This window comes from Triticum aestivum, chromosome 3A (assembly GCF_018294505.1).
Source record: "Triticum aestivum cultivar Chinese Spring chromosome 3A, IWGSC CS RefSeq v2.1, whole genome shotgun sequence".
Lineage (NCBI taxonomy): Eukaryota > Viridiplantae > Streptophyta > Magnoliopsida > Poales > Poaceae > Triticum > Triticum aestivum.
In genome coordinates, this window is record NC_057800.1 from 96553516 (window position 1) to 96625604 (window position 72089).

Sequence of the window (72089 nt, forward strand, 5' to 3'; positions counted from 1 at the left end):
ACACACGATTTTCTTCGCCTCCTCCAAACTGGTCGGGCACTTGTTCCCCTTGGGAAGACGTTCGTGCCAGAATGACATGTTCTCGTCGAAGCATGCGTCGGTCATTTTGTGTTTTACCTTCATCTCCAGAGCCATGAGCGTTACTTTCAGGCGGGTATCCTCGGGCCTGCATCCTTCATACAATGGAGTAACCGCGTCTAACTCAAGTTGATCCATCTTGGCTTTCTCTCGGGCGGCAGCTCTTGCGTTATCCATCTGCTTGAGAAGCAGCTCTTGAATATGAGGGTCCTGCACCCAGCCCATCGATGGTCCAGCGTCGTCTGCTCCGCCGGCATCATCATCATGTCCTGCATCTTCCACATGATGACTGTGTACAGCATCACCGTCGTGATCATCTCCTGGGGATTCTTCGTCTTCTCGCCCCCCCCCCTAGCCGCGGTGGTTGTCTTGCTGCCCTTCCTCATTTCTTGCCCGGCCCCCATGGACGACTTCGTAGTCATCTTCATCACCTTGCCACCGATAGCCATCCATGAAACCACGCAAGAGCAGGTGGTCCCGCACCTGCCCGGAATCCGGGTCCGCAATAAGGCTATTCAGCTTGCATCTTCGACACGGACATCTTATCTCCGTCTCGTTCTTTTGAAGCATCTCGGCCTTCGCGGACCTCAAAAACCTATTCATGATGCCTTCGGTCATCGTGCGGACCATGGTCGCCTGCGGGGTAGAGCAAAACGATATTTTAGAACCAAGAAAAATTTTGGCATGACTTTCCCTAAAAATAGGACCAAAAAGAATGCTTAATGCCAAAATTCTCGCCGAAACGGAAATGAATCAACATTCCGGCAAAATATTGGCAACTATCGCATTTCAAATACCGGTACACCTCCAAACACAAACACATATGCAACACCACAAACATATGCAACACCACGAACATACATAGATCTAGCTAGGCCATAAAAAGTGCATGTGCACATTGTTGTAGGGAGAACAACATAAATAAGCTTCCCCCCTTACTTACCTAGCAAAACAAGGTAACTTAACCACTTAATTTGAATGAATCTATGGTGGAAATGAGGTGAAAAAGAGGAGGCACCCGAGACAAGGAGGAGGCGGTGGAGAGAATGAGGTGGGGAGAAAGTGAGTGTGGGAGGAGAGGCTGTCCAAAATATCTTTTTGCTGCCCACTTACTAATGGCGCACCAGCAACAAATGCACCATTAGTAATCCAGGTTACTAACGGCGCACCCCCTGGTGGTGCGCCATTAGTACTTTGCAAAAAAAAGGAATAAAAAAATAACATTAGTGGCGCACCTTCTGGCTGGTGCGCCATTACTAGTTACAACTAGTAATGGCGCACCACCAGAGGATGCGCCATTAGTATGTTTGGACAGGCGCACTAGTTCAAAAAAAAAAATTGGTACTAATGGCGCACCGTGGGCAGGGTGCGTCATTAGTAGTTTCAACACTAATGGCGCATCAGATGGTGGTGCGCCATTAGTATATACTAATGGCGCACCACATGTCTGGTGCGCCATTAGTGTCAATTCCATCTATATCCCTTTTCCTAGTAGTGTGGAGCCGGTGTTAGTGTTATGCCTCTCTCTTTATATCGTAGACTTGATTTGAATAAGTCGACACCTACTGAAATATCTTTGCAAATGGCTGATAAATCAACTGCTATACCTGTCGGTATTTGTGAGGATGTGCCTGTTGTGGTTGCAAATGTTACTATTTTAACGGACTTTGTTATTCTTGATATTCCCGAGGACAATAGTATGTCTATTATTCTTGGAAGACCTTTTCTTAATACTGCAGGGGCTGTTATTGATTGCAACAAAGGCAATGTCACTTTTCATGTTAATGGTAATGAGCATACGGTACACTTTCCGAGGAAACAACCTCAAGTTCATAGTATCAATTCTATCGGAAAAATTCCATCGATTATATTTGGAGGTTTTGTATTTCCTCTTCCTACTGTCAAGAAGAAATATGATATACTTATTATTGGGGATGTGCATATCCCCGTTGAGGTAACCTAGTGTTATTCGAAATTTCTCCGGTTTCATGTAATCGGAATGAGTTTGTTAACAAGACTTGATCAATCTTGTTAGTGGATTCCTTTTGATGAGCATGAGATGGATGAAACTAGAAGCACAACCTTCTGTACCCTCTCTATACTTTCTGTTATTTAGTTGAAATAAAGTGAAAATAAATAATTTTCTGTCTGTTATCTGATTATCCGTGCAATATAAAAATACCTCGAAAATAAAAGTTCTCCAAATGCCCTGAAAATTAAACAGTATTTTTTCAAGAATATTAGAGAATTTATGAAACAAAGAACACACCAGGGGGGCCAACCACCTTGCCACGAGGGTGGAGGGCGCGCCCACCCCCCTAGGGAGCGCCCCCTGCCTCGTGGGCCCATGGTGGCCCTCCTCCACTTATTCCTGCACCCATCCTCTTATTCTTCCTCCCACAAACACGAAAAACCAACTCAAGCACGAGTTCCAGCCCTCTTTGCTGCCATTTTCAATCTCCTTGATCAAAGCACCTCTCACAAAACTGCTTGGGGAGATTGTTCCTTGGTATGTGACTCCTCCATTGGTCCAATTAGTTTTTGTTCTAGTGCTTTATTCATTGCAAATTTTTGCTGCTTAGGTGACCCTGTTCTTGAGCTTGCATGTCAAATTTATATGGTCAAAAGTAGTTTTGATGCATGATATAAGCCCTAGGCACTTGTAGGAGTGATTTCTATCAATATTACTGAGTTTGGTTTACTTTTACTTTGAAGTTACTAAAAAATTCAGAATTTTTCAGAGGAAGAAAAATGCTTAGGAAAATGTTCCAAGGTGGTTCTTCAAAGAAGCAAGGACACAGGCTTGCAATGCGTGATGCTGACGAAGAGCCACCAAGAGACGCTTCAGTGCGTCCTTGTGAGTGGCCTTCTGAACATTTTATGGATCTAGCAGGAATAAAATAAGAATTCAACGCATATTTGCGTAACGCTGATCTTGTGAGCTTCGAGGAAGAGAAGTGCAGTCAGTATCATAACCTCACTAGTTCCTTTGTGAGGAGGTTTGAATTTTCCACTTCACGTAATTCTCCAACTGTCCTGTTTGATCTTTATGATAAATCTTATACCATGGACTTAGAGGATTCTACCACTGCATGCAAACTTCCACAATGGGGTAGTATAAGGGATCCTCGCAAATCTAAATTTAGAGATTTTCTTGCTAATATAATTGTGGGAGAATCTAGAGATATTACACAAGCTACCATAGGGAGCATCCACTTTTCGGCTATACATTATTTTGCTCTCTTCATAGGTAGATGCATAAATGGTAAAGATGAGGCATGTCACGTATGTGTCCCTGACCTCAGTATTCTTAGGAGTGCTGTGTTAGGAGACAAATCATATAATTTGGGAGCCATTGTTGCACGTAGGTTGCATCTTAATAGACGTAATGGAGATTTCTTTGGTGGAATTTATGCAACCCGCATAGCTAATTTTCTTGGTATAGATGTACGCAAAGATGATATTGAATTACCTCCTGCCTATCTAGATTTTAATGCTATGCTTCACCACCAGTTTGTCGAGAGGAACGAATCACCTCTCCAGTACGGACTAATCTTTGACAGACGTCGTGCTGTCCGTATTACTCTCCCTGCTCCTGCTTTCTTTGATTATCAGGCAAGAGGAGGATATACTATTACTAGAGAGGAGGCAGATGAGTACGAGAGGAGGGCGGAGGCCGCTCGTCGCCACACTGCAGCTCAGGAGACGATAGCCGCTGCACCACAGTATGACCCCAACTATTATTATGGATATCAGCCAGGCCTGCCGTGGCCATAAACCAACTTAGGCCAAAAGCCTAAGCTTGGGGGAGTACGTATTTCTCACCGACATTACATTTATGTTCACACACACTCATTGCTAGATGTCGGTGTTCATACTTTTTCATTGTATCATCCATGCTAGTTTATTTCCTTTTATGCTTTCTTCTTGTGTGTTTAATAAACCTTAAGAAAAACCAAAAAAATACTAGTAGTTTACTTTTCTTGCTGTAGTAATAAATAAAAAGAAAACCCAAAAATATTTCCCGTTCTTATTTTGCTTGTTGGGAGCTTTCCTGTGTAAATAGTTTTATTTCTTTTCTTTTCTTTGGGGGTCGATAGGAGAAGACCATGATTAAATTGTTGAAGTGGCTCTTATATGATTTATTGTTGATTTAACCAAGAGACCATATTGCATTGTCTTCTCATGTTTATTGAATGCTCGCAGATTCCAGCTTTGTCCAATGCACGTGCACTCTTATTATTATTCACATCGTTTGGTCATGCAAGTGAAAGTCAATTATGATGATATATGATGGACTGACTGAGATGAGAAAAGCTGGTATGAACTCGACCTCTTTTGTTTTTGTAAATATGATGAGTTCATCATTCTTGATTCAGCTTATTATGAATAAACATGTTTGCAATGACAATTAGAGATCATAGTTGCTTGTGCCATGCTTGATTAGCTATGAGTTATAATGGTTTACCTTGCATGCCAACATGCTATTGAAATGGTTATGATGTGGTATGATAGGGTGGTATCCTCCTCTGAATGATTTAAGTGACTTGACTTGGCACATGTTCACGCATGTAGTTGAAACAAATCAACATAGCCTTCACGATATTTATGTTCATGGTGGATTATATCCTACTCATGCTTGCATCCAATGTTTATTAATTTTAATGCATGTACATGGCTGTTGTCACTCTCTAGTTGGTCGCTTCCCAGTCTTTTGCTAGCCTTCACCTGTACTAAGCGGGAATACTGCTTGTGCATCCAATCCCTTAAACCCCAAAGTTATTCCAGATGAGTCCACTATACCTTCCTATATGCGGTATCTACCTGCCGTTCCAAGTAAATTTGTATGTACCAAACTCTAAACCTTCAAATAATCATCCTATTTTGTATGCTCGAATAGCTCATGTATCAACTAGGGTTGTCTGTATCTTCCATGCTAGGCGGGTTATTCTCAAGAGGAGTGGACTCCGCTCCTCACTCACGAGAAAATGGCTGGTCACCGGGATGCCTAGTCCCATGATTTATGCAAACTAAATTATAATAATTGCAAAACAAAACTCCCCCTGGGACTGTTGTTAGTTGGAGGCACTCGTTGTTTCGAGCAAGCCATGGATTGATGTTTGTTGGTGGAGGGGGAGTATAAACTTTACCATTCTGTTTGGGAACCGCCTATAATGTGTGTAGCATGGAAGATATCGCCATCTCTTGGTTGTTATGTTGACAATAAAAGTATACCGCTCAAAATATTATTCACCTCTATTTCAAAACCGAGCTTAGGCACCTCTACAAATCCCTGCTTCCCTCTGCGAAGGGCCTATCTATTTACTTTTATGTCGAGTCATCACCCTCTTATTAAAAGCACTAGCTGGAGAGCGCAACTGTCATTTGCATTCATCATTGTTAATTTATATTGGGTGTGACGATGATTGGATCTCTTTTACCATGAATTACAATGTCTAGTCAGTCCTTGATCTTTAAAGGTGCTCTGCATTTATGTTTTGCAGTCTCAGAAAGGGCTAGCGAGATACCATCTTGTTATATCATATTATGATTGTTTTGAGAAAGTGTTGTCATCCGAGATTTATTATTATGGCTTGCTAGTTGATTATGCTATTGATATGGGTAATCATGAGACCAGAGGATTATTGAAAATATGGTTAGTTATAATCTTTGCTGAAAACTTGAATGCTAGCTTGACATATTTACAACAACAAGAACAAAAAGAGTTTGTAAAAGTTTTTCTTTATTTCTTTCAGTTTGTCAACTGAATTGCTTGAGGACAAGCAAGGGTTTAAGCTTGGGGGAGTTGATACGTCTCTGTCGTATCTACTTTTCTAAACACTTTTGCCCTTGTTTTGGACTCTAACTTGTATGATTTGAATGGAACTAACCCGGACTGACGTTGTTTTCAGCAGAATTGCCATGATGTTGTTTTATGTGCAGAAATCAAAAGTTCTCGGAATGACCCGAAACTCCATAGAATATCTTACAATAAATAATAAAAAATCCTCGCTAAAGATGAAGACCAGGGGGCCCACACCCTTGCCACGAGGGTGGGGGTGCCCCCCCTAGGGCGCGCCCCTACCTCGTGGGCTCCCTGGAGACCTCCCGACTCCAACTCCAACTCTATATAACTGCTTTCGGGGAGAAAAAATAGGAGAGAAGATTTCATCACGTTTTACGATACGGAGCCGCCGCCAAGCCCTAAAACCTCTCGGGAGGGCTGATCCGGAGTCCGTTCGGGGCTCCGGAGAGGGGGATTCGTCACCATTGTCATCATCAACCATCCTCCATCACCAATTTCATGATGCTCACCGCCGTGCGTGAGTAATTCCATCGTAGGCTTGCTAGACGGTGATGGGTTGGATGAGATTTACCATGTAATCGAGTTAGTTTTGTTAGGGTTTGATCCCTAGTATCCACTATGTTCTGAGATTGATGTTGCTATAACTTTGTTATGCTTAATGCTTGTCACTAGGGCCCGAGTGCCATGATTTCAGATCTGAACCTATTATGTTTTCATTAATATATGAGAGTTCTTGATCCTATCTTGCAACTCTATAGTCACCTATTATGTGTTATGATCCGTTAACCCCGAAGTGACAATAATCGGGATACTTACTGGTGATGACTGTAGTTTGAGGAGTTCATGTATTCACTATGTGCTAATGCTTTGTTCCAGTTCTCTATTAAAAGGAGGCCTTAATATCCCTTAGTTTCCATTAGGACCCCGCTGTCATGGGAGGGTAGGACAAAAGATGTCATGCAAGTTCTTTTCGATAAGCACGTATGACTATGTTCGGAATACATGCCTACATTACATTGATGAATTGGAGCTAGTTCTGTGTCACCCTATGTTCTGACTGTTACATGATGAACCACATCCGGCATAATTATCCATCACTGATCTGATGCCTAGGAGCTTTCCATATATTGGTTTACGCTTATTTACTTTCCCGTTTCTATTGTTACAATCACTACATAATACCAAAAATATTACTTTGCTTTCATTACTCTTTTGTTACCGTTACCATCACTATCATATTACTTTGCTACTAAACACTTTGCTGCAGATACTAAGTTTCCAGGTGTGGTTGAATTGACAACTCAGCTGCTAATACTTGAGAATATTCTTTGGCTCCCCTTGTGTCGAATCAATAAATTTGGGTTGAATACTCTACCCTCGAAAGTTGTTGCGATCCCCTATACTTGTGGGTTATCAGGTCCCTGCTGTCAGGTGGAGGAATCATTATTTTGCGCGTTATAAGGAGGCATTTCATCGTGTGCGGCCGTGGACCTAGCTGTCAGCCTCTCCACATACAGTCCACGTCCAATGGATGTCGTTCATTGACCACGTTGACCACGGTGCGCCGAGAGCACCAGGGCGGTGGACGACAGCAAGGCCTAGGAAGGGGATGACGTAGAGCCGGGGAAGACGCGGCAGTGGATGCCCACACGGAGGGGAGTACGTGGGTTGACTGCTTCGGCTGCGGTGTGAGGCTACCTCGCTGGGCAATAATAGGAGATGTGGGTGAGTATAGAGGGATGGCATGGCCAGCGGTGGCAGCACAGCTGGACACGGGAGGCAGGAGCAGGCGGCATGGTCGACGCTTGTTTGGGCGGCTGGACCAAGAAGACCAGAGGTTGAAGAAGCACTACGGTCATTGGATGGACATCGTACGGTCACTGGAGCTAGAGTCGTTCATATTGACTAAGTTGACTAAGCCCTCCGTCCCCGTCATCTTAGTAGGCCCACAAGTTAGCCTCCCACTATGGTGGGTCCCAGCTAGCAGGGGGAGTATTCATTTTTTTTGTGCGTACTAATGAGGCACTTCCTTGCATGCAAAGATATAGCTGATGGGTCCGACCTGTCAGCGGGGGGGAACATTTTTTTCGCGAAATACAGAGGCCCTTCTGGTGGGTCCCAACTATTAGGTGGAGGAATCATTATTTTGCATGTAATAAGGAGGAATTTCCTTGCGTGCGGCCGTGGACCCAGCTGTTAGCCTCTCCACGTACAATCCACTCCAGATGCATGTCATTCGTTGACCACGTTGACCACACCGCGCCGAGAGCACCAGGGTGATGGACGACGGAGAGGCCTAGGAATGGAACGACACAGAGCTAGGGAAGACTCGATAGTTGTTTCCCACGTGGAGGGGATTACGAGGGTTTACTGGTTTGTCTGCCGTCGCCAGAGAATAACAGCGGGTGTGGGTGAGTAGAGGGATGGCTAGGCCACCGATGGGAGTACGATGGGGCGGTGAGGCATGCGTGCACTACAAAAAAATACACTTCCGTGATGATACATGTTTGTCACAGTAGGTCGCGTTTTCTGTCATGCATGTACATCCATGACAAATTTATGACAGAATCAAGATAGTCTTACCTGTGATGTCGTAGAAGTGTTCCATGACATTGCCAAAATTATCATCACGGAAGTGTCCATTTCCATGACGATAAATCGCGTGTCACAGAAGTGCTTTTGTCAAGGGTGACCGACACGTGGCATCCACCGTAACGGAACGCCGTTAAGCTATCGGGTCGGATTTTGGATCCGATAACCCGTTAACAGCCACGACCAATGCCGATTTTCCACGTTTAAAATTCTCATTGGCTGACGGATCCACGCGTCAGCTCTGCGTTGGCACAGGTGTCACTCATCCAACGGTCGATATGGGCCTATGATATGTTGACACATGGACCGGCCCAAAAGTGGCCCACAAAGTTTAAATGGGCCGGCCCAACCGAAGGCCCATAAGATTTAGCGGACCATAATGGGTCGGCCCAGCTAAAGGCCCACAAAATTTAGCAGACCATAATGGGCCGGCCCAGCTAAAGGCCCACAAGATTCTGCAGACCATAATGGGCCGTCCCATCTAAAGGCCCAACATTCTCTGTCAAATCGGCCCATCAACAGCCTGTCCTAAACTTGTCATCAACGCGGCCCATGGTCACTTCTGGCCCGTTAACAGTCCGCTAAGTAATTGTGCCGAATTATGGCCCGGTGTATTTCCGGCCTGTTAAAGGTCCGGCTTCATTTGGGCCCATTTACAGGCCATCAAAACTTTCGGCCCATAAACGATCATGAAGGATTTGGGTCATATTCGGCCATGTCTGACATTCAACCTGTTGGAGGCCCACTATAGCTTTGGGCCACTTTCGGCCTGTTTTCATTTTCGGCCTGTTAACGCCGGACGTAAACCATGGGCCATATGTGGCCCAACGTCATATCGGGCCCATTAATGTCCTATATAAAAATGACGATAATCTAGCCCGACCAAAGTTCAGGCCTGTTAAAGGCCTGTGTATTAGGTCGGCACATTTACGGCCCATCCGAATTTCGGCATGTCAAAGATCCGCATTGTAAATGGGCCACCATTTCGGCCTGCTATGTCCAGTGGGTTATTTGGCACAATCAGGTCCCAATCTCACTTTCGGTCTATTAAAGGCCCATGTTTTTTATGGGCTCGGGATATTTACACCTGTAAACGGCCTATTTTTACTGAGGGCCCAAATTATGTTTAGGCCTGTTAAAGGCCCACTATGGGCACAGGCCTACCAGAAAAATATGAAAGCTTATGCTGATTTAGGCCCAGATATTTTTAGTGGGCTACATGCCAATTTCGGCCCGTAATCATTTTTAGCCCAATTGGAATGGGCCCGATGAATGTTGGCATGTTGGGCTCCTACGAAGCTTTCGGCCGAATACATTACTAAGATAAACCTACACTATACAAACATAGCGTCGTAATTACTGCAGCCTGAGGCAGCATCATAAATGTTGTATCACAATAAAATAAATTCCAACCATACAACAAAAGGCCTGTTGGCATAAAGTTTACAGTCCTTCCAGATAAAAGCACCATCAGATGTATAGAAGCACAGATCATTTGACCCGAGTGCTAATGTTTCAGGCTGTAGAATCTGATGGAGCAGCACGATCTCCACCTTTTTCCGCCATTGCTCTTGAACAACGAAGCGAATGTCTAATAGTCTAGTTTCAAAACCATTCATATCTTGACGACATTTCTCAACCACTATTCTTGTTTCCGAAACAACGTCCATTAGGGATTGGACTTGTGTATGGAGCACAGATATATCACTCTGTCTAGCAGGAAGATTTTGTTCAGTCGGTGATTTGGACGAGGTTACCTTGACAACCAACCCAGGATTACGCTAGAAGGTGCTTTTTGCACTGTTAGTGGAGAGATACTGACGCAATGCAGCAAGAGGTGACATTGTGCCTATAGTAGCCTCGTCACCTTCAGGTGGTTGTGGCTGTTCAATCGTTTGTTCCATAGCTTCCTGAAAGTTTGAACTTGTAGATTAGTGTAACAGATAAGTTACTAATGAGACAAAAACAAACAAAGTAGGTTAAACGTTTATACATAACTTATTTTGGTGAACTACTGTAATACATTAGCATGTATTGTAGTGCCAACTACATAATAAAATCACTTTCGGAACATATGTCCATGTAGCATGCCTACTGTATTGTCTATTTCCTCACATTTGTTGACATCTAAGGATAAAGAGACATGGTTTAAAGTAGGATGAACATAGTATGACATCATTCATATCATGGGCAAACAGATGTAAAACAAACATGCTATTTTATCATTGTGTGCGCACATGAACATAACAACTAGATTACAGATCAAGACCAAAAGAATATCCGTCATCTCTTTTAAATCATGTAAGGTGAAATGATACGTTAAGACAACTATGAATAAAAGTGAACAGAGTAACTGACATTGGCTGCAAACCAAGTAGTTAAATGAACACATCACAGTACCAATCAGTTCAAGGCAGGAGGAGTAAGGACTTACAACAATGGCTTGAACTGGTGTGCTCATGCCCTTCATCTTGCTGGTGTGGCAATCCTTGAAGATTTGCACTGCATTTGGTTCAGGTTCTTTTTGGTCTGCACGTGCTTTCCTCTGTATTTGGAACAAGTCAATATAGATACGATAATATGGCATAAAAAAGAAGGAAGTAGCAGCTATTTACAAGAGCCTCGCAGTGTGCAATATAGCTACGAGATCCTGTTGTCTGTTGGAATTTCACTTTAGAACGGTTGGTTTTGTTCTTCAAACAGTTAGCCTAGAAGAAGATACACTTGTAAGGCACATACATAAATACAAGTTCAATATGTGGTCTGATCAAATACATATAGCCTACCTGATACTTTGGATCAGACCAGTGTTTAACGAGGGTTATCCAGTCTTCATCTGTAATATATTCCACTGGAGATGTTTGGGCGATTTCATTGTTAACCTTGCCTTCAAAGTGAGATTTTCTAAGGTGGTACTGATACTGTCGCAGAGCATACTGAAAAACATGAGTGCATGCTTGTTTAGTTGCATCATCTTTCAGATCCAACTTGAACCTCATCTATTGAAAAAAGAATGTGAGTCTTATTAGGAGGAAGCTAGAAAGTATGGGACAGAGCAAGACAATATTACTAATTGCGATGAATAACATTACTTATGGATAAATGGTCAAGGAAGGTGTTAAACTAGGTATGGTCTTTCTCATTCCTGTACTGGATCCACGTTGGGAGGATACCTGCATGACACCTAACGGCAACGGCTGCCTCTGATACTAACTTGGCTGACTCTGTAGCATCATGTGGCCTTTTTAAACCTGCCTCAAAATGGATCTCCATTCTTCCTCTAGATTTTGTTAATCTGTCAAGCATTATCCCTGATGTCTGTTTCCGCTTGCGCCATGGTGCTAGTTCAACAACGAATATGTAAAGTGTTAGTGTACATCAAACTGTGAGAGTACATATAAAGGAGCATGCAACTGCAACTTGACTCGGTCAGGTACCGTCTTGGTGTTGATGCTCATGAGGTTCATCTGATCTTGCCAAGTCCTGTTGTGTTAGCGGTGCTTCGGAAGTAGTGTTAGGTGTGAAGGCAGCTTGGGAACTAGCCAGTTCCGGAGCCAACAAACGAGTAACTGGTTGAGATGCTGGTACAGTCGAAGCGGATGCTGCAGCTGGTGGAGTAGGTGATACTGTGTTTGTAGATTTAGCCGGTGGACTTGGACCTTCTACTGCACTATAAGTACCAGCAGAATCTCGACGGCAGAGCCTTTTTCGTTTCACCCGACGAGTAACAACACTTCCTACTATATTATTTTCCTTGCTCTTTTTTGACTTTGCTATGTCAAGATATCCCACAACACAAAAGAATAAAATCACTCTTCAGAACTCATTGATGCATGATACAGACAAGCAATACTTTGATGTAAGACAACCGTATGAGGATGGAATATGTAAGAAAAACAGGACGGCATGACATATTCACAGCTACGATGTGCAAACTAAGCAGAAGGATTTTCAAGAAAATAGAAGTAATGCAAGCTAGACACCATATGAAAGATGCAACCAATATTACTCTGCCAAGTTAAAAGTGTCTTGTCATAAGTGGCAATTCGAAAAATTAGAAGCAGTACAACACAGAAATCAATGCAAGATGCAACCACTATCAAACTGCCATGTTAAAAGCGTCCAATCATGAGTGATTGGTGTGGGATACACAACAGTAGTACTTTGATGTAAGAACATGGTATGATAGATAGATGCAGTGTATTCTAGACACAGAAAGCCATGTCATATGCACATGTATAACGTATAAACTCAGCAGGTGCAATTTAATCAAAATAGAAGAAATACAGGCTAGACAACATATGCAACATGAAACCAATTATCACACTGTCAACTTAGAGCAAGCACCTATGATGGTGGAGTACGGGAGATGAACTCATCATGTAGACTTGGGACTTCAACTTCATTAGCAATAGCAGTGGCAAATCTAGAGAGTCTCTGTTTGCATCGGTGTGGAGGACCACCAACATCCCCTAACTTACACTTTTCCTTCCTATTTTCTAATATTTCCTTATGAAGTCAAAACCACAAGAAGATGAATAAAATTAGCTCTGCATAACTGGTTGACGCATGATACAAACGAACACTACTTTGATGTAAGGCAAGCGCGGGATAGGAGGATGGGATATATACAAAAAAGACAGTGTTTCATATTCACACGTACGATAGGAGGATGGAATATGTATGAAAAAACAGTAAGCGGAAGGCATTTCAACAAAATTAGAAGAAATGAAAGCTAGGCACCATATGAACATGCAACCAATATCACTCTATCAGGTAAAAAGTGTCTCATCGTAAGTGCCATTTCAAGAAATTAGAAGCAGTACAAGCTAGAAGACAATGCAAGATGCAACCTACATCACAGTCCCAAGTTAAATGTGTCTTATGGGTAAGTGATCGTTGCAGGTATAAGTTGTAAGCTACGCAGATGCAATTCAACATAATCAGAAGCAATACAAACTAGACATCATACGGAAAACGCAACCACGTATAACAGTTCCAAGTAAGAGCAAGCACCTGTGATGGTGGAGTAGGGGAGATGTGCTCATCATGTACACGTATGTTCTAGAAACAGGAACACGTGTCATATTCACAGGCATTATGTGTAAAGTAAGCAGATGCAATTCAAGTTAGAAGCAATACAAGCTAGACATCACACGCAACATGCAACCACATATAATAGTGTCAAGTTAGAGCAAGCACCTGTGATGGCGGAGTACGGGAGATGTGCTCATCATCTACACAACTACGTTGACTGTCCAGCCTTGTGTTGTCTTGCGAATCTTGTTGGGAGGATGGCGGAGTAGAATCTGTAGAGACCCCCTATTTGAGTTGCTCCGAAGGACCACCATCATCCACTGCCGGACTAATTTCCTTCAGCTGTAATGATTTTGCATTGTGAAGTCAAACCGATAAGAAAAAGGAATAAAATTCGCTCTTCAGAACTCATGCATGCATGATACTGACGAACACTACTCGGATGAAAGGCAAACACATGATGCGAGGATGGATTATGTATGAAAAACAGGATGGTGTGACATATTCACACCTATGATGTGGTAACTAAGCAGAAGGCATTTCAACAAATTAGAAGCACTGCAAGCTAGACACCATATGAAAGATGCAACCAATATCACTCTGCCAAGTTCAAACTATATGGCGTTTCAACAAATTAGAAGCAGTACATGCTAGAAATCATATGCAAGACACAACCAATATCACAGTGGCGACTTAAAGGTGCCTTATCATAAGTGACTGATGCGGGATATGCAAGAATAGTAGTCTGATGTAGAAACAGGAACACATGTCATATTCACAGGCATTATGTGTAAAGTAAGCAGATGCAATTCAACAAAGTTAGAAGCAATACAAGCTAGACATCATACGCAACACGCAACCACATATAATAGTGCCAAGTTAGAGCAAGCACCTGTGATGGTGGAGTAGGGGAGATGTGCTCATCATCTACACAGCTACGTTGACTGTCTAGCCTTGCGTTGTCTTGCGAATCTTGTTGGGAGGATGGCGGAGTAGAATTTGTAGATAATCTCAGTTTCAGTTGCTCGGAAGGACCACCATCATCCAATGCCTTGCCAATTTTCTTCAGCTTTATTGATTTTGCATTGTGAGGTCATACCGACAAGAAAAAGGAATATCATTCGCTCTTCAGAACTCATTCATGCATGATACTGACGAACACTACTCTGATGGAAGGCAAAGTCATGATACGAGGATGGAATATGTACGAAAAAATGGAAGGCTTGACATATTCACACCTACGATGTGGTAACTAAGTAGAAGGCACTTCAACAAATTAGAAACACTGCAAGACACCATATGGAAGGTGCAATCAATATCACTCTGCCAAGTTAAAACTGTCTCGTCATAGGTGGAGTTCATCAAACTAGAAGCAATACATGCTAGAAATCATATTCAAGACGCAAACCAATATCACACTGCCAACTTAAAGGTGTCCCATCATAAGTGACTGATGCATGATACACAAGAAGAATAGTTTCATGTAAGAACATGGTGTGATAGACAGATATAGTATGTACCAAAAACAGGAAAGCGTGTCATATTCACATGTATCATGTGTAAGCTAAGCAGATGCAGTTTACACTAATGAGGAGCAATATGAGCTAGACATCATATGCAACATGCAACCAGATATCACACTGCCAAGTTAGAGCAAGCACCTTGGATGGTGGAGTAGGGGAGCGGAGACTTGGACCTTATAATGCACTATTAGTACAAGGAGAATCGGTATAGATGCTCCGTTGACGTTGCTGCAGAGGACCACCATCATCACCTTCCTTACTATTTTCCATCCTCTTTCTTGATTTTTCCTTGTCAAGACAAACCCACAAGAAAAAGGAATAAAATTTGCTCCTCAGAACTCATTGATGCATGATACTGACGAACACTACTTTCATGTAAGGCAGCCACATGATAGTAGGATGGAATATGTATGAAAAACAGGATGGCGTGACATATTGACATGTATGATGTATAAAGTGTAAACTAAGCACAAGGTGCTTGAACTTGTTAGAATCGATGCAAGCTAGAAACCATATGAAAGATGAAACCAATATCACTCTGCCAAATTAAAAGGGTGCGCTAACAAATGTATTTGACCAAATTAGAAGCAATACATGGAAACAAGCTAGAAATAATATGCAATATGCAACCAATTAAGGTGACTCATCGTAAGTGATTGATGCAGGATACAGAAGAGAGGTAGTTTCATGTAAGAACAAGGGTAACACATAGATGTAGTGTGTACCAAAAATAGGAAGGCATGTCATATTCACAGGTATAGTGTGTAAACTAAGCAGATGCAATTTACCTTAATTAGAAGCATTACAAGCTTGACACCGTATGCAACATGCAACCACATATCACACTGCGAAGTTAGAGCAAGCACCTATGATGGTGGTGTATGGGAAGTGCGGTCTTCAGGTACAGAGCTACGTTCAATATCTTCATTTAGGCTTGATGTTTCTTGAGAATCATGTGGAGAGGATGAAATTGCATTCTTTATAAGAGTATTGCGTCTCATATTAACACACACGCGTGACTGTCTCATCATAAGCGATAGACGCGGGATACACAAGAACAGTAGTTTGATGTAAGAACATGGTGTGATAGGCAGATGTAGTATGTACCAAAGACAGGAAGGCGTGTCATATTCACATGTATAATGTGTAAGGTAAGGAGATGCAATTTAACAAATTAGGAGCATTGATGAGGGATACACAAGAAAAGTAGTTTGATGTAAGAACATGGTTAATAGAAAGATGTAGTACGTACCAAAAACAGGAAGGCATGTCATATTCACAGGTATAATGTGTTCACTAAGCAGATGCAATTTACCCTAATTAGAAGCATTACAAGGTAGACACCATATGCAACATGCAAGCACATATCACACTGCCAAGTAAGAGCAAGCACCTGCGATGGTGGTGTGGGGGAATTGCGGTGATCAACTAGAGAGCTACATTGACTATCTTCATTTAGCCTTGCTATTTCTTGAGAATAATGTGGGGAGGATGACACTGCACTCTTTAAACGAGTAGGGCGTCTCACAGTAACCCACTCGGGTGACTGTCTCATCATAAGTGATTGATGAGGGATACAAAAGAGCATTAGTTTGATGTACAAACATGGTTAATAGACATATGTAGTATGTATCAAAAAACATGAAGGCATGTCATTATCAAAGGTATAATGTGTAAAGTAAGCAGATGCAATTTAACCAAATTGGAAGCAATACAAGCTAGACACCATATGCAACATGCAACCACATTTGACAGCGCGAAGTTAAAGCAAGCACCTGGGATGGTTGTGTGTGGCAATTGAGATCATCAACTGCAAAGCTACGTTTACTGTCTCCAACTGCTGACATTGCACCCATTAGAGTGCTGAAATGCTTAGTGCTTATCTTCGAATTACACTGGAGCGACTTCTGTCTTTTCTTTTCTGCATTCATCAACACTGCGTCAGAGTCTGAAATACCCATGCATAAAAAAAATAGTGTGAGTATGGGTGAAGTGTGTGCATAATTAGTACAGTGTAAAGGTAGCAGATAGCAGGTCAGTGAGAAATAAATGACAAGAGACATATGATAGCTCTACAACATGCATGACACACTAAATTACTACGAGATTCTATGAAAATAACAGTCGACTGAAAGCAAATAGGACAGTCCATTTTTTCTGCACCGTCTGATGTACAAATAACGGGCAGATCGCCTTCATCTACCTCCAGCCAGTCAGTGTTGACGATCTTCCCCAAAACGCCAGCGACCACCGGCCCAGTATTCCTCCCCTGCATGCGCCCTCCCCTCGACCTCACTACACCGCCGTGCTTGGCACCGCCCCGGCCATCCATTCAAGCCCCGCCGACCTCCAGATCGGGCGCAAGCAGCTCCTGCGCCACACACCCCTATGATAGACACCGATGCACCGCTTCCTCGGGGAACAGGTGGACTAGGTGCTCCGCACGCCTAAGCGGGTGCTGCTTCTTTTAATAGCGGTTCGACATACCTGAATTGAAATCCATGAGGGCTACTGACCTCTAGCAAAGGTGAAATAGTAAAAGGGAGGAAACCTTGTGCATTTAGTATCATGAAGAAGATGCAGTAAGAAGCGCTCTACTAGTTTCTTTCGTGGGATGAATACGGTATGAGCGGAGACGTAAGATTTGCACGAATAAGGGAAGAGGAGTACCTCTTTTCTGCTGGCAGTGTTGTGTCCTCCTTATGTTTTTCCGACGATCTTCTTGTTGTTCGCTGGAAACCAGAAGTTGTGGAGGATGGTGCAGCCTTGGACGAACCCATGGCCAAGTTGTTGAGTGTGGTGCGGTGGCCGTCTGTCGGCAACGGGGAAGCAGATCCGAGGCGGCGAACGACGGTGTAGCAGGAACATCTCTGGTGCGGTGGACGGTTGCGACAGTGGAGCCGCAGTAGTGAGGCACAGGACGGCATGGTCGGAGTGGTTCTGGTACGGCGCACGTCGGCATCGGTGTCGTGGAGGCAGCTCTGCCTTGGGTTCAGCTGCTAAGTCCTTGAGGGCATTGCGGTTTCGGTTGCGTTGGACAACGACGTCGGGGTACCAGCTCCGGCATGATGGAGGAGGGCGGTGGTGGATTGGCCACTATGGGGTGGAGGACGGAGGAGGCTGGGGTTTCACGGCTGGTGGAGAGGGCGTTTTCGCGCCCACGGAGTATGAATGGGGAAACGGAGGGAGGCGGGCGTCAGTGTCAAAACCGGCGGATCTCGGGTAGGGGGTCCCGAACTTTGCGTCTAAGGCGGATGGTAACATGGGGCAGGGGACACAATGTTTTACCCGGGTTCGGGCCCTCTTGATGGAGGTAAAACCCTACGTCCTGCTTGATTAATATTGATGATATGGGTAGTACAAGAGTAGATCTACCACAAGATCGGAGAGGCTAAACCCTAGAAGCTAGCCTATAGTATGATTGTATGTTGTAGTTGTTGTGTCCTACGGACTAAAACCCTCCGGTTTATATAGACACCGGAGAGGGTTAGGGTTACACAAGGTCGGCTACAAAAGAGGAGATACACATATCCGTATTGCCTAGCTTGCCTTCCATGCCAAGTAGAGTTCCATCCGGACACGAGACAAAGTCTTCAATCTTGTATCTTCATAGTCCAACAGTCCGGCCAAAGGATATAATCCGGCTGTCCGGAGACCCCCTAATCCAGGTCTCCCTCAGTAGCCCCTGAACCAGGCTTTCAATGACGATGAGTCCGGCGCGTAGTATTTTCTTCGGCATTGCAAGGCGGGTTCCTCCTCCGAATATACCAAGGAAGAATTTGAATATAAGGATAGTGTCCGACCCTGCAAAATAAGTTCCACATACCACCATAGAGAGAATAATATTTTCACAAATCTAATTTGCTGACTTGTTTTGACAACATGACATTAAGCCGTGGCCCGGTGATTATTCGAACCGTTTCCTTTAACTAGCCACGCACATAACGCGAGGCAGTTTTTTGACACGTCTCGTCGAAGCAGAGATCGTGTCCCCTTATTATGGGATTCTCATCAATACGGGCGTGGGTAACCCAACCGTGTCTAGGACTCCTAGATTATAGGAAAGTCCCAAATGGCTACGGACAGGACGCTTGATATTCACCCTCTTTATAAAGGGACAAGGCTTTTACTTTTTTCCTTCCCGTGCTCAATCGAATTCTTCCCCCGCTTTGAGTTCTAACACCCAAAGCCCAGGTCAGGTGCTTCGGACCTTCAATCATGTCCGGATCTAGCCTTCAAGGCCGATGGATGCCCTCCTCCATTACAGAAGAAGACATCAAGAAGTTGAGGGAGGCCAGATACCCACTGAGGTTTCGCATCAGCTGCCTGCCCGAGGGCAGGTCGTCCCTACTCTTGAACCCAACGAAGACGTCGTGTTCATCTCCCACTTCCTCCAAGAACTAGACCTCACTCTGGATCCCTTTGTTAGGGGGTTGATGTTTTATTATGGGCTAGATTTCCACGATATAGCCCCGGACTCCTTTCTCCACATCTCGACATTCATTGTCATGTGTGAGGCCTTCCTCCGCATTACCCCTCACTTCGGCCTGTGGCTCAAGACCTTTGACGTGAAGCCAAAGATGGTCGAGGGGCAGTATGCGCCATGCGGAGGCGCATTAATAAGCAAGATAGCAGGAGCTCCGTGGCCCAAAGTTCCTTTCCAGAGGTGTCCAGATTATGGCAACAGGAGTGGTTTTACATCACAGCTCCCAGAAGTGCCAAGTGGGTTGCTGCCCCTGCTTTCCGCTCAGGCCCTCCACCACAACTGGTGTCATGGATTAGCAGAGGGCTGAGCTGGGGTCCTCCCAAGGACATGCCTGTACTGCAAAGCCGCATCCAAAATCTCTTCGAAGGATATTTCAGTTTGATTATGGTGGCGCAAGTCATGCTGGTTCGTCGAGTCCAGCCTTGCAAACACCGGCCCCTCTGCATGTGGGAGTTCAACCCAGAAGGGCCGCATACTATTCAGAATTTCCTCGGCCTGACGCACATGGAGATGTACAAATCACTCTTCGGACCCCAAATAGAGTGTCCGGATACTACCGAGGACGTGGGCCTGAGCAGCAATCGTACCGCCGACCAAGTAAGTAATCCTTTAGCCGAACACACCTTTTATTTACCATGACATCATTCTGGAAATCGCTCTTTAACCAGGACTGGTTAACAAAGGCGAAGATGATCCGATGTTCGGCCCCCCTTCCTGAGGGTTTGGAGAATCCGGTACTGGAAAAGATGCTTGAGTTAGCCCCTTGCCCGGAGCCCTCAAAGGAAGATAAAGGGGGGAATAATGAGGTCGAAAGCGGGCCCCCATCGCTACCAATTCCAACTGAGGGAATGAGCACCTCCGTGAAGGAGGATAACCAAGGAGAAGAATCCGACCTTCTCTCGCTTCTGGGAAGGAAGAGGACTGCCTCTGAAGATCCGGAAACCGAGGCTTCCAAACGGTAGAAGAAGTCTCCACTAGAGTGTCCTGCCTTGGAGGGTGCTTTTGCTGCACAAAGTCCGCGCGAGGATCAGCCCTCCAACGAGTTGTAAGTAATCAGAAAGTACTTTAATAGTGGAGATATACTACCTTACCTCTGAGGAAAATAACCGAAGAGTTTATCTTGCATTTCGGATCTTAGCCCTTCTTAGCAGAGCTCGTCTTCAGGGGATCTTCTTCCGGAGATGATGGAGAGCGAAACGCCTCCCCCGGACTCCCCCGCTCAAGAAGCGGGCGACCTTGAAGTGTTGTCGCGGAGGGCCTCTCCGGATCCGGTGAGGCCAGAAGATAATCCTATAGTTACCCGAAGTCCTCAGCGTCCGGCTCTTGAAGAGAGCAAACAAAAGAGTCTGGCACCGTCTGGTATGCGGTCGGACGTACTGAGGGAGCTGTTGGAGCGAGCAGCCATCTCAGAGGAACATCGTACATTGATGGGTACGGTGATGGAAAGGATTTCATCCACCAAAAACGGGTTGCATGATGCCTTTGTGAGTCTACTGACGGGCTTTGAGGTACGTAAAATGATGTACATTTGTGATGGTACCGCACATTTTTAGGTGTGCCTTGTGTAGCTAGTAGCCCCTGAGACTCTGGTTGTCGCCGAGGACGGCGGCAAATAGAGGGTCATAGTCCCAGGCAATAACCATACCGCTTTAATGTGCAGGTAGTGGGAGCTCTGGTGGCTAGCTGGACTCATGAGTTTGCCGAACTAAAGCGGCAACTAGATGCGGCAGACGCCAACATCAGCTTGTTAACAAGAGGCTTGATGAGTCACAGGGTAAGTAATGTTTTTCTGGTGAATGTCACATAATAAGAGTAGCATGATGCCAGTATCTTTAATATGTTGTGACTGCAGACGGAGCTGCCACTGTGGAGACCCTTCTGGCGGAACTTGCGCGAGCTAAGGAACAAGCAAGAGTTAGTAATGCGGCTGCTTTGAAGGCAGCCGAAGAGTTAAGAGCCGAGAAGGCTGCGCATTGGGAAAGCAAAGAGAAGATGGCCGTAGAATTAAAAGACACTGCCGACCGTTGCCAGTTCCTTGAAAAAGAGAACCGATTGAAGGCAGCGGACCTTGAAAAGGCCACGATGGTGACCAAAGACACTCGCTCTGCTATGAGGGCGAAGAAGGAGGAGCTGCGTGAAGCAGAGATATTGCGGCTGGGAAGCCCTTTATGCTACAGAGGAAGTTCGGGGATCCACGGTATGCCCCTATGGATCGGCTGTGGAGTTCAACAGACGCACATATGGACTTGGCGGCAAGCGCTGTCGATGCGGTTGAATACTTCCGAGATCAGACAGATCGTGAAGTGGACAAGCTGTTCTGGTCGCAATTTAACGTTCTAGAGCGTCCGCTTCCCTTGACTGATCAGCCAGCCGAATGGGCCGAACTTAATAGGTTGTCCGGGATTGCCATTAGGTCCGTCGTAGATCACTTGTGGCCGGAGAAGCCGAAGCCGAAAAGCTATTTCAGCTTAGTGCAGCAGTTCCTTGGTGCGGTGCCGCGCATCAATGCGATGAAGAGGTCAGCGTGCATAGAAGGCTCGCAGATGGCCTTTGCCCGTGTCAAGGCATACTGGGCGGAGATGGATGCTACCACTATTGTAGCGCAAGGTTCGGCCATAGGCCGAGTAGCTGCCGAGCACTATTTTGAAGAGGTTCTTGAGGCCGCTCATTTGATAGAGGCCCAGTGCTCGAAGAATATTATGTTTGAGTGACATGTATTCCCATTGTAAACACAATGTTTTTATGAAATGTAGTAAGGTTGTATTTATACTTTTGCCAGAAAGTAATATGGTGCCTCCTGTGCGGCCGTTTATGTATATATGTATATAACCTGAAAGATTGCAGTCGTCGGCTTCAACCCCCACGCATATAATGCGGAGGTGCTCGCAGAAAATGCATGTTCACACTTAACCCAACGTCTTGGTCCTATTAAGGAGGTGATAGCGCAGCGAACGAGGCAACCGGACTATGATGCTTTAACACTTTCACTTAGCCATAGGAGTTTGACGGTGGGGCTACTATATAGCCCCTGCTGGCTCCGCACTCTCCCGAACTCGGGGTGCGTATATGCCTGGCCGGGAAACGACCCTTTGTTAAAGCGGAGGAATTCTAACATTCCAATAGGTCATCGAGTGGTTGACCAGTCTCGCGCTATATCATGACAGTCAGTTTTCAGCTTTCTCTACTGAGGTGCTCGTCCGGACGAACCAGGGCACAATCGCAGTAGTTCTCCTGGTGTTGCCTTAGCCGATAGAACGGAACGTAAGGCACCAAAACACAGGAGCCGGGCAAACCCAACATTTGACCAAAGACATGATTCGGAGCTGATGCATATAAGGCCAAACTTGCGACACCGAACACTCCCTAAGTTATTTGGTCTTTATGGTATAAACCAGGCCTAAATAGTGCCCTTTGTAAGAAGCCCCTTGTGTCCAGGTACGGGCGTTTATTCTGACGTGGCCACATGCCAAGACGTCAGCATCCTTCTCAATTGTATTTGAGAATCTGAGGGATGTGTATCAACAAGAGACAGTAAAAAAGGTTTACGCAAGGTCTTAATCTAAAAAGAATCCTTGGAGCGGGTCCCTGCTGCACGTCTGCGCCTGTGTCTCCGTTGTTCCATATCCTGGACGGGTGTAGCACGATGGTCATCTATAAAAGAGAGGAACTTAGGTGAAAAGTTGTCGTGCAGAAAGGTAGTTTTTAAAGAAACCATGTATAATTAAAGATGAGTAAAAATTGATATTCGTCTGCGCGCGTTGAGCCCCTTGTATTTATGATAGGGATGTGGCCATCAAACCTGTACAAATTTCATATAGCTGTGCCGGACTCGTCTAACCGTGTTTGTGGTCTTGACGACCTATCGAATACTTTAGTTGGTGAGGCCGTTTTAGTGTGCGGCTGCCGCACCCTCCTCGGCACGCAGGGATCGCTCAATATTTCCATTTACTGTAATGGTGCCACATGGACCGGGCATCTTAAGCGTGAGGGAAGCATAATGCGGTATTGCATTGAAGAGAGCAAAAGCTTCGCGTCCAAGTAGTGCTTGATAGCCACTTTGGAACGGAGCAATGTGGAAGGTTAAATTTTCGCTATGGAAGTTATCGGGGAAGCCGAATATAACTTCTAGTAGCAGGGAGCCCGTGCAATGAGCCCCTGGGCCGGGCGTTACTCCTTTAACGGTAGTGTTGCTGAGGCAAATTTTCATTGGGTCTATCCCCATTTTGCGGATTGTGTCCTGATATATTAGGTTTAGACTGCTGCCACCGTCCATCAGGACTCTAGTGAAGTGGTATCCGTCAATTATTGGGTCTAATACCAAGGCAGCCCATCTTGCATGCCGGATACTTGCTGAGTAATCCCGATGGTCAAAAGTGATCGGTTGAAATGAGCAGTGGCAGGACTCCGCGGTGATAGGCCCTTGGGCATATTTATCTGGGAGTGCCGCTTTGTTTCTCCCCTTTATCACGTGTAACACGTTTACTGTTTTGACTTTTGTTGGAAATTTCTTTTGTTCCCCAGTGTCTTGCTTGAGAGGCTCATCCCCGTCTTCGCTTGGTGTATCCTCCCCCTTGTGAACGGCGTTGAGCTTGCCGGACTGCTTGAAGACCCAACATTCTTTGTGGGTATGATTAGCAGGTTTACCGGGGGTGCTATGGATCTGACATACTTGGTCCAAAATTTTGTTTAGGCTGGACAGTTCGTCTCTGGCGCCTTTAGAGGGCGGCTTTTGCTGACTTGGCCGAGAGCTTTTGAATCCGGTGTTTACTGCCGTGCTCTTCGTGTTGTCTTCTTTATTCCGGCGTTTGTTATTGTTGTTGCGCCGTGATTTCCGATTTCCCGTTTCCATCTCTAACTTCGGATGTACTGGGGTCGTTGGTGCTGCATCTGGCTAGCCAGCTATCCTCACCCACGCAAAAGCGGGTCATGAGGCTTGTTAATGCTGCCATTGTTCTCAGCTTTTATTGGCCGAGGTGTCTGGAAAGCCATTTGTCACGGACGCTATGCTTAAAAGCTGCCAAGGCTTCGGCGTCTGGACAGACGACTATTTGGTTCTTTTTAGTAAGAAACCTGTTCCAAAGCTTTCGGGCTGACTCTCCGGGCTGTTGAGTTATATGACTAAAATTGTCTGCGCCCGAGGTCGGACATAAGTCCCTTGAAAATTTGCCTGAAAAGCGTCTTCGAGCTCTTCCCAGCTTCCAATGGAGCTTTCGGAGAGGCTTTTAAGCCAGTGCCGAGCTGGCCCTTTGAGTTTGAGGGGTAAATACTTAATGGCATGGAGATCATCTCCTCGAGCCATATGGATATGGAGGATATAGTCCTCAATCCAGACCCCAGGGTCTGTTGTTCCGTCGTATGCCTCTATGTTTACGGGTTTGAATCCTTCTGGAAATTCATGATCCAGCACCTCGTCGGTGAAACATAGGGGGTGTGCGGCACCCCTGTATCTGGGTGTACCATAGTGTTCAGATGTTTGTTGTGTTGCATCGTATGCTGGAGCGCGCTTGCATGATCCATAGATGGATCTGGTTGCGCCGTCCTTTTGATGTGAGCCCTCACGTGGATCGCGTATTGGCTTATGTGCGGCATTGCTTGCCGCTCTATGTTGGCCGTGAGGTCGTCTATCCAGCCAGGTGGCCGTTTTAATTTTTGGTTGCGGGGGATCTAAGGCCTCCTCATCGAATTCAGGTAGCAACTTCTGCTTCGGGTAGCTCTTGGTGGGGCGATTACCATCATACTTCGCTGTTGTGTTGAGTACTTTGCTCCATCTGATTTGGAGTGTGTCTTGCGCAGCCTTGAGCCTTTGCTTCTGCTTTTTTAGACTCCTCGTGGTGGCAACAAGCCTTTGATGGGCATTCTGTTGCTCCGGGTGTCTGTCCGGTGTTATGTCATCCGGACTATTATCTTTGACAGAATCGGGTTGTTCGGTTTGATTCTCCGTGTTGCCGTGGTCCGGCAATGGTTCACCCTGCTCTAACGCTGGGTATGTATGATCATTGTTTCAATCGAGGCAGGATTTGGGGTGGCGCTTACGCCGCCGCTTTGACTGCTTCTCAAGGGAACAACCCTTCGTTGCGTCCTTCCGTTCATCGTCGTCATTTTCTTTTGGTGTGTTCACCATGTATACGTCATGTGGTGAAGTGGGCGTCCAGTGCCCTGTGGGCAGTGGTTCCTCTTCGTTTCCCGCATCGTCGTCCATACCATCGATGTCTTCGGAATCAAAGTCGAGCATGTCGGTTAAGTCATCGACAGTGGCTACTAAGTGGGTGGTGGGTGGGCCGCGAATTTCTTCGTCATCCGCATCCCAGTCCTGCCGGACATAGTTCGGCCAGGATCCTCCTGACAAGGAGAGAGACCTTAATGAGTTCAGTATGTCGCCAAAGGGCGAGTGTTGAAAAATATCCGCGGAGGTAAACTCCATGATCGGCGCCCAATCGGATTCGATAGGAACGGGCACAGGCGGCTCGGAGTCCGTGGCCAGAGAAGGATCCGACAATTTAACAACACAGCTCTCGTGCAAGGTAAGGTCGATGTTTGGCTCGATCGCCGCTAAGGGTAAGGCTTCCCCGGAGGGGTCCATCCACCCGTCCGCGGAATGCGCAACTGGCTCCGAATTGAGGGTCGAAGCGGCTACCGGTGCGATCTTAACACTGTCCGATGGTAGAGCTAAATCGTACTCATCGTGACCACATGACGCGCAAGGCAGAGGCTCGAATCCGTCAAAGATCAAGTCTCCGCGGATATCGGCCGTGTAGTTTAATCTTCCAAACCTAACCTGGTGGCTAGGGGCGTAACTTTCAATCTGCTCCAGATGGCCAAGCGAATTGGCCCGCAGTACAAAGCCGCCGAACACGAAGATCTGGCCGGGGAGAAAAGTCTCACCCTGGACCGCATCGCTATCGATGATAATAGGAGCCATCAAGCCTAACGGCGACGACACATAGGAACTCTCAATGAAAGCACCAATGTCGGTGTCAAAACCGACGGATCTCGGGTAGGGGGTCCCGAACTTTGCGTCTAAGGCGGATGGTAACAGGAGGCAGGGGACACAATGTTTTACCCAGGTTCGGGCCCTCTTGATGGAGGTAAAACCCTATGTCCTGCTTGATTAATATTGATGATATGGGTAGTACAAGAGTAGATCTACCACGAGATCGGAGAGGCTAAACCCTAGAAGCTAGCCTATGGTATGATTGTATGTTGTAGTTGTTGTGTCCTACGGACTAAAACCCTCCGGTTTATATAGACACCGGAGAGGGTTAACACAAGGTCGGCTACAAAAGAGGAGATACACATATCCATATTGCCTAGCTTTCCTTCCACGCCAAGTAGAGTCCCATCCGGACACGAGACAAAGTCTTCAATCTTGTATCTTCATAGTCCAATAGTCCGGCCAAAGGATATAATCCGGCTGTCCGGAGACCCCCTAATCTAGGACTCCCTCAGCGGGGAATTAAGGGGGAACATTGTTTTGGTTTGAGACGCGCTTGTTTGAAATTTGGGAAAGTTACAAACTTTGCCGCCATCTAAAATTTCGGACATATTGCGGGTTGGGGGTAGGACAGTCATGTCAGGTGTCCCAAATGTGGGTGGGATAGATTTCGGCGAAGCGCATGGGTAGGTGCCCATGGCGTATGAATGCTTCTCGGAGGCGGTTGAGACTGGCGACTTGGTGAAGTTACAAACCTACCCCAGTTTAGACCTTTGGACATCGGGCCGATAGGCTACACGGGCCAGAGTTAGGACAGTAATTTCCTACCACCAAAACATTAGTCTCATGCGGTTTCGGGTGACCAGAGGCCTATTTGGCGCTTCGTTCAATATTTGGGAGCCGAAGCATTAACGTTTTCGGTTCTCTTGAATTGATCTTTCAGGATTTGTCAAACTTCACAAATCTTTACTCTTGAAAATCCTAAAGCTACGATTATTTTGGAATGGAGGGGGTACATTTGAATATACATTGTACACGAGTATATATTAAAAAATATGCAACTTACCTCAGTTCATGCATGGTTCCAGATATAATCTCCTTGGTTGCAAAAAAAGTTAGATATGCGTATGAATATATATAGCATGTTCAAACTCACAACAAAGATTGATGCCCCCTTTTACATCTGATTTACAAATGCCATTATCTCGGGTTCAAATAGATGAATGCACTTCCTATGAATTCGAATCTTCGAAACCCCCTTTATGTTGAATTCGACATGTATTCTATTTCGTAGCTAGCAATTTGGAATGTATCCATGCAAGTGACAAATGTATAAAGTGCTTCACACTAACAACATGGAGTGCACTAATTAATGTTTATATATGAATTGCAAAAGCATCCATTGCCTGTATTTCAAACCGCTCTCACTCTATGGATCGATAATATGAAATAAACACATGCACATGCTAGAATTCAATAGAGTATGGGTGTCTGATAGACCGATTTTCGTCCATACGCAATTTGCAAAATTCATGATCTCATCCAAAAATAATAATGCCATTTATATTTTAATTTAATGCGTAGAACCGCCTTTTACACGTAGATGCACTATGCCTCGCCCCGTTCTCACAAACGCGTTATATCTCTCTATCTAACGCATAAGTGCACACACTTTATATGCATCGGCATTTCTCTTTCACACATGCTCACAATCTCTCTCAGGGTGTCGGGGTGTCTCACGCACATGCTCTCTCTGTTTCTCTCTCTCTCTTTCTGACTACTATGTACCACTCTTTTCACTAATCTCAGTTGGAAAACACTATTTCTCTCACATGCATATATACACATGCACGGTCTCTACTAGCCCTCTATACGCACATATATGTGCCTACGTGTCTCCCGCACGCACATTATCTTTAGGCCTCTCTCGCACACATTGCCCCCCCCGACACACCTCTCTCTTAGTAGTTGGCAGATATGATTTCATCATATCATTCGGTAGGATATCCCTGGCTGTTAGGCTGGATGGTAATACGAGGCAAAGTTTTACCCTAGTTCGGATCGGACCCTTGCAGTTGAAGAAAGAGCCTACTCCTGGTACTGTATATTAGTGATAGGGGTGTGTACAAAGTACACGTGAATACCAGGCATTGTGCGTGTGTGTATACTATCGACGAACTAGCCCCCAAGCTTGTATAACATACTAAGGGCCTAGGGTTACAAATCATATATAGTCGGCTTATCACCAGTGGGGATAGAGTCCTCCGCGACTCTGGTAGCTTCGTGTTGTACGCCGAGTCCTCCACATGGGTCTTCGTATAACACGTCTCGGTCCAACCTATATGTGGCGCAGGATGGAACCGACCCATGAGTCTTCATGTTGACCCACCACAACTAGAAATGATGTGCCCACCACACCACACACGCAATCGGCCACTAAGAAAATAAGCATATACAATAGTACAATGGTATCTAGCTCACGATACGTCTCCATATTTTGTTGATGACACTGACGGACTTTGCATTTGATGCGTGCTCCGTATTTTGTTGACGACACTTACGGTCATTGTATTTGAAGCGAAAGCACGATATGGTCACTGGACTTCAGAATAAGCTCATCACGGTCACCACATACATTTTGTCGTGCTAACCAACATGTGGTTGGATGGTTAGAGGACAGTGGTTTCTCGAGCCCACCAAGGTTAAAGTCCCGGTGCTCGCATTTATCTTGTGTTAATTTCAGTATTTTCCGGCGATGTACGTTCAGTGGGAGGAGACGTTCCACTCGACTACGAGGCACCTATGGTGACTTCGTAAAATCTCAAGATCATATATGCTGGCCCACTCTCTCGAAGGTGCTCATAGGGGTAGGGTTCGCGTGTGTGCGCTTATAGCGGTGAGTGCTTGCGCGTATATATGAGCCCTTGCGTCTGTACCGTGTTAAACAAATACATATCATGATTATACGGTCACTGGCTCACCCGTACAACTCCGTATTTTGTTGATGACACAATCAATTGACCAGTCAAACGTTCCACGCGGCGCAACTAGTGTTGCACCATCGGGGCGCGTAACCGTGGGGCCCACCTGTCAGCCCGTATATGAAAGAAAGAAATGGTAGTTTGAGTCTGTACTGTGTTAATAAAATAGGAGTACATTTTAGGGTGATCATACGGTCACTGGCTCACCATACAGCTCCATAATTTGTTGATAACACGATCAATTGACCAGCGGTCCACATTCAGCAGCGCACATTACCATAGGGCCCACCCGTCAGCGCGTATATGAAGGACAGAAATGGTAATAAATTAGTGGTCGGTGGGTATTCGAAGTCGTGAGACCTCTGGTTGGCAGTCACCGGCGGTTGGGGGCGTTCATCGGGTGGTGGGGTGGGGATCCCCAGAGAAAAAGCTCGGCGGGAGGGGGGCTAGAGGGATGGCCGGTGCGGCGGTGGACCGGCGATGGGGAGTGGTTTCGGGGAGGGCAGGCCGCCCCGGGGGGCGGGGGCTGGCAGTTCGGCCGGTGGTGGCTGGCGGCTCAGGTGGGGTGGAGTTTGATGATAAATTGGAGGCCCTTAATTTCGTATCCAACAGCTGGAAAATCTAATGACCAGAGATGAAAAAGTCAGTCGACTGACATGTAGCCTCACCCCGCACGTACACATGCACAAACGCAAGACACGCACGCATGTGGCGTGCAACACTGACACGTACACATGCACGCATGCTGGCGTGCAACACTGACACGTACACATGCACTCATGAACACACGCACGTACGCACCCATGCATGCAACACTGAAACGTACCCTTGCACGCACACAACACGCGCACGCCTGCATGCACACAGCACACGACGCAAGACACACGCTCAACCTATACGTGCATGCACCCTTTGTTAAGGACAAGGATTGTTACCGGTATTAATCAATCTTATCTGTGATAAGCAGAACAGTGATGTTTGCAGTGGTCTTTATGAATCACAACGTATCGAACGGGCTATCAACATAGTAGGCTTATCTACATGAAAAAGATGACGTCACACTCAATGAACAATCATCGGTTTATGAAATGCCCGCTTCTGACCGCCCTGGCCCACCAAAGGTTCCTCTGTTGTGCGCTGCCTGCGTTGGATCACTGACATGCAGGCCATGCACCCAAAGAGCCCACACGTCAGTGGAAGAACGGCGCGGTGTCCTAGGTCAGAGTCGAGGGCGCCACTCGCGGCACGCCCGGCTGAACACGCCTCCGTGCCGCATTCAAACGCCTCCATGAAACCCGCCCGTGTGGAAGCCGAGAAACCCACTCTGGACACACGTCCGTTCATGACCGGGCTGGCGTTAAACGCAACGCCAGCGAGCTCCTCCCGTCCGCCGTCTATTTAATCTCCTATTTAAACGAGGCCAAACGCCGGCCAAGAATCGCACACCTCTGCCACTCCCCTATCTCCTCCACCATTTTGTCCACTCTTACAATGGCTTACGAAGAGTAGTTATTCCGCATCCAAGCCGGCTGGGTAGCCCGCCGGATACGAGCTATGCAGCTCGCTGATCCACCTCCCTCCCCTCGCCCGACGGAGCCAGTTGCCGCCCCAAGCCGGCGCGCGGTTCAGCAACTCGCCGCTCCAGGCCAGCTCGACGAGGAGCGGCGCACGGGCGTCGTTGCTGCCGTCCACGCCGCCGCCTCGTACCTGCGTCTCCCGTTTCTGTGGCCGAGACTCCCATGCCGGCGGCCGCGCCATGCAAGCAGCGACAGAAGCCGGGTGCGCGGAGAGCGACGAGTCGGTGGCCAGCGCCTCCGCGTCCGCCGCCATCATCGAGGAGAAGTAGAACACGGGAGGCCGCCGCCGCTTGGGTCCCATGAAGGCCACCGCGGAGGCGACGCCGGCGTACACAGCAGGTGTCTTGCCGGATCCTTTTGTTGCGAGGACCTTCGTCGACCCCGCATGGGCTCCACGGAAGAGGGGAATGTTAGGATGAACTCGAGCCGGTGCCGGCCATGGCGAAGTAGTGGCCGGTGATGAACTCGAACCGGTGCCGGCCACCATCATCTTCGGCACCAGCCAATGATATCAGTTGGGCAGTGGGGAAGCGAGCCGTCCTTTGCGCTGAAGCATATACCTCCGGGGCTCCCGACAGTCCGGTGATCGTGCTGCCGGACATGAGGAACACAAATCGATCGGCGGGCGACCATTTAGGCCAGGTATTATATACCTGTGCTGTCCAGAACTAGCACCGCGTAGTTCATTTGAATGTAATGAAATCCGTCATGTTTGTATGAAAATCCGGTATTTTATATGATTTCCGTCGTTGTTTATATGAAATATCAGTTTGTCTACGTGTTTGCGTGAATTTCGTCCGGTTGGTTGAGTTGCTGTCATAATGTGTGCGGCTACGGTTGGATGGCGTAATTTGCGGGTCGCCGGTCGGTCTGCGGGCGGCTCGGGCGGCGTTGTGGGACAAAAAAACACAGCTCGTGCGAGCTCGTCTCCAACGTGCGCGCTGGAGGATGCATGACAGCATGAGCACCCGAGCCATTCCTCGTTCATCGGTGGCAAAGGCACCGGTGGACAAAAGGGTCGCCAATATTTTGGCTACCCCGGGCAAGATCCAAACAGCCCCTCCCAACAGATTCAAATCCCTCGTTCGCCGTGGAATTTTGCCATGTGTTGTTTTCATGGACTAGCAAGATGCCCGTGCATTGCACGGAACATCAAGATGCATTTTTTTACAAACTCCCGCATGCATGCAAGGGATAATTAATGTCCTCCTTTGCTAGTACCACGAGGCAAACACCATTAATATTGCATCGATTAGTGTTAGTGGCCTTGTATATCTGCAAATTGTAATTTTGATAGTGGCCCCTTGTATATAAAAATGGAGGGAGAAAGATGAGAGATAAGGTGAGGAGGAGTGGGGCGTGGTGGTGACTGGTGGTCGGACTGGGCGGAGGCATGGGGATGGACGGCGCATTATGTCTAGGTTTGTATCTCTCTCACACACACCCACGTAGGTGGGGGACGTGCACGAAGAGAAGAGGTGCACGCACGGCGCACGTACTCCCGTCTCTTTCCCAACCACACCCGCGCGGGTACACGGTGGAGCTCATTTCTGTACGAAAAAGGCAGCCCACGTGGTAATTTGGCACGTGTACTGGTTGTCCACTTGGTGGAGGGAGGATCGTCTACCACGGGTGAACAAACAAATTGCGACTTGACGCGTTATGTTAATTAAAAAAGAGGCAAACCATGTGGGGCCTACCTTAGAGGCAAGGCTCTATACACTGGAGTACTTTTGATGTGTCCCGTCAACTCGCAGAACGAGGAGAAGCTTGCTTAGTACGCCGTCTCCCCCGCCCACGGGCGCGGTGGCTCGCAGGATGAGGTGAAGCTTGCTTACGAGTAGTAGTAGTACTACTACTACTGTACGCCTTTACGCCCGCTCCCTCGCCCACGCGCGCGGTGGCTCGCAGCACGAGGAGAAAATTTTACTACTCCCTCCGTTTACTCCTCGTCCCTACTACGTACTTTGGTTAGTACTCCCTCCATTTACTTATACAAGGCCACTATAAAAAATACATTTTGCATCTATACAAGGCCACAAATAGTAATCGAGACAAAAGTTACTACTCCCTCCTTTCCAGTTTATGGCTCAATTTCAAAATCTCTCCAACCAAGGTAGACGGTGAGTGGTCGAATTAATTTCGTAGTTTGCACAAGTAATTAGTACGCTCGTTTTTCTCAAGAAGTTATGTTTACCGAGGCATTAATTAGAACGAATGCATGAATGACCACTAAATTTCCATGAACTTGTACATGCATTGGTTAGTTTCCTCTTGACACTGCTTGCGTCGGGTGATCTAACGCACCTCGAAATCCAACATGTAATGGTACTACTACTAGTATAGTAGAATTGAGACTTATCAAACGGAAAAACGAATGTTTTTTAGATGAGCCCTATAAACCCTAGTGGGTACGTACTCCGTAAAAACAGATTTTTCCAAAACTAAGTCGCTCCCTTTCATGAATTCTGTAGTATACTCCTCCGTCGACGCTCCCTTTCATGAATTCTGTACTTCCTGTCGCCGACATGTGGGACATATAGCAACCGGGTCGACGTGTCAAGCACCAAATAACAGTGCAGAACAGCAGGGGGGACGCACCCCACTCGTACCGGCCCAGTAGTAGTAATGAGCAATGAGACGTCAAATCACAATGCCGCACCTTCCCAGACGGACGAAGCAACCATTATTTCACACTTCGGTTCGCCATCATCTCAAACCACGTAGTATTGCTTCTGCCTCAAGAGGGACACGCGCATCGCCTTGGTACATCATGACACGTGGGACCGCATGACAGGCCATGCTCCCCCGCCGATCGCTCGGTAAAATCACCTCATTTTTACTATACTTCCTCCGTATCGGTTTACTACATGGCATGCACGTCGTTCTAGGTTGAGAATTTAACTGGCTATATATGTGATGAACAGTACTCTAGCCTTTTAAAAAATGTATACTTTTGTACAGTAGTACTATCGATGGATTGCGCCATGGAGCAAAAATTGAAATTAAAAAAAGGTGGTACATATAGAGAGCGCTCGTCGCCAAATTATGCATATAGTACTATTAAAAAAGCTAGTACGTGCTTAATTGGGGTGCTAAATTCTATTAAAGAAATACTAGTAGTATGTACATACTGAAGAGTTAAAGTAACGAGAAGAAACATAACATAGTTCTGCTGGGGGCTCAGCACAACACACCCCTCAAATTAAACTAAGCACACCTGAAATTAAACTATGCAACTAATCCGGTAGACACTGCATTAGAAGTTTAGAACCACCATGAGCAACGACACTGCCACCTTACTCGGAGTCCTCGTCCACGTCCTCGACTTCGTCCTTGTCCCTCTTCCTCTTGGCCGATACTTCTTTGCTTGAACCGCACACTTGGCTGTTGCTCTTCATCCAACCCTTGTAGATATTGAAACAAAGGTAGCCATCCATTGCAGCGTAGTGGATGTGGTCTATATCTAGTACATTCCGCTGCCATGCATGACGATGAAACGTGTAATGAGGTTTCTCCAGTTTACGGTACGAAGGATGAACCATGGCTCCTGCCAGGGTCAGCATTGAAGGCTGACGAGAGGGCACCAGCCGATTCTTTTGGAGGTCGAAGGGGTTACCTACAACGAGGCCTATCCGACCAGGACTTCTTTGTCGTTCTTAAATTCTACAGTAATGAATTTCACTGTTTTGTCCTTGAGGAAGTTCTTAAAATCCTGGCACTCAACGTCGGCATGGCATATGTGGTAGACCAAGCAAACGTTATGTACGCAAACCTGGATCACGGCGGGCTTCTTCCTCTCTTCGTCCTTTAGATCCTTCTCTCGTCCCAGGACTGTGGTGTACTCAACATCTAGCCCAGCGACCCACTCATCATCTGAGTTTTCGAACATGCGTCTGAAGCGAGAAAGGCATCCTTTCACCGTCGCGGAAGAACGGGTGTAGATGACGTCGAACTCATCGCCGGTGATGGTTCTAACCTTGTACTCACCGCCGATCGTGGAGATTTGGGACGCCATGGATTTGGGAGGAGGGTTAGGATTAGTGGAACTGCCGTAATGTGAATGGACGGGACGACTAGGAGCGAACCGCCGTAGTATTGAAGGACGTGCGGGGACGAGTAGGAGCGAACTGCCAGCGTGCGAACGGCAGGGTAGTGGCTTTCCATTCTCCCATGATACGGGCTTCCGAGAGCCCTTGGATCTGAGATCGAACGGTTGCATGGCGTGATTCTAGACCTATGGGTGAATATCCTATCCTGGAGGGTTATTCTGCAAATTTTCAGCAACTTAGCATGCGACCGTTTGATCTCAGATCCAAGGGCTGCCAGCAGCCCGTATCATGGTCGCGCCTACCACGACCGTCGCGTCGCTCGCGCGGTCGCGCCCTTGGAGATTTAACACGGTGCGTTAGGCTATCTGATGTTGGCATGTCATACATAGTCATCACTTAGTCACTCATACTACAACAAGGTTGGCTATAAGGTTGGCTATAAGTGTATTTTTTTACTCCTCTCTATCTCTTTCTTCGTACTCCCTCCGTCCCATAATATAAGAACGTTTTTGACACTAGTGTAGTGCCAAAAACGTTCTTATATTATGGGACACAGGGAGTACTAGTATTTATTGCATTTGCCAAGGAGTGACCTCTTCCAATGAAATGGTGTTGCTAAGTTTGCTTCATTTAATTAGCTATAGACTCAAAATTGTCTTTTCACCTAGGTACACGCGCTTAGCACCGTTTCTTCCTTGGGTCACCAAACTAGTCTCTCTCTTCTTGATTAACTTGCCACATCAGACTTTATGCCTATGTGGCAAGCTTAAGCACCTGTAGGAGCAAGTAAAAGTAAGTACAATAGTGCGCTTTACATGGCATTTTTGCATATGTGGAGGAAAGAGAGGCAAGGAAAAAGTGGAGAAGTGGGCTCTCATGCAAGAGCCAGCCTCTACTACATGGTGGAGCATTGGGAGAGGCACCTGTATGGAGGTGGTCAGGAATCGGGAGACTCACGCCGGTCGTAGCGCCGCAGTTAAAATGATAATGGCAAGTCAAATCACGGGGCCCCACCTGTCCAGCAGTAACTCGCTGTCAAATCACACAGCCCTACGTTTGCAGCAGCCTACTCCCTCGTCTTCTCGCGTCTCTGTCGAACCGACTAGGCGGAACTGCCCCGCCTACCGCGCAGGAAAAGCCCCGCCCTCGACTTTTAAATACAACTACATCCGCTTAAGAATCCAATGATATACTTTTTGTGACATAGTAACTCATATTTAGTTAGTCAAATGGATGACCTAGAACTACGTGCAGGCCCTATAAACCGAGACGCCTAAAAATAAAAAAACCGAGACGGAGAGGGTAGTTCAGCACGTATCTTTTTAGATCAATATAGTCGGGATTCACCAAGGAGCAAAACCAAGTGGTAGGCTGCTCCTGTCGTGTTGGCGTAGCAACTCAAGCAGGGTCAGTCCGCACACGAAATGGCGACACACTTAACAGGACCCCTTTGGCCGACATGTGGCTCATCCACCGTCTTGTTCCACGTGCGATGCACCAAATTACAGTTCGGAGCAGCGGTTGGAATTGGAGGCACCCCGGTCGTAGCGCCGCAGTAGTAGAAAATGAGCGATGAGGGGTCAAATCACAAAGCCCCACCTTTCCCGCATTAAGCTGGACGGACGAAGCAACCATCATTTCACTCTAGGGCGCAAGAGCATAAAGAAAAGAGAAAACAATGATGCGTGCGGCAGCTACCTAGGGCACCCTAGGGTAGGGGTCTCCACTACAGATCCTTTTTTTGAAAGCGCCTCCACTACAAATCGGCTTCTCCCTCGTCCTCTTGAAGAAAACCGATGATGAGTGCGGCGGTAGGGTTTGTAGGAGTACTACGGCGTGCGGGGCCACGTCGTAGTAAACGGGTTCGAGTCGACGCCTTAAATATGTGTGGGCCGCTTGGTTTTACGGGAACGAGGCAGCATTTTGGGTTCGGGGACCAGTGGAGATATAGTACGTACAAAAAATTGTGGACGTAGGTTCGACCGAAAGGCAATGATGCATGGGCCCTGCATTTTGATATACCCGGGGCCGCGTGAAATTTGCTACTCTACTCAAAACTAGTAAGGTACACATGTATTGAACGCATGAGATTTCGAAACCAAATTATGAATAAATACACACTATAGCATGTAAAGCTTTGAGTCATATATGCATGATGTAGATGTTCGTTTAGTTCTTATAGTTCATCTCATTCAAAATCAATTAGTTTTATAAAAATGTTAAGATTCATGGGGTTGTGCATTGTAAATCATAAAGTAAAAAACAAATAATGGCAATTCATTTAGAAAAAATAATCAATTATGATACAGAAGATTCTAGAACAAAGGAGAAGTGCTTGTGTTTTGAGGTTTGTGCATTATGCTTAAGTTCAACCATGGAGTCTTCTAAATTGTACATGTGGCAGATCTGGTGGAATGTTGATGATATCCAACGGCCAGTAGTGCTCGGATTTGCCTATCTCTGCACTGTCGGGTTAGCTTCATCCAGCGACCATCTTTCAAAGTTATTGGCACACTATATAGTTCTTGTGCCATAGTTGCATGTTTTGGAAAAAAGCTACTAGTGGGTTGTACTATCTATTTAGGAATAGAAGATGTATACATGGAAGTTGTAGGGAAAGAGATGACATGGAGCATCTCAATTCCTATGAGTAGGGATTGGAAAAGAGATGTCATTTGGTTCACATCATAGGAACTTTTCTATTGAATCTAGAGATGACATGTATCTCAATTCCTATGAGGAGGGATTAGAAAAGAGATGTAATTTGGTTCATATCATAGGAACTTTTCTATTGAATATACGCTAATGTTTATTTTCCTTTGAAATTAAGGGAGTATAGGAATCCATTCATATGAACCAAGTGGCTCTAAAGCTATAGAAATGATATCATGTTTATTTCCTTTGAAATGTGGAGTATATGAATCTATTCCTATGAACCAATTGGCTCTAAAGGAAAAAATCCTATAAAAATCATATCATATAGAGTTCCTATGATATTCCTCGACACTAAAGGATGCTTGAAATTGCTGCGGGTGATACGATGGTCTTTCTTTGTAGACTCCTCACCCATCTTTATAGTTACCTCTCGAAGATGAATGAAATGATATATACATGGTATTCTACATGTGCAATTTGGTACACGAAAACTCGGTAAAAGTTTGCGAGGTTCGAATTTTCAATAAAGCTATATGCACTGCATTTCGGAACGGAGGGAGCATACGACAGTTGCTAACACTCACGTGGAAGATTTGTGTGTAGGAGGAGTGGCTGTTCTGTTAAATGACATGGCAAAACTGACACTGTCGGATGCCGATCTAACGGTTCTTACGGCGTTCGTCAGGAAAAGGCTTGTGGCGAACGTTTGCTGGATAATGATTTACGGACACATGCTTTGCATTGATACGTGCCCCCTCTCTCTCACGCACACGCACCCTCATGAGTCACGACTCTCCCGAGTCCTCTCGCAGACTCGCACGTCGCACCCACCGTCTATCTGTAGGTAGACATCACGCACATATGTGCTCTTCACACCCTACCCTCAGAACTTCTAAAAACAAAAGACGGCGCGCACATTTTATTTTAGCTCACACGTCACACACTTATACTATTACTCTTGCGGTGAACGTTCTTTGAGCATAGTATATTGTACTCTCACGAAGAGAAGCGGTGCACGCATGCACTAGTTCTCTCACACCCACTCACGGGTACACGTAGGAGCGCATTTTTTTGAAGCTGGTACAAGAAAATCACTCCACTATATATAAAAGCAGGAGCCTTAGAGCTTGCTTTACTAGGGTTCCTCTCGTTCACTCTCTCATGCTCTCCAGATCTAAGAAACACATAGGTGGCCAAACTCTCTCTCAGCTCACGGCTGGTCACAAATCCGGCTGGACAACCTCGACCGGGGCAGGGGTGTAGGTGCATCATTCACATTGTCGTTGGCGGCGAGGGAGGAGACCAACGGCTGCCCGCATGTCGGTGAACAAAAGTATAACGACATTCAGTAGAGGGAGATGTTTCAATGACCTAGGAGGAGCCATAAGCGGTAGAGTGTCTCCACTGTACTAGTAGTAATTATTTTTCTGGGTAGCTGTAGAGTGTCTCCACTGTACTAGTAGTAATTGTTTCTCTGGGCCCAAGACAAAACAGCCCATCCACACTAGTAAATAGTAAAATCAATTCAAAAGCCCATATATTTACTGAATTGACGGATGGGTATGTCGAAGAGCAAAAAAAGGAGTTTCAGGTGGGCAAAAGAGCTTCTAAACATGTCGGGCTTCTATTTACAACATATTGTGGTCATAATCTAGTAAATTTTACGACCCAGGATGTTCATTCTATGGACCTGGCCGATCCATTTGACTATGACTGCCGAAAACAGTGCTGGAGTTAGATGTTGTTGCCCTTTTCAATCTGGTTTTTTTTGTAAACCTGATGAAAAATTAACCCTCATGCTTTTGTACAGTTTGTAAGCTGGAGTTAGATGTTCCTGCCCTTCTCAACTCGGCTGTGACTGTCATATTTTCTTTGAAACAAGGCAAATGGCTTGCCATTCGTTTAATTTAGAGTGAAATATTGTAACAAATCCCAACCAAGGGAAATAACATCACTCTCGCCGGCTGCTTGAGCTCACTGTGCATTACAGAAGCCAAGTGATTAGCCCCCACCAGCACCCACAAACTTATTTCGAACTAGCACATCAAATGGGCTGTAAATTTTCATAGGAAAGGCTGCATGACCGTGACAGATTTGGATTCTGACATTTGGGACCCGCGAGGAAATAGCCTATCCAAGGTGGTGTCGACTTACTAGCCAGTCAACAAACGATTCTGCCTACCAGCCGTTGGATTGACATCCAACATCTGTCGTGTATCTTCTATCTCTTGTCTTCTTCTTCCTCCAGCCGCCCAAACCAAACCAACCCATTGGCTCCGCCTGCTCCCGCCTCCCATGGCTGGCTGCGCCTCCGCCGCCCTACCGTACGTACCCTCCAATGTTGGCCAGTCCCTCCCTCTATTCCCCCACACGTCCTATTATTCTCCGGCGATTTCAGCCCCAACACGCACCCGCGCCCGAACCAGTCAACCCTCGTACTCCCCTTCGCCTGTGACTGGACCGGCACATCTTCAACGGCTCCTATTCGTTCCGTCCGAGGCCTCGCTGTCATCCTCCACCTTGCGGCCTTGGTTCACTCGCCGTGCGCGGTGTGCCACCCTCTTGCATTGTCAACGTCGTCAACAACCAAGAGGAACAAGGAGATGACTGTACGTGGAGAGGATGATAGTAGGGACCCACCAGCGTCATGGCAGTATGCAAGCAAGTGCCTCTATAGTACAAGCCCAAAAATATGGTTCCTCCTAATGGTTGAACATCTGGGGCTCACGCCATTGTCAACGTAGTCAATAAACGAGAGAATTACACTACGAGCGGCTGACACCAGGGACCCAGCAAGTCGCGCAGTTTTTTTAGGAGCAAGCAGTTGTTATTTATACTAGTTTTAGTGATGGATCGGGGTAACAACGGGGTTGTGCGAGGGCTGTGGCCCGTCTAGCCAGGGTTTTATTTATGTTTACCACATCATGAGCCCAGTTGTGTTTTTTTCTTGCTGAAAATGGCTAGCCTAGTTCTATTTTTTTAAGAAATACCCAAACAAGGCCTACTTGCTTTATCGGCCCTGCTGGGCTGCAAATCTTTCAAGACGAGGAGAGTTTCATTCGGTTTGCCCAGAAATGGGCTGTACATTTTTAAAACACATCAAACCGGGAATTAGTTTCAATTTTTTTTCATTACAAGATCTTAAATTCCATTGATTTTTATGCGTGGACAATTATTTGGATTTTATATTTATATAAATTATTTTTCAAAATAGTTTGAATGTGAATCGATATTTCTGGATTAAAAACAGTTGACCGCACCAAAATATGCAAAATTTCGTATACTTTTTAACTGTGGCCACAATATGTGGTGTAGTGCTAACAAAAAGAAGATGGGCTCCAAAAAAATTCTTAAGAATTAGCAAATGGGTTGTACATTATTAGAAATAATGGCAGATGGGTTGTATGCTGTTTTCCACGGATTTGAGGCTCACTTGTGCGCCCACTATAGGTTGACGCGTATGCTTTCATAAAAAACAGGGTTGACGCACAAGCAACGCCCTGTCAACTTAGTGAACACACGAGAGCAGTGACTGTTGGATGTCAATCCAACGGCTGTCGTGCTTCTTCAATCTCTGCTCTTCATGCTCCAGCTGCTCAAACAAGCGCCGGCGGGACTGCCTGCTCCCTCCTCCCGCGGCCGGCTATGCTGCCGCGCAGGCCTCACGGCCCCATCGTACTCCCATCCACTACAAAAAAAGACACATCCGTGACATTTTGGGCCGAACGAATTTTTTCTGTCATATGACACTTCTATGACGATAATTGTGACAAAACCCGGTATCATCATAGATGTGGTGGGCTCCTACTTCTATGACAAAAAATCATGACAGAAAATGGGCTTTTCGTCCTGGGCGGGCCGGAGACGCAACTGCATGACATTCTTTGGGCCATCCACGACGGAAAAAACCGTGGTAGAAGCGAGGGGGAGGAAAATTTCGGGGAGTTCCCGGTTACAGTGGGAGGTCGGGGGCCGAGCGATGCGCGTTTCTCTCATACACGTACGCGCGTGTGTGCGAGGCGTTGGCTCTAACTGAACCCGAGCGAGGCGTTGGGCTCTAACTGAACCCGAGCGATTGCACTGCAGGCTACGTGTTACTGAACCCGAGCGATCGATCGATGGCTATTAACTGAACCCGATCGAGCGATTCCTTGGCTACTGCTGCTAACTGAAGCCGATCGATGGGATGAACAGTGAGCGTTGCGGGGGAGGGGTTTGGATGAATAGTGAGCGGTGGCGTTGCCTCTGGATGAACCGGACCCCGTGGTGTGGTGGAGGGCTGGATGAACAGTAGACGGTGGAGGGGTGCCCGTGGAGGGGTGGATGAACAGGACCCCGTGGTGTGGAGGGCAGGATGAACAGTAGACGGTGGAGGGGTGCCCGTGGAGGGGTGGTTGGACAGGACCCCGTGGTGTGGAGGGCTGGATGAACAGTAGACGGTGGAGGGATGATTGAACAGTAGCCAGTGGAGTAGCGCACGGTGGAGGCTGGATGAACAGGAGCCCGTGGAGGCTGGAGGAGGTCGACGGTGGATGAAAGTAGCTCGTGGAGGCTGGAGGGGGTCGACGGTGGAGATGAACAGTATCCCGTGGAGTCCCGTTTTGCGGTACGCCACACCCCTCCCGATGAACAGGACCCCCGTTTCGACCGTAGCGCTCCAACACAAGTCCGTTTCCTCCGTTTTGCGGTACGCCACATCCTTCCTGATCAACAGGACCCCTGTTTCGACCGTAGGAGGTCCGTTTCCTCTGTTTTGCAGTACGCCACACCCCTCCCGATCAACAGGACCCCCGTCTCGACCGTAGGAGGTCCGTTTCCTCTGTTGTGCGGTACGCCAGGCCTCGTTTCCATCGCCTCTTTTGTCCAAGCCCTCCCGATGAACATGACCACGCATTCCGTTCCGACCCATGAACACGACGACGACGTTGTTTCTCCGTTCCGACCCAGCCATGTACACGAGCCCTCGCCGTACGTATGCGCGAGTAGGCATTCGAGACCCCGCCCGTATGTACACATACGTGGCCGTATTTTATGTCTTGCACCCTGGCCGCCTCTACTACGACACGTGCGCGCCTCTACATCCACCAGTATATATGTACATACACGTTTGCGACCAGAATGACAACGCTACGTACGCTTCGACCAGGTGGGTCCCGACTGTCAGGCACTTCCTTGCGTGCGAAGGTGTAGCTAGTGGGTCCCAGCAGTCAGGGGGGAACGTTTTTTTCGCGAAATACGGTGGCCCATCCGGTGAGTCCCTACTGTCAGGTGGAGGAATCATTATTTTCCGCGTAATAAGGAGGCACTTCCTTGCTGCCGCCATGGACCCAGCTGTCAGCCTCTCCACGTATAGTCCACGTCCGATGGAAGTTGTTCCTTGACCACGTTGACCACGCCGTGCCGAGAGCACTAGGGTGGTGGACGACTGCGAGGCCTAGGAAGGGGACGACGCGGAGCCGGTGAAGACGCGGCAGTGGATGCCCACGCGGAGAGGAGTATGAGGGTTCACTCATTCGGCTGCGGTGTGAGGCTGCCGTCGCCGCAGGTCCTGGCCAGCGGTGGGAATAGTAGGGGCGATGAGGCCTCCGCGGCAGCACAGCCAGCCACGGGAGGCAGGAGCAGGCGGCAAGACCGGCGCTGCTTTGGGTGGCTGGAGCAAGAAGACCAGATGTTGAAGAAGCACTACGACCGTTGGATGGACACCGTACGGTCACTCGAGCTAGAATCGTGCATATTGACTAAGTTGACAAAGCCCTCCGTCCCCGTCAACTTAGTAGGCCCACAACTCAGCCTCCCACCAAGGTGGGTCCCAGCTAGCAGGGGATATTCATTTTTTTGTGCGTAATAAGGAGGCACTTCCGGTGGGTTTGAGATGACAGCAGGGGGAACGTTTTTTTTCGCGGAATAAAGTGGCCCATCGAGTAGGTCCTAGCAGTCGGGGGCAAACGTTTTTTTCGCAATATACTGGTGGGCGTCTGGTGGGTTCCTGCTGTCAGGTGGAGGAATAATTATTTTCCGTGTAATAAGGAGGCACTTCCTTGCGGCTGCCGTGGACCCAGCTGTCAGCCTCTCCACGTACAGTATTCTTCCGATGGAATTAGGTCATTGACCACATTGACCACGCCGCGCCGACAACACCACGGCGGTGGACGATGACGAGGCCTAGGAAGGGGGCGACGCGGGGCCAGGGAAGACGCAGCAGTGGATGCCCACGCGGAGAGGAGTACAAGGGTTCACTGGTTCGGCTGCGCTGCCGTCGCCGCAGAATAACAGGGGGTGTGGGTGAGTGGAGTGGAGGGATGGCCTGGCCAGCGGTGGGAGTAGTATGGGGGCGGTGAGGCCTCCGCGGCAGCACAGCCGGCCACGGGAGGCAGGAGCATGCGGCACGACCGGTGCTGCTTTGGGCGGCTGGAGCAAGAAGACCAGAGGTTGAAGAAGCACTACAGCCGTTGGATGGACAGCGTACGGTCAGTCGAGCAAGAATCGTGCATATTGACTAAGTTGACAAAGCCCTTCATCCCCGTCAACTTAGTAGGCCCACTATACTGGGTCCCAGCTAGCAGGGGGAGTATTCATTTTTTTGTGCGTAATAAGGAGGCACTTCCTTGCGTGCGAAGATATAGCTGGTGGGTCTGAGCTGTCAGCGGCGGTAACGTTTTTTTTCGCGAAATACAGAGGCCGTTTCAGTGGGTCCCAGATGTCAGGTGGAGGAAATCATTATTTTGCGTGTAATAAGGAGGCATTTCCTTGTGTGCGGCCGTGGACCCAACTGTCGGCCTCTCCACGTACAGTCCACTTCAAATGCATGTCGGTCGTTGACCACGCTGACCACGCCACGCCGAGAGCACCAGGGCGGTGGACGACGGCGAGGCCTAGGAAGGGAACGACATAGAGGCAGGGAAGACTCGGCTATTGTTTTTGTTTCCCACGCGGAGGGGAGTACGACTGTACGAGGGTTTACTGGTTCGTCTGCCGTCGCCGCAGAATAACAGCAGGTGTGGGTGAGTAAAGGGATGGCTAGGCCAGCGATGGGAGTACGGTGGGGCAGTGAGGCCTGCGCGGCAGCACAGCCGGCCGCGGGAAGGAGGGAGCAGGCAGTCCCGCCGGTTCTTGTTTGAGCGGCTGGAGCAGGAAGAGCAGAGATTGAAGAAGCACGACGACCGTTGGATGGACATCCAACAGTCACTGCTTGTGCGTCAACCTTTTTTTAGGAAAGCCTCAAATATGTGGAAAACAGCATACAGCCCACCTGCCATTATTTCTAATAATTTTCAGCCCATTTGCTAATTCTTAAGGTTTTTTTGGAGCCCATATTCTTTTTGTTAGCATTACAGCCCAAATTGTGGCCACGGTTAAAAAATTATACAAAATTTTGCATATTTCGGTGCGGTCCGAACTGTCTTTGATCCCGAAATTTCGACTCACATTCAAACTGATTTTAAAAATAAATGTATATCAATATAAAATCCAACAAATTATCCATGCATAAAAATTAATGTAATTTAAAATCTTGAAATGGAAAAAAAAGATATTTGAAACTAATTGCCGGTTTGATGTGTTTTAAAAATGTACAGCCCATTTCTCATTACTGATGGGCCATTTTCTCGGCCAGCCGAATGAAAGCTCTCCTCGTCTTGAAAGATTTGCAGCCCAACAGGCCTGACAAAGCGACTTGCTTGGCAAATCACAAAAAAACTGGGGTGTGGCCGTGGACCCAGCTGTCAGCCTCTCCACGTACAGTACTCTTCTGATGGAAGTCGTTCCTTGACCATGTTGACCACGCCGCGCGGAGAGCACCACGGCGGTGGACGACGGCGAGGCCTAGGAAGGGGACGACGCGGCAGCGGAAGCCCGCGCGGAGAGGAGTACGAGGGTTCACTGGTTCGGCTGCGGTGTGAGGCTGCCGTCGCCGCAGGGCCTAGCCAGCGGTGGGAATAGTAGGGGGCGGTGAGGCCTCCGCGGCAGCACAGCCGACCATAGGAGGCAGGAGCATGCGGCATGACCGGCGCTGCTTTGGGCGGCTGGAGCAAGAAGACCAGAGGTTGAAGAAGCACTACGGCCGTTGGATGGACATCGTTATTTTGCGCGTAATAAGAGGCACTTCCTTGCGTGCGAAGATATAGATGGTGGGTCCGACCTGTCAGCGGGGGGAATGTTTTTTAGTCCATTTGGTGGGCTGGGTGAAACAATGATGTAGCATCTATGCAGCCCGTTTAAATCCCATTTGCATTTTTCTCGAAATCCACGGACTTGCTGGGCTGGGTGAAAATATCATGTTGGGCTAGACGGAGAAATGTTATAAAAACATAAACACATGATTGCACGTCAGTAAAATCTTTGCAAGCTTATGTACGCAATCACTAGGAGTTAACTTGCCAAGTTATATATAAACAATTATTATTATTATTTTGTAAGAACTTTCAACTTACGAAATAAAATATCATTTTAATTTGATGAGTTAATAGTATGTGGGGTATTATTATTTTTTAGGCTAGACGTGGGACAGTTGAGTTGGTTCTAGGGGAAAGTACTAGGAGAAAACTCAGTTTACATCGAAAAAGAAAGTGGGAGAAAATTCAGAGACCTGGTCCACCTGAGGAGGGGAATATGTTGGGAGGAATGAGATTCAAAGCATGGCAGCCGAGTGGACTAGTTTTCTATGGACAAGTGAACTAGTTTACATACATAAGCAAATAGCCACTAAAAAAGCAATCAGGTTAATGGGTTCTTAAAAGAAATATTTCGGACAAAACAGATAATTACGACACATAGGCTAATGCATGAAAGATAAAGTACACCATCTAGACCTTCCTAGCACGCTTGATCATGACGCTGCGGCTGTCCGTGTACTCGTCGGTTACGGGAAGCAGACACGCCCTCATGTCCAAGATCTGCCTGTACATGTCGTAGCATGCGTATGCATCCTTGGCCGCGTAGGTTATGTAGGCTAGATTCAGAGGTACCTCCCACGTGTTCAGGTCGTCTTCTTTCATGTTGGCGTATCAGGGGTCAATGATGTTCTCAGCGAGGTCAACCACGGCGTCCTTCTCCTGCCCGTTGCTGATGATCTTGTATTGCTTCTGGATGTCGACAAGCTTGTTGCACCAGATGGCCGAATCGTCGCATTCTTCCTTCTCTCCACCGTACTGAAGGTGCAGTCGGCGCTGCCGATGAAATGGGCGAATGCTCCAGAACCTGGTGCAGCCATAGGACTGAGGCGAGGCAGAGCTTCACCGAGTCTATATCGTTGGTGTATATCACATTCAACTTGGTGTAGCCATAGGACTGAACGGCGAACTCAAAGGGGAACTCCTTGCTGAAGTCCATATCCAGCAGGCTCACCCCTCGGATCGCCATTGGAGTCTCTTCGAGTGAACGAGTGTGTAGGCGGCGGCAGCAGTTTGTTTTTCAGCTCCTGGGGAACTGGATTCAACAGTAAGTTGAGTGTGTACAGGCGACAACAGTTACTACCCCTCCCTCGTCCGCTGCACGCCCGGCAGAAGATGAACCATCGGCCACACGTCGGTTCACGAGCGGGTCTGTATTGGTACTGTAATAACAGGAGTTAGTGGTCACTTTACTTAAATTTAATTAGCTCTAATAGAAATTTATATTTAAAACAAGCAATGCATTCGCTCGTTCTATCAGTGCCACAGGATCAACATGCACAACAATTAGAATTATTATTCTCAGGACGCACACGATCAACACATTTGTCGCACTTTCACAAAGATAATACTACCAAGTTTGAACTGTTTGTTATGGTTGTTGTCCTCTGCATCATCATGCCGTGTTTCCCAGCTTGCAAGATTCAGAACCAACAAATAAGATCCAAATAATAAGTACAACAAAGATGCCTACACATCTCATTGATTCCCAGCTTGCAAGATTCAGAACCAACAAATAAGATCCAAATAATAAGTACAACAAAGATGCCTACACATCTCATTGATTCCCAGCTTGCAAGATTCAGAACCAACAAATAAGATTCAAATAATAAGTACAACAAAGATGCCTACACGTCTCACTGATTCTGAGCTTGCAAGATTCAGAACCAACCCATTAGAGCCTTTTGATAAAGTGAATATCGGGATTAAATCCATCTTCGCTAGCCATGTCATACAATCAAAGAACTTGGCGAATGCTCTTGACCTTCACAACATCTGTAGTTGAGTATTCCTGTTTGCATAGCACAAACCAGGAGAGCATGATTTCACTTTAATAGTGGCCTCCTTTACTCAACCTGCAGCTCCACTCGGATGAAGCCTGCCTGGACTTCCATGATTCAATTCATGTGCCTTTTTCTGCAGTTCACCTGAAATGAAGCAAAGATTGCATCATTCAGCTAGCAAGAAGTACTTGCTCTCGTGAGCTGGCAGGTTCTTCTTTAGTAGTTGCACTAAAATTGAGGAACATTAAGGTTGGATGTCCGGCTCATGTAAGGTGCAACTATAATTTTGTTATCTTTTTGTGCATTTCCACTAAAATAAAGTGCCATTGTGGTGACAGTGACGACTCATCTTGCAAAGGCTAATAAAATGTTGCACGAGATTACCAGCAGAACTAGACGGAGATTTTGGAAACTCCAATCACCATTTTGTGCAGTTCCACCAAAATTGAGAGATGTTGCCCACGTGACATTTTAGTTGAACTGCACAAGACACTCATTCCAAAAAAAGTGTTTTGTGCAGTTCACCAAAAGGTCACAATAGCAACAAGGTGAAATGGATATCCCTATCTGCACAAAAAGATAGAAAGTAAACAGTTGCTGGTTAATAAGAATATACGAAACATATACAAAATGAAAAGAAGCATCTTAATTATGTTCATGGCAATCACGCAAGGACAGTAGAAATTTTAAAATGTCAGCAATGCTTCATGTTACCAGAAGCATTACGATCAACAATGAGATTCCTCAAATATGGGACTACTTTAATGGTGGCATTGCTTGTTTACCAGACACAGTAAATCAACAGCAGCTAAAGAGTTGGTTTAAGGGCATGGGACCGTGGGGACACCAGGACACTCAGTAGCGTAAAGGACCAACTTACTTATCATACTGGGGAAAACAGCAGGAGTGCCATTTGTAACACAGTTTAATTGCATCTTATCACTGGAGGCATTAGATTAACAATAACACTGGTTAGACATGTCCCTAAGGTAACAGTGTGATCGCTTCATTTTACATGAAGCCCTTACATTAACAACAGCAACAGGTTGGTATAAGGACATGCGACAGTGAACGCATCAGCACAATGTACCTACAAGGAGGCATAAAGTGGTGATGTCGAGTTTGTTCATGCTATGTGAGGGCAGCAAACCTAATCCTGGAGACCTTGTACTATGTGAGGGCAGCAAATCTAATCCTGGAGACCTTTTACTATGTGAGGGAAGCAAATCTAATCCTAAGACCTTTTACTATGTGAGGGCAGCAAATCTAATCCTAAGACCTTTTACTATGTGAGGGCATCAAATCTAATCCTGGAGACCTTTTACTATGTGATGGCAGCAAATCTAATCCTGGACATACTCTGTTGACTTGTCCACCAGCCGCCACTTCCTATCCTTTTTTCAACCAATAATAGATCTGTTCCTTATCCAGTTTGTACTGCGTTTTCCCATTATTTCCCTTTTCAGCCAAGAGACCGGTTGGGTATCTGGTCTCTACTACTTTGACCATATTATTTCCTCTTTGAATCAAGTCCTAGATTCATGCTACAACTTTCCCCCCTTTCTTCGTTATTTGAACAAAGCCCTAGATTCAAATGCATGAAGTAGCTTTACCTCTAATAATACTAAAAATTTAGGTGGCTTTGGAAGAGCTGATGGGAATAGAAAAAGATGCACATGCAGACACATGGGGAGCTGGGGTAGTAGAGCAAGGCCGCTTTCGAAGAACTTATACCTGAGGATCGCCGGGATGTCGACGGCGGCAGGTCGGATCTGCGGACAATATGGCAGGGAGGAAGAAGGGTCGGAGGACCTCCCGAGCCGGCGTTGTATCGGAGAGAACGGCACGGGCAGAGGATCGGGCCCCTCCGGCAGCTGTGGGTTTCCTCCCTCGGCGGTGATGACCGCGTGAACGATGCACCTTTTAGTCCTCTACACACACCGGCTGAAGGGATCCGGCCGGATCTATGACCAGCGGTGAGCAGAGAGAAAATGTCGCTACCGTTGTCTTGTTTATATCTAGAGATGATGAGAGAATGAAGAGAGCAACCCTAGTAAAGCAAGCGCTCAGGCCCCTGCGTCCATATATAGTGGAGTGATTATCTTTTTTCTCTCCACAATAAGCATTTCAATTTGTGTACGTGGCATTAAAGAAAAGAAACTCTCTATTTAAGGTGACTATTGTACGACTCCTACTTACTACTACTAGTAGTACTACAGTATTGTTCACTTGTGCTCCCTGCCCCTCCATTCATTGAACAACCCCACGGGTGAATAAACATACAGTACTTACTGTATTTATATAGAACAAACAAGCTCGAACTATTTTTGCGTAGTTAAAAGTTGAGGGCGGGGCTTTTCCCGGGCAGTACGCACGGCAGTTTTCGTGTAGGCGGTTTGACAGAGAGACGAGGAGGTTGAGCGAGTGGGGTTGTGCGATTTGATGGCACGTTACTGCTGGAAAGACTTGTGATATGACCACTCACTATAGTCATGAATTACTGGGCTCCGACCGGGGTGATGCCCCCCTTCCGTTTTGCGCTCTAATCTGGTGCATGACACGTCGACCCGGATGCTGGCTCTCCCACATGTCGGAGTAGTAAGAAGGAGCAAAGAATGATGCGGTATATACACGAGCGTCCGGGCTGTGCTTGGCTCTTCGCCTCTTCGGGAAGTCGAACAATGATGGAGTACTACTGCACTGGAGGAGTACTACAGTACGCTTCTGGCCATCTGACACCGATTGAACTGTTGCATGTCCACCGCGTGCGGGAGGGAGAGCATGTAGCGAAAGCTTCTCCTAGTCTTGCCAGCCACCACGCTCATTGGCGAGGGAGGGATGCTCCTGCCTTTGCGTGTATGACAGGTGGGCCCAACAGGTGTGTGGCCAACCTGTCATACAGCCAAAGGCGGGTGCAGTTAAGTCGGGGAGGGAGAGGATAATCAAACTTCTCGTTGATGTACGAGTTGACGCGACACATCAAAGCACTGCACTCGATATATTTCAATAATTTGCGTTTACCGATGCATTAATTACAACGCATGCATGCATGCCGTGACTCTCCTTTTGATACTTGCATGTGTTGATTTAATGCACCTTGAAGTAGTATAAAATATGTGACGGTAAAGCTTTGTAATACCCCGGCCCAAGTCGAGAGATGGTTGTGCACGAGGAGGGCGAGATCACCGATACGTCACTTACCACAAGCTCGCCGATCACCGGAGCATGTGTCCGCTCGTGCCCTGCAAATGCCCCATGCCTGTCTGCGGCTACGAAGGCCTGCCGCCGGCGCTCTACCACCACATCAGCACCGCGCATCCCATGCCCCTGCACAGGATCCAATACGGCAAGGTGATCCAGCTTCAAGTGCCACTGTCGGAGCCACGGCTCTTGTTGTTCATGGAGGAGGACCGCCGCGCGTTTTTCTTGGTCGGCGGCGTGCTCGACATAGGTGCGCCTATCGTCGTGTCGGTCGTCTGCATCAGAGCGGGGGCGTCCCCACTGCCGCACTACGTGGCCAAGCTGTGGGTGAACGGCCCGCCGGGGGAGTCCAAAGGCATGACCGACGCCGTCAAGGTGGAAATGGAGGTGACAAGCAGCAAGGATCCTGGCGACGTCGACGTGCAGGAGCTAACCTTCTTGACAGTTCCGCCCAAGCTGCTGGCCGGGGCTAAGCTTGTGTCCCTCCCCATTCATATTGACAAGCTCACGTCCTAAATGTTTCTACAGTGCCTTCTGTTTATCTTAGTAATATGCTAATATAGGGATTACCTTGGTCTACTTTAGCTTAAGAAATGGTGGGTTTTAGCGGCGATAAAAAATTATGTTTATCAATGCATTAATTGCAATGCATGCATGCATAAAGTACATGCATTGGTCAATTTTCTCTTAATACTTGCATGCAATGATTTAATGCACCTTGGAATCTGAACATTGTTGGGGAACAACCAAATTGAGACTTATAAAATGGAAAAACTAAAATTTTGAGATAAGCCCTATAAAACCGGAAAGGAGAGAGTAGAAAAAGAAGTACTCCATCCGGGAATAGTGCCGCACTTCGAAACTTGAACCGTCAATAAATTTTGAGCTTGCGTCTCGTCACATTCCAAATTACTCCACGCTATATTGAATTGCAAACCTGTTCACACTGATCACAACCTAAACGGTTTCCCACTTAGGAGTGTATTAGTACTCGGTTATAAATACTAGTATGCCAAGATGACTGCGCATTCCTCCTCAACTCCTCATCCACAAAAACAAACAAGCCATTCAGCATCCTTCCCTTGCGTCTGCCATGGCCAGCGTGAGTTCTGGGTCGAGAGATTGCCACCAGGGAGAGGCGAGCATGGAAGCGGAAGCACGAGAGATGTCCCGCCTCGCTGCGAGAGCAGCCGACATGTCCCGCCGCGCGGAAGTAGCAGCACAGAGGTCCCGCCGCGCCGCTGAAGCAGCACGGAGGTCCCGCCGCGCCGTCGATGCAGCAGACTGGTCCGGCCCGCCGCGGAAGCAGCAGAGATGTCCCGCCGCCACGAATGCGGCAGAGATGTCCCGCCGCCGCGGCGGCCTGGGAAAATTTCTCGCGTGAAGGCGGCGACTATTACAGGCGCATGCATGCGATCGTCCATGGCCAGATGGATCAGATCTCCCGTTTTGCGAGGTTGCAGGACGACATGAAAGCCTCATTTGAACAGGCTATCGGTGCACTAAGGGAGGGCAATGAGAGGCTCCGGGCCGAGCGCGACCTGCTGAGGGAGAAGATCGTCCGAAGTGCAGACCAGCAGGAGGAGACCAGTGCCTTGTTGAAGAGGACCGGCGTCATCGTCAAGAAACTTATGGACGAGAATGACATGCTCCGCAACGAGTGCCAAAGGCTGGTGGAGGAATCCATGGATGTTCTCAAGCAGTGTCTTGAGGACACGAAAGAGCTCATCGCCGCTCGCCACGGAGACTAGTTCCCGCGGCCTGCAGCAACGCATCAAGAAAGTAGAGATCAGCGAGCCAGATCCTTGTCTTCCTTCTTCTTTTGCCCTTGTGTATTTCGGGCGTAGCCGCATGTGGCTTTTTTAATTATCTTTCTAATTATGTAAGACAATTAATCGTCCTTATCTTTCTGTGGAAGATCAATGTTGCGAGGCTGGGATGAAGAAAACTCTTGCTGTGGCGACCCTGGCGTTGCTGTTCTTCTAGTTGCTGCTGGGCTTCCTTCAGTTTCCTGGTTTCTTTTGATGTAATAATCGGTTTAGGATGTGGATTGTGTCGTCGGTTGTAATGTTGGGTTCTAGCGCGGATGTTTGGCCTTTGTTGGCCTCTTGGGATGTTGCGATTTCAATCTGGTAGCTTTTAGTCCTTCGTGTTAGGCTGGAGTTGTGCTGAACTTCTTGTGAATTGTGGTGGTTTTCAGTAATGAAAATCGGAAGGGACAAGCCCTTCTTTGATCAAAAAAAATTAATCGTCCTTATATATTCATCAGTCTTGCTATAAGTCGCAGTAGATGCTATATAGGTCCGTCGGATCTTACATCAAGATCCGTGCTTTCAGATTTTCTTTTTTCTCTCTTAAATCTCAGTCGAGTGAGACATAGCCACGCCATTAAACAGAGGCTCGGGCGCCATTAATGGAGACCTTGGGAGAGAGGTGGACGGCAGATGGAGGTCAAAGGGCTCTCCTCCCGATAAGCACGCGCAGGGGTCTGATCGCACGCCTCTCGTACTACTCAAATAGCTACCCTGCACGGCGCCTCCTAGCTAATAAAAAATGGGGACGCGTGGCGGCACGTAAATGGTACTAGTAAGTAGAACGCCCACGGTTTCAACAATACTTGTGTTTCCGATTGTAACGTGACAGCACTTGTTCCAAAATGACTTTGTTGATTGTTAATGTGTGCGCCTTCGCAAATCGGACTGCAAATTTACCACAGCATGTTGGTGCCATGTCATGGCACCAAGCCAAGTTTCATTATTTTCATGCGTGTTTTGGATTTACAGGAATTAAAAAACTAAGTTTCTCAATGTTTCCAACCCAGCCACGACGCCCAGAATTTTGAATTTCATTCCCATTTCTTGCATGTAACCTAGAAATTTACCCGAGGACACACATGTGATTTTTCAACCAACTTTGGTGCACTGGAACATGTGCTTGTATTTCAAATTTGAATTATGCACACAAAGGTGACACGTTCCCTCCCAGAACCACGAGCCTTCTTGAGAGAAGCTCCGATTTGCAAGAAGCTTATACCAAAATTTGTTCCTATTCGGCCAATTTTTTTACCACGGCATGGTACTACCATCACATGACACCATGCCAAGTTTCATGATTTTAAAACCAAGTTTCTCAATGTTCTCGACCGAGCCACGATGCCCAGATGTTTGAATTTGATTCTCATTTTTTGCATGGGACCTAGAAATTCACCCGAGGACACAAATGTGATTTTTCAACCAACTTTGGTGCACGGGAGCATGTGCTTGTAGTTCAAATTTGAATTATGCACATTAAATGACCAAAAACTCAATTAATGTGTAAATAAGGCCAAACGAAGCCGGAATAATTCCAAAATTTAACAGGGCACTCATGTAGTTCTATGTTGCCTTTGTAAATAAACTCAAGGGGGACAACGTATATCGTTTCGCACTCAAAGGTGGCACGTTCCCTCTCAGAACCACGAGCCTTCTTGAGAGAAGCTTGGGTTTGCAAGAAGCTTATACCAAAATCTGTTCCTATTCGGCCAATTTTTTTACCACAACATGGTAGTACCATGACATGACATCCACGCCAAGTTTCATGATTTTCAGACGTGTTTTGGATTTACAAGAATTTTAAAACCAAGTTTCTCAATGTTCTCGGCCGAGCCACGATGCCCAGATGTTTGAATTTGATTCTCATTTCTTGCATGGGACCTAGAAATTCACCCGAGGACACAAATGTGATTTTTCAACCAACTTTGGTGCACGAGAGCATGTGCTTGTAGTTCAAATTTGACTTATGCACATTAAATGACCAGAAACTCAATTAATGTATAAAAAATGACAAACGAACCCGGAATAATTCCAAAATTTAACAGGGCACTAATGTAGTTCTATGTTGCCTTTGTTAAACTCAAAGGGGGGGCAGCGTATATCGTTTCACACTCAAAGGTGGCACGTTCCCTCTTAGAACCACGAGCTTCCAAATCGGCCCAATTTTTTACCACAACATGTTAGTGCCATGACATGACACCATGCCAAGTTTCATGATTTCCAGGCGAGTTTTGGATTTACATGAATTTAAAATCAAAGTTTCTCGATGTTCTCGGCCGAGTCATGACGCCCAGATGTTTGAATTTCATTCTCATTTCTTCCATGGGACCTAGAAATTCAACCAAGGACACACATGTGATTTTTCAACCCACTTTGGTGCACCGGAGCATGTGCATGCAATTCATATTTAGATTATGCACATTAAAAGTCCAGAAACTCAATTAATGTATAAAAAGGCCAAATGAACCCGAAATAATTCCAAAATTTAACAGGGCACTCATATAGTTCTATGTTGCCTCTGTAAATAAAATCAGGGGGAGGCAGCGTATATCGTTTCGCACACAAAGGTGACACGTTCCCTCTCGGAACCACGAGGCTTGTTGAGAGAATCTCCGGTTTTGCAAGAGGCTTATACGAAAACTTGTCCCAATTCAGCCAAAAATTATACGTATGAAAACAGGGTTTAGATTATCCCAAACATCTCGCTACCTAGACCAATAATGTACTATGATTTGAATTCAACATAAAATGGATACAAATATTTGAATTGGAGAGCGTATGGTACATGTAGTTCATAGTGAAATATGATTACTGCTATATGTATGTTTTTTGTTATCAAGATAATATTTAAATTATTGTATAACTTGACAACAATCGTATTCAAATAAGGAAAATTGATTCAAATTTAGTCCATATGGTAGACGACAATATATATGTTCACATGGTGGAGTAAAATGTTCATATATGATGGAAGATCAAAATGTACGACTACATCAATTATAAACCGCAAGGTCACCTAACGATATATTCGAATTCAACATAACGTGGATTCAAAAATTGAAATTCGAGATCATGGCATCTGTAATCATATAAAAAGGGACATTACTCTTTCTTTGGTGGGAATTGATTTGTTTTTTGTTCTTGTTGAGGGAAGTGCGAATCGATTTGGTACTGTGCAGGGTAATCTTGTTCTCCCGATTTTTTTTACATTTTTCTTGTAGTTTTTTCAATGGCATCTATAGCAATATAGTAAAAGGGGACATGACTCTCTTGTGTCTTGTATGAATTGTTTTTTTACACGTTAAGTTTGTTCTGCCGAACAAGGAATCCGCACCTTGTTATCCCGAAATTTTCAAGCTCGAGTATCTTTTGTCTCACCTGCTTTGAAACTCCCGCTTCTTCAACCCGCGCCGCGCCTTGTTATCCCGAAATTTGGACGCGCGAGAACTCCCTCCTCATCCGAAATCGCTCCCGCAGCCCAGACACGCGAAATCCCCCTTCTACCCCTCAGCCGGAAATGAAGCTCCACGTCGCGGTGTCAAAACCGGTGGGGGTACGCTGGTAACTTACCCTACATTTCGGACAAGCGCGTCCCTAAGCTTGGCTCCCCCTCCCCCTTCGCCCCCCCATTCGTACACCGAGGCCGCCAAAACCCGCGAAACCCCACGCTCCTCCGTCGGCCTCCCGACCGCCGCCCAGCCGGAGACTCTTCCCCGACTACGTCGTCCACCGCAACAGCTCGCCGTCCCTCATCCACCGCACCAGACGAGGATCCGTTGTCGATCTCGTCATCCCACCGGATCAGCCGCCCCGTCCTCCACCTCCAAGGAGCTGCCCCGATGTTCGCCTCGTCTATCGCGCCACCTCAATCCCCACAGCGCCGTCTTGACCTGCCCCACCGGAACCGCAGCACCCTCACCAATTCCTCCGATGAAGCCGAGGCCAACTCGGCGCAACCAAGGAGGTTCTGCACTCACCGCTGCATTTTATCTTTTATTCGATCTCACGGGGCTGCCGGTGCTCGATACCGAGCAGACATGGCGTGTCTCCATCGACGGCGCCGTCGCCGGCCACATCATCCACGGCGTCTCTCCCCCATGTCGTTGCTTCCTCGGCGGCGACTTCCACAACGGCACTAGCTGCAGCTGCTCCGGCTCTCGCTCGCGCTGCGGCTCTGTTCTTGCTGTCGGTCGCGCTGCTGCACTGCTCCTGCTTTCGTTCGTGCCGCTGCTCTGCTCTTGCTCTCGCTTGCGCTGCTGCTGCTGCTGCACGACCTCCGGCAGCTACAGGAGTTGCTGCTTTAGCACTCGCTCGCGGTGCTACTGCACGACTTGCTCTCTGCTAGTGCGTTCCCTGCTCGAGCGTCTGCTGATTTAGATCACTGCTTCTCTGCTACTAGTGCTCGAACGCCCTAAACATCTATTGCAATGCTCTGTTACTAGTTCAATCAGTTTCGACAGTAAAATTCAGTTTCGACTGTGAAGTTCATTTTCTTCAGTTAAGTTCAGAGTGAACAGTACTTACAGCATCTGTCGGAGCGGCCGTGGCGCGGCTGATGCGTTTTACATCTAGCACTTTTTGGTGATGTATTTTACATCATCTATTGCAGATGATATTAGGGTCCCACTTCAGATTAACGTTGTCTGTCTTGTCATGCTTCAGCCTCGTCGCCGTACACCTTAGCGGAGCTGCTCCAACGACGGAACCGTCCATCACAGCGGAGCAGTACCCTCGGCGCCGTTTCCAGAGGCCTCGGATCTTCTTCCCCGCCTCCGACAGTCACACCAGCATCATCACCATCCTCCACGTCCAACCCAATGATGCTGAGGTCCACAAGGCTATGCCAAAGAGGTTGTACACTCGTCGCATCACTTTGTTTCTCCATTCCTCTGTTCTTCCAATTCATGTGAGCCAAACACACAGGTTGACTGAAATCCTATGTTTCCAAATGCTCTGTTTTGCACGTGCATTCCTATCCTATTCCTGTGTTTTTCCTGTCCCTGCGTTTATAGAATCCTCCAATTCTAAGGAGCCCTTACAGATTTACTTCATTTTCAGATAGGCGTCAAAGAAAACTCTGTGTGTTATGTCCTGCTCCTGCCGTGCCGTCATCCACCCCACCTGAGGTGCACCATCGACAGAAGCGTTCACTGCAGCAGAGATCCCCCTGCAGACTTCCTTTCGCCGCCTCAGATCATCTTCCCCGTTGCCGGCAGCCACGCCAACCGCATTACCATCACCGACTGAGCAGATGAACCTGAGGACTACACAGTTCCGGAAGAGAGGTCGCAGTCTTTCGTGTTTGCTTACGTTATACATCGGTTATTATTACCTGCTACTTTATCGTTCAATCTTGAGTTTTGAATTGCCCATGGGTCTCATATCGAGCCAGCAACGAATAGTATCTGTCTACTATCTGGTTCATCTGGGGTCTTCTATGTGGTTCATGTTGGGTGGGCAACAAACAATAGATGATCCATTGTCTATCTTTTTAAACTGAAGCTATAATCTACCTGGTATCATTAGTTTTGGATCCATCCACTCGTTTGCTACCATCAGTCTTGATTTTTGCATGCACCCCTTAGGCCTTACAAAATCTAACTATTTTTTTATTATGCATGTCAGATATTGTACACAATCGTACTGAACATGTAGAGAAAAAGAGAAGACCGTTGCGTGCGAATATAATGTCATGCAGACGCCGCTCCATGGTGGGCGAAGTGCCCCCCCTCCTGCATTTCCAGATTGTATTCCAGAGGAAGATAACTGTTCAGATGGAGATTCAGAAGGAGCCGACCACGCCTGTTTACCACCTGAGGTGTTTGCTCTAACCTGGCATGCTGATGTTGGTCATATCATGCATATGGCGCCTTGCATTGCTTACATTATACATCTTATATGTCATCAGCTTAGTTTAGATTTGCTTTGTGTGAATGCCACCTGTTTGGTTTCTATATCATACTCCCACCATTCCTAAATATTTGTCTTTTTAGAGATTTCAACAAGTGACTACATACGGAACAAAATGAGTGAATCTACACTCTAAAATATGTCTTTATACATCCGTATGTGGTAGTCCATTTGAAATCTCTAAAAAGACAATTATTTAGGAACGGAGGGAGTATATGGGAATTATGCAATGCCATCTTCTTTAGCCAGGCATCATATACGTGAATCATGCAATGCCATCCTGTTTAGCCAGTCATCGTATATGTGAATTGTATCGTGCCATATTTTTTCCATAATGTATTCCATTTGTCAACAATGTTTATACATTCATCTACTCTTCCTGTGCATCAGCCATTTGAGTCGGTCATTGGAAAATCTGGAGTGAAAACAAGGTCTTCTGAGCAGTCAGTGCTACCTGTCGATGCAGATTTCTTGCTGGTTACAGATAGCTCCTCAGAGGAGGATTCAGAGAGAGATGACCAGTCGTATTCCCCTCCCCCCGAGGTGCATGCTCTAACTTGGCTGGGTTATATTGCTCATATCTTGCATATCTTGCATTGCCATGCCATCTGCTTAGATTAGACATGCTTTGTGTGAATGCCTCCTGTTTGCTTTCTATATCAGATATGTGAATTATGCAATGCCATGTTTTTCAGCCAGTTATCATATATGTGAATTATGCACCGCCATGGAGCCAGGCATCATATATGTGAATTATCTCATGCCATCTTTTTTTCATTACGTATTCCATTTGTCGACAATCTGTGTATATTGAACTACTCTTCATGTGTATCAGCCATTTGAGCCGGTTATGGAAAAATCTGGAGTGAAAACAAGGTCTTCAGAGCAGGCAATGGTACCTGTTGAAGCATATATCTCGATGGTTACAGGGAGCTCCTCAGAGGAGGATTCAGAGACAGATGACCAGTCCTATATCCCACCTGAGGTGTATGCTCTAAGTTGCAATATTTATATTTCTCATATGATGCATATGGTGTCTTGCATTGCTTAGTTTAGACATCATATGCACACTATTGAATTCTATCTGCTTAGTTTAGAGATCATACATGCGAGTGCCAGTTGCTTAGTATATGAATCAATTATGTCAATTATATCATGCCATCCTGTATACTTAGACAACATGTATGTGAATTATTTCATCCCAACCTATTTTAGAAAGACATCATATAGTTTTGTCATGTCATCCTGTTTAGGTACTCATCATATGTTGAATTATGCCATTATATCCTGTTAAGTTATCCATCATATATCTGAAACTGTGTCATGCTATCCTGTTTAGTTAGGCATCATATATGTGAAATTGTGTCATGCTGTCCTGTTTGGTTAGACAACATACATGTGAATTACCACATCTGTCTATCATACAATGTCTGTACGTTCAATTTCTTTTCTTGTTTATCAGCCATTTGAATTGGAGGGGGTGATGGCAGTATCTAAGGGAGCAAAAACCCGTTCTTCACAAAAGACAGTGCTACCCGTTGATGCAGATAGAACCATGGTTGTACTGGCCCACAAACTAGCCCCACCACACATAATCGAGACTCTTCCAGATTGCACACTTACACCGTTGGGCAGAGAACCAGCTACAACCCATCTAACCGCAACCCCAGCGGATAGTAACCCACTTATAGTTGACAAAGCACCATGTCCACCACAGAGTACCCCCACACGAGCAGTTTGTAAAGCTACTGCAGTGCCCAAAGCACGAAGACCACCACAGCTAACCCAAACTCCACGTTTAAAGCAGAAGAGCAACTGTTCTCAGGTCAGATTCCGTAGCTATGGTCCATACTCCTTTGCTGTTGCATCACTGTATTTACTCATACCAACTACTTTCGAATTTGAAGGATCCAATTGAAACTCCAATGGCGCAACAGGTATGTTTTAAACCTATTTCTTTAACTGGATTGTTGTTCTAACTTCTTGCTCTATGTTGATTTCAGTTTAAGTTGCATAAACAGTTATGTTCTCATGTGATGCACATTACAAGTGCTGCCAATGCTGTGTAGTTTCTCACACTTATATTCTGTCTATGCTGTTGTGTCTTAAAAATATATGAGTTGAACTGTGTCTCTATCTTGATTAGGGAACATAAACTAGAATGATATGGACAATACAGTGACCATAGTACATAGATATATGTTTGTTTCATGCTGTTATCCTGTCCACCTTACTACTGAACCGGTTTACCAAAATGAGTTTCGTATACTACAAGCTAAACCTGTGATGTGTCTGCTTGTTTCTCTTGTAGTATGCAAACAGAATATTGGAGAAGAGCACCCCACTATGCAATGGTAGAGAAAGTAATGCAGATAAGGTTCAAGATAGTGAGACAACCCTGTTAGTCTCCAAGAAAGGTGATAAAAACGATCTTGTAGACAGTGAGAAAACCCCACAGTCCTGCGTTGATGTAGTGTTCGAGTTACTGGCCAGTACCGCTGGCACAAGCTCTTCCAACTCGCTGCCTGAATCACTTCGGCTTCTTCAGTCTCAGCTACAAGCTGAAAGGCATCAGTCAGCTGTGCTGCGGCAAGAAGCCGAAGGACTGAGGAAGTCCCTGCAGAATTCAGATGCGTACTTTCTTGTGCAACAGCAAGCGCTGGAGGATTTAAGCGCCAAACAAGAGAAAGTTAATAAGCTTGCTAAGCATCTTGCCAGCATTATGGGTACCCAGGATATTGTTTCTTGAGCTCTTCTGAAGTGGTTTCAGTTCTGGACTTGTTTTGCTGCGGCGTTTATATGCTGGTGTGTTCCCTATATTTGCACTGGTGGCGAACTTTGATGCCCAGTGGATGTAATATGTGTAATAGCCGTGATAGCCTAGCATAAGTTGCTCGCTTATTTATTTCCTTGTTTTGTTTATTTGTTTGCTTGTAGTCAGTGCAGTTCTTTTTCCGCGGTTTGCTAGTGGCTGCAATAACCTATTTTTTAAAACTAGGCCACAATAACCATGGGCTAATATTTACTGTAGTGACACTGGGCCTCCTACGGGCCGTAGAAACAGTGGGCCTTCTACGGGCTGTAGAAACAGTAGGCCTTCTACGGGCCGTAGAAACAATGGGCCTTCTACGGGCCGTATCATCAATGGGCCTTATACGGGCCGTATGATCGATTGGCCAAACATGGGCCAATAACAGGCCTCATTATGGCCGTAAACGGGCTAGAGTTGGAATCGTCCGTTCATGGGCCGACCATAACGGGCCATCGTTAATAGGCCGTATTTGATGATGCTATGAAAACGGCCCAACGAATTAACGGACCACAAACGGGCCGACTGTAACCACGGGCTGAATTTGGCCCACAAGCAGAAAATGACAGTAACGGGCCGTAAGTAAACGAATGCTGGAAATGAACCCAAGAATAAATGGGCTCTGAGAAGGCCGAAAGATAACATGGGCTGGAAATGGCCCAACGGAATAACGAGCCATTAATGGGTATAAAGTGATACACTGTTCATTACAGGCCAGTTTCACCACGGGCCGTTAATGGGTGTAAAGTGATACACTGTTCATTACGGGCCAGTTTCACCACGGGCCGTTAGTAGGCCAAGAGTTACATAGGGCCTCATATGGGCCGAAAGACGTCATGGGCCATACATGGGCCAGAAGTGAAAACGGGCTGGAATCATATTGGATGGCCCAGATGATGCTACTGGTCCTAATTCGGATAGGGTGTAACGGGGCTTGGGTTAGCGGGCTGTAAATGGGCTATATTCGAACAGGCCGTTAACAGGCTTTCCATGGGCCGGCCTGCCAGCTTTTGACCAAGTCAAATGGGCCGGCCTTTTCACAGGAATGGGCCTCTGTTGGGCCGTGCCACGTGTCGACGTATCATAGGCGCCTTCCGTCCAATGAGTGGTTGACATCTGTCCCAACGATGAGCCGACACGTGTTTCCTCCAGCCAATGATGATTTTACACGTGGAAAATCCCCATTGGTCGGGGCTGTTAACGGGTTATCAGATCCAAAACCCGACCTAATAGCTTAATGGCGTTCCATTACGGTGGATGCCACGTGTCGGTCACCCTTGACGAAAGCACTTCTGTGACGCGCGATTTATCGTCATGGAAGTGGACACTTCCGTGATGATAATTTTGGTAATGTCATGGAACACTTCTACGACAGCACAGGTGTGACTATCTTGATTCTGTCATAATTTTGTCATGGATGTACATGCATGACAAAAAAAGCGACCTACTGTGACAAACACGTATCATCACGGAAGTGTATTTTTTTTTGTAGTGATCGCTGGCCTAGCCGTCCCTCTACTCACCCACACATGTTGTTATTCTCCGATGACGGCAGACGAACCAGTAAACCCTCGTACTCTGCGTGGGAAACAACTGCCGAGTATTCCCTGGCTCCGTGCCGTTCCCTTCAAGGCCTCGCCGTCGTCCACCGCCCTGGTGCTCTCGGCATGTCCTGGTTAACGTGGTCAATGAAAGACATCCATCAGAAGTGGACTGTACGTGGAGAGGCTGACAGCTGGGTCCACAGCCGCACACAAGGAAATGCCTCCTTATTACGCGTAAAATAATGATTCCTCCACCTGACAGCTAGGACCCACAGGAAGGGCCTCTGTATTTCGCGAAAAAAACGTTCCCCCCGCTGACAGGTCGGACCCACCAGCTATATCTTCGCACGCAAGGAAGTGCCTCCTTATTACGCCCAAAAAAATGGATACCCCCCTGCTAGCTGGGACCCACCATGTTGTTGGGCTGACTTGTGGGCCTACTAAGTTGACGGGGACTGAGGGCTTTGTCAACTTAGTCAATACTCCAGTGACCGTATGATGTCCATCCAACGGCCATAGTGCTTCTTCAACCTCTGGTCTTGTTGCTCCAGCCGCCCAAAGTAGCGCCGGTCGTGCCGCATGCTCCTGCCTCCCGTGGCAAGCTGTGCTGCCGTAGAGGCCTCACGGCCCCCTACTATTCCCACCACTGGCCAAGCCCTGCGGCGACAGCAGCCTCAAATCGCAGCCGAACCAGTGAACCCTTGTACTCCTCTCCGCATGGGCTTCCACTACCGCGTCTTCCCCGGCTCCGCGTCGTCCCCTTCCTAGGCCTCGCCGTCGTTCACCGCCGTGGTGCTCTCCATGCGGCATGGTCAACGTGGTCAAGGAACGACTTCCATTGGAAGAGTACTGTACGTGGAGAGGCTGACAGCTGGGTCCACGGCCACAGCCTAGTTTTTTTGTGATTTGCCAAGTAAGTCGCTTTGTCAGGCCTATTGGGCTGCAAATCTTTCAAGACGAGGAGAGCTTTCATTCGGCTGTCCGAGAAAATGGGCCATCAGTAATAAGAAATGGGTTGTACATTTTTAAAACACATCAAACCGGCAATTAGTTTCAAATATCTTTTTTTTATTTCAAGATTTTAAATTACATTAATTTTTATGCATGGAGAATTTGTTGGATTTTATATTGATATACATTTATTTTTAAAATCAGTTTGAATGTGAGTCATAATTTTGGGATTAAAAACAGTTCGGACCGCACCGAAATATGCAAAATTTCGTATAATTTTTTAACCGTGGCCACAATATGGGTTGTAATGCTAACAAAAAGAATATGGGCTCCAAAAAAACCTTAAGAATTAGCAAATGGGCTGTAAATTATTAGAAATAATGGTAGATGAGCTGTATGTTGTTTTCCACAGATTTGAGGCTTTCCTAAAAAAAGGTTGACGCACAAGCACTGACTGTTGGATGTCCATCCAACGGCCGTCGTGCTTCTTCAATCTCTGCTCTTCCTGCTCCAGGCGCTCAAACAAGCGCCGACGGGACTGCCTGCTCCCTCCTCCCCGCGGCAGGATGTGCTACCGCGCAGGCCTCACCGCCCCACCGTACTCCCATTGCTGGCCTAGCCATCCCTCTACTCACCCACACCTGCTTTTATTCTCCGGCGACGGCAGACGAACCAGTAAACCCTCGTACAGTCGTACTCCCCTCCGTGTGGGAAACAACTGCCGAGTCTTCCCTGCCTCCGTGTCGTCCCCTTCCTAGGCCTCGCCGTCGTCCACTTCCGTGGTGCTCTCAGCGCGGCATGGTCAATGTGGTCAACGACCGACTTACATCGGAAGAGTACTGTGCGTGGAGACGCTGAGAGCTGGGTCCACGGCCGCAGCAAGGAAGTGCCTCCTTATTTCGCGCAAAATAATTATTCCTCCACCTGACAGCAGGGACCCACCGGACGGGCCACCGTATTTCGTGAAAAAATGTTTCCCCCTGACTGCTGGGACCCACCAGCTACACCTTCACACACAAGGAAGTGCGTGTGGGTAAAAAACGATTCGCCCCCCTGACTGCTGGGACCCACCAGCTACATCTTCGCATGCAAGGAAGTGCCTGACAGTCGGGACCCACCTGGTCGAAGCGTACGTAGCGTTGTCATTCTGGTCGCAAACATGTACGTACATATATACTGGTGGATGTAGAGGCGCGCACGTGTCGTAGTAGAGGCGCGTACGTGTCGTAGTAGAGGCACGCACGTAGCATGTGCACGTACGTACAGCGACCAGGCTGCAAGAAAGAAAATACGGTCACGTATGTGTACATACGGGCGGGGTCTCGAACGCCTACTCGCGCATACGTACGGCGAGGGCTCGTTGACATGGCTGGGTCGGAATGGAGAAACAACGTCGTCGTCGTGTTCATGGGGAGGCAACGGAATGCGTTGTGTTCATGGGGAGGCAATGGAATGCGTCGTGTTCATCGGAAGGCAACGGAACACGTGGGAGCCAACCGGCTGGGTCGAAACGGAATGTGTGGTCGTGTTCATCGGGAGGGCTTGGACGGAACAAGCGATGGAAAGAGGCATGGCGTACCGCAGAACGGAGGAAACGACCTTGTGTTCGACCGGCCACGTTCGAAACGGGATCCTGTTCATCGAGAGGGGTATGGCGTACCGCAAAACGGACGAAACAGACCTCCTTAGGTCGAAACAGGGGTCCTGTTGATCGGAAGGGTTGTGGCATACCGCAAAACAGAGGAAACGGACATCCTATGGTCGAAACGGGGTCCTGTTGATCGGGAGGGGTGTGGCGTACCGCAAAACGGACGAAACGGACCTCCTACGATCGAAACGGGGGTCCTATTCATCGGGAGGGGTGTGGCGTACCGCAAAACGGGACTCCACGGGATACTGTTCATCTTCACCGTCGACCTCCTCCAGCCTCCACGGGCTACCGTCGACCTCCTCCAGCCTCCACGGGCTCCTGTTCATCCAGCCTCCACCGCGCGCTACTCCACCGGCTACTGTTCAACCACCCCTCCACGGGCACCCCTCCACCGTCTACTGTTCATCCAGCCCTCCACACCACGGGGTCCTATTCAACCACCCCTCCATGGGCACCCCTCCACCGTCTACTGTTCATCCAGCCCTCCACCACACCACGGGGTCCTGTTCATCCACAGGCAATGCCACCGCTCACTTTTCATCCAACCCCCCCCCCCCCGCAACGCTCACTGTTCATCCCAGAGGCAGCATCGATCGACTTCAGTTAGCAGCAGTAGCGAAAGAATCGCTCGATCGGGTTCAGTTAATAGCCATCGATCGATCACTCGGGTTCAGTAACGCGTAGCCTGCAGTGCAATCGCTCGGGTTCAGTTAGAGCCCAACGCCTCGCTCGGGTTCATTTAGAGCCAATGCCTCGCACACACGTGCGTACGTGTATAAGAGAAACACGCATCGCTCGGCCCCCGACCTCCCACCGTAACCGGGAACTCCCCGAAATTTTCCTCCCCCTCGCTTCTACCACGGTTTTTTCCGTCATGGACGGCCCAAAGAATGCCATGCAGCTGCGTCTCCGGCCCGCCCAGGACGAAAAGCCCATTTTTGTCATGATTTTTTGTCATAGAAGTAGGAGCCCACCACATCTATGATGATACCGGGTTTTGTCACAATTATCGTCATAGAAGTGTCATATGTATGACAGGAAAAAAATTCGTTCGGTCCAAAAGGTCACGGATGTGTCTTTTTTTTGTAGTGGTGGCAGCATAGCCTGCCGCGGGAGGAGGGAGTAGGCAGTCCCGCCGGTGCTTGTTTGAGCGGCTGGAGCAGGAAGAGAGAGATTGAAGAAGCACGACGGCCGTTGGCATCCAACAGTCACTGCTCTTGTGTGTTGACTAAGTTGACACGGCGTTGCGTCTGCGTCAACCTTTTGTTAGGAAAGCATACGCGTCAACCTGTAGTAGGTGCACAAGTCAGCCTCAAATCTATGGAAAACAACATACAACCCATCTGCCATTATGTCTAATAATTTACAACCCATTTGCAAATTCTTAAGAATTTTATTGGAGCCCATCTTCTTTTTGTTAGCATTACACCCCATATTGTGGCCACGGTTAAAAATTATAAGAAATTTTGCATATTTCGGTGCGGTCAACTATTTTTAATCCTGAAATGTCGAGTCACATTCAAATTATTTTCAAAAATAATTTATATAAATATTAAATCCAAATAATTGTCCACGCATAAAATCAATGGAATTTAAAATCTTGTAATGAAAGAAATTGAAACCGATTCCCGGCTTGATGTGTTTTAAAAATGTACATCCCATTTCTAGGTAAACTGAATGAAACTCTCCTCGTCTTGAAAGATTTGGAGCCCAGCAGGGCTGATAAAGCAAGTAGGCCTCATTTGGGTATTTCTTTTAAAAAAATAGAATTGGGCTAGCCATTTTCAGCAAGAAAAAAACACAACTGGGCTCATGATGTGGTAAACATAAATAAAACCCTGGCTAGATGGGCCACAGCCCCCGCACAGCCCCGTTGTTACCCTAACCCGTTGCCAAAACTAGTATAAATAACAACTGCTTGTTCCTAAAAAAAGTAAATAACAACTGCGTGACCTGCTAGGTCCCTGGTGTTAGCCGCTCATTGTGTCTCTCGTTTATTGACTACGTTGACATTGGCGTGAGCCCCAGATGTCCAACCATTAGGAACCATTTTTTGGGGCTTGTAATAACGAGGCACTTGCTTGTGTACTGTCATGACGCTGGTGGGTCCCTACTGTCATCCTCTCCATGTACAGCCATCTCCTTGTTCCTCTCGGTTGTTAACGATGTTGACAACGCAAGAGGGCAGCGCACCGCGCACGGCGAGCGGACCAAGGCCGAGGACGACAGCAAGGCCTCGAATGGAATGAATAGGAGCCATGGAAGATGCGTCGGTCCAGTCACAGGCGGAGGGGAGTACGAGGGTTAACTGGTTCGGGTGCGGGTGCACTACTGCAGGATGCTGCTAACGCGACACTACGATCAAAGACCCTTCAAGAAACTGTGTGCGATGCCATAATCGCAAACGGTGATGTATGAAAACCGTCAAAAATGTGAAAAATGTTTGCGATGACAGATGCATCAAACACGGTTCGGGTTTTAGTTGCGTGTGCGATGAAGGGCATACGGTTCAGTTCAATGAAGTGTTTGCAATGAGGAGGAACAAAAGAAGCAGGCAGCCAGATGGAGGCGTGTGCGATACACAACATATGGTTCACTTGGATGAACTGTTTGTGATTAGGCAACACAAAGAAACGGTCAGCCAGATCAAAGGTGTGTGCGATATACGGCATGGGGTTCACTCGGATGAACTGTTTACGTTGAGACATGAGAACAGAAATAGTTCAACTTAACAAGATGTGTGTGATACGCGGCAAACAGGTATGTAATCAGAAATGTGTCTGAAGACCGATAAGAACACAGACGGTTGCTGCTAATAAGACGTGTGTGTTGTGCGATGGGATTGCATACAGAACAACAACATATATATATATATATATATATATATATATATATATATATATATATATATATATATATATATATATATATATACACTTACAACGACATGATTGCATAACCAAATTAAACATCCACTTACATAGGTGGATACTACAACCATGGCATTTGCACACACCAAAGTAAACTATTACATGCATAATTACATAGGTGGCTACTACACACATGACATTTCCACACACACCAATAAAGTAAACTATATATTACATGCATGATTAACTAGCATAAACGATCATCTGATCATCATCTACTTCTTGTGACGCTTGCTCTTCTTGTGGCTCGATCTGGGCTCGTCGATTTGGGTAACGAGGCACTTCCTCATGTCAACGATCCGCCTGTGCATCTCGTAGCATGTGTACACGCTCTTGGCCACGAATATGAGGTGAGGTTCATCCAGTTGCCGCATCCAGGCCATATGGAAGGATACGGGACTTGTTCTCTGGGCATCCTGCTTCATCTTTTCATAGTAGGGCTCGATGATGGCCGACGCGAGTTCGACCAGGGAGTCCTACTTCATGCTGCCCCAGACCCTGTAGTGGTCACGAATTTCGACAAGGTTCTTGCAGGCCAAGCCCGTAACACTGAGTGCTTTTACATCGTCTTTGGTATCCACCATGGCGAACTTGTAGTCGGTGCTGTTGACAAACCTGTTGAAACGGTCGCAAGGCTCTATGGCCATGCAGTAGTGGTAGATGAGGACATGCTGGCGCACGCACAACTGGGCGACGGCAACCTTCTGATCTATGTCGGGACGACCGGCGGTGTACTGGAGGTCGATGCCGACCACCTTGTACTTGTCTCCAGCAAGCAACTGCTCAATGTTGTTGACGTAGTCGTCCACCACAGCCGCATCGATGGTGTACACCGCCAAGAGATATGTCTCCCTCGCGTGAGTCTCCACTCTATGCTCGCCGAACTCCATTGGAGCGAAGTCGGACATCCCCTCTCTATGTGTCGTCGTGGGTGTCCTTGTTGTGTTGTGGGGCACGATCGAAAGGTTGAAGAGACTAAGGTTATAATGGCTGCGGGAATTAAAAGGGAAGCCAGACGGCCAGGAATATCGGCATGCCCTGATGGCAGTTCTAATTTACAGCGCGTAACTGCATCACATGGCAATGCGCGCGGCACAACCGCATGCATATGGGGGCCCTGACATGATCGTGCGCACGCGCAACCGCTGGCAGAGCGCGCGCGGAGGGACGCGAGTAGAGCGCTCTGCGGTCGCCTCAAGGAAAAGCCGTCCACAAGCCGAGCACGCCGACGAACGCGAGCAGAGCACGCCAACGGACGCGACCGAGCACGCCGCGGTGCCTGACGGTGAGCGGAGCTTGCCGAGGGACGCGAGCAGAGGACGGCACGGTGATACGTGGAAAATAAAGACGAACTGTGCAAGCGATGTTGGAGACATCAAGCATGAATCAGATTAGAGTTGCGTGTGCGATACGTGGCACACAGTTGATCCATCAGAGTTGTTTGTGATGGAATAAGCCGTGTGTGTTGCGGGCAAATGCTTGCTAGTGTATAACCTTAAATTTAACCAAAAAAGTGGTAATGCATGTTACAAAAATTGTATAGCTGGAAACTATGTTCAAATACGACTCCAACGATATAATCTATGGCGACATGCATTCGTATTTTATTAGTTAATTGTCAGGACCCTGATTCTAAGTCACACTGATCTAGCCTGTAACACGTCATATCACTTTGCGGCCTCACGCACGGTATCCCCACGGGTGTCGCCTTACCATGGTTCGGGACTGTTTGCGCCTTTTGGCTCACGTATATGATAGTGTCGCTAGCATCCATATGACAGAGAACCCGGGCCGACATGACTAGTCGTGAACCCAAATTGGCACTAACTTATGGGGACAGGCATACATGAATCAACATCGAGCATGTCGGTCGGCAGCGTGTGAATCCGGGTTGTAGCAATTGGGCTAACAGGACTCTGGGAACCCGGGCTGTAGCAGGCTAGCAGGACTCCGGATGTCGCCCGTGACATTTCCCCGAAGGGATAGACACAGGAACAAAGTGAATCACATGCCGGCCAGTCTAAGTGTTCCGGAGCAGTAGTGCTGGGCTAGCAGGACTCCGGTAAACCGGGCTGTAGCAGACTACCATGGCTCAGTGGAGGCACTAGACTACATTTCCCCATAAGAGAGGCTACCAAGGATAAACAACTAGGTTGTCGGATCCCACACATACCAAGCATTTCAATCATACACACAATATGCTCGATATGTGTAAATACAACATGGCATCACAACATAACTCTATGACTCAAGTATTTATTCATTAGGCTCCGAAGAACCAAGATATTGCAAACATGGGTCTCATGACCCCACATACAGAGCATACAAGCACAAGCACATGCGGAAAGCTTACTTGTCTGAGTACAGACAACTACAAATGAAAAAGGCTGAGAAGCCTGACTATCTACAAGATCTTGCCGAGGGCACAAGATCGTAGCTGAGGTAACAAGCTAAACGTCAAAGCCCACGCGAAACTACTAGCGAGACTGAAGTCTCTCTACAAAACATAAAATAAGCAAACGTGAGTACAAATGTACCCAGCAAGACTTACATCAGAACTATCTACATATGCATCATTATCAACAAAGGGATGGTGGGTTTTAACTGCAGCAAGACAGCTTTTGACTCAGTGGCTAACCTGAACTATGACTGCAAGTAACTCTTTTGAGGTGGCGCACACGAGTCCACATATTCATCATATCAACACTCCACTATGGATCCGCTTCCGTCTCCCTACGAGAACGCCATACATAGCACTCACGCTTATCTTGCGCATTTTAGAGTATCCACTTTCACTTGTCTATGAACGATGCAAGGGGTCCAAGTTTCCATATCCGAGGAATCCGACTATTCAAATAGATAATGATAACCCTGCAGGGGTGTACTTCTTCACACATGCTCTCGCCACTTACCACCATGTACACGTCGTGTATCTCGGCAACCTTCAAGCGGAAGCCTGGTGAGGGAGTCAGCCATGACCTGACTAACCACACAAGTCTCTCATCCAGGTTTATCGCCTATTCGGGTTCCATCCGCAAGGAGATCCGGCCGGGGTGTCTCTCACGGCCCCAAACGATGTGTGCAGGGTTCCTAAGCCCACCATCCGGGTGCCACTTGGTACACCGTGCCACTATGCCTAGTCTGTCCTAATCCCACATGTACTGGGTGCCACTTGGTAGACTACTAACACTACCTACAAACACCAGAAACTAGTTGCAACTCCTGGACAGAGATTGAGTTGATTAATAAGCCAAGAGGGGCCGAGTTACCGGAACCCAGTGTGTGGTAGTAACTGTTCATGGATCACAAACACAGAACTCAGTTCCTAAGAATGGCTGCAATGAGACAACCCACCATGTACTCCTACATGGCCTCTCACCGCTACCTTTACCA